Raw genomic sequence first — 72,089 nt, forward strand, 5'->3', positions numbered from 1 at the left:
TTGGGAGCTGGCCTGGTGATGCTGGCAAAGCACCTGCGAGCTTGTTTTGGGATAACTGACAAAACAGCAGAGAATTAAGCCCAGAAATCGAACACGGAATGCTTCCATTGAGCTGATTATGACTGAGATACAGCAGGCCTAATTGCGAAACTGCAACAATGGACTGAGGTAGTCTTCCACTTATCCGATTTCCGGATAGATCAAGATATATCAAGCTCTTAAGCTAGCCAATGGAGACGGGAATACTTCCGGAGATATTGTTTCCATGTAGATCAAACTTTGTTAGCAAAACCAACTTCCCAATTGAAGTTGGAATTGGCCCCGATAACCTATTTTCGATAGGCCTAATTCCAAAAGGGAGCTCAAAGATCCAAAAACAGATGAAGGGACAATACCAGATATGTAATTGTTACCAATATAGAGCTTCTCCAATTTAAAAAGGTAGCGAAATGTCGTTGGTATCGAGCCAAAGAGATTGTTTGAATCAAGGAAGAGATAAGTGAGGTGAGATAGCTCCCAAATTCTGGTGGTATTGGACCCTTCAAGTCCTTGAGATTACTGAGGTCAAGAAGTTGAAGAAACGGTAAGTTGCCAAGATAAGGTCCCGGACATATACGTGTCAAACAGGAAGTCACTGCCCGAAACAAGCCCCGGGCGTGAGAGGTTGACAACTCTGCCAGAAGGGTCACACGCGACGCCTTCCCAAGCGGAGCAGCAGTCGGAGGAGAGTGACCATGAATGGAGCAGTTTAGAAGGGTCCGAAATGATGTTGTGCTTGAAATGGAGAAGTGCTTGTTTGTCTACTGAATGGCATGCTTTGGAGACAAGGAGTGAGAGGAGTTGTGAGAGAAAGAGGACTAGGGTTTTGTTGTGAACTGAGATTTTCATTTCTGATGGAAATATGGAAATGTTAAAGCTCAAAAATCTTCACGCCTCATGACTCAAGTGTTTGAGTTTATTGAACAATGTATTCTTCAAGCGGCTGCAGCACAAGAATTGTATAATTATTTAAATCCTCACAGTTTTAGCTCTATGCTTATTTGTCTCCTTCAATAAGCAATGTTCTTCATAATTAGTGGGAAGTGACTAGGATTGGATTGGTATTGATCATAAGTGGTAAAGTTTATACATTGAAGATGAAATTTAAGTACAGTTTGTTTGATGAACTATTTGTACTACGCCTCACATAAAAGAACGAAAATTATCTCTATTCTGATTTTACCCTATATAAAAGTTAATGTAATTAGGCACCTATGCCAAAATTTATCTCTACATCGAAGGGATAAGTTTCATGTGACGATTGACTAACATTTATTGATCGAATAATATTATAAAAACTATGAATGAATTGTAAGAGAGAATTTATTTTGACCTAAATGTTCAAAACTCGGCCTCGTAAACCTGTATAAACAAACACAAGATCGAATAATGTTGTGCTTGATCTGTTAAGCTTACTTATTAAGCTATGATAGTCTGGCTCATGATAAGTATTGTGGCTTGGACCGTGTTGTATGGATGATCATGATGCTTGTGGAGGCTTTGATAAAAGGAAAAGTGAAAAATGAAGAGTTAATGGTGCATAATTGATAGGATTTTTACAACTCATGTGAATGAGATAAAAACCTCCTATTTTACTTGCAAGAATTACAAGGATATTGTAGTATAAACGGATCTCGCAAGGTCATTCTCCACAGGGATTATTAAATAAACCGAAACAAATCAGATTTCAATTAATTATTGTAAAGTAGAAATTTAAGTGAGTGATTTTATAACCTAATTAAAATAAAAACGAATTTAATGTATTAAAATAAACGAACTGCAATATTAGGATTAGAGAGACGAAAACAGTTTTGAGAAAATCAAATTAAGAAAGCACTAGGGTTCCACCATCATCTAGCAATCCTATGAATTTTTACCAATTACTTATGATCTACACATGCTACTTTGAAGGTTAGATTTTCCTAATTCATATTCTACTTGGAACCTCCAACATAGAACGTATATCTAACATGCAACCCGTCCGGACGTTCGGATCAAATCTAAACATGAAAGACTCATTATGCTTTATGAAAATCCTTTGAAAAACCATGCAATCCTTAAGACGTGATATTCATCTTAAGAGAAATTACAATTATTAATCACAAGAAGCCAGCGTCAATTTCAGGAAACCTTCCGACCAAAATTGCATCAAATTACTTTTCTAAAGATCCAAATGGTGATCAGGCATTAAGACAATTAGATAGTTTTTATCCCGGTAATTAACAATTCAAAATATGCATGCAATCACTCATAAGCAATTAAATAAAAATCACATATTCATGCTAAGGCTCAAGGCTTCGCCCTAGCAAAAGAAATTAGTTCCGCATATTCATAATTGAAATCATAGAAAATATATCCAAGAAAAGGATTGAAAGCACCTTCAAGTAGAAAATCTTCAAAATCCTAACCCTTCTCTCTGTCTCCAATCTTGCATAAAATAAAGCGTACTCTAAAATTGTAGACGGCTAAACAATATATTTTCCAAGCCACCACCCAAAACCCTAGAAAACATAACCCTAAATTAAATGATAAAAATTCGTCTAAAATCTGAACAGCCACGTTTTGGCCCAAAAGCTGCTCCAAAACTGGCCCAATATAGCTGGATTTGATGTTTGGAATATTCTGAACACTTTTCCAGAAGGCCACGAACCCATCCGAGGTCATCTTGGGCTCCAAAAACGTCATTTAAGCCCAAAAACGTCACTTTCCAGCACTGCGCACTGCTTCTTTATTTCATCGTCAGAAAATCACCGCTTGGTGGAAAAATCCCAAATTTTGATACGATCAAGCTAAGTGACTCACGAACGTCCTCCAACTGGAATTACTCCAAAATTCGTCCATTTGGTCCTGTTTTGCTCCAGAGGAAGTCGAAAGTCCTATATTGAAAATACAATTCAAAGTATCAAAATTCTTCCAAAATATTAACCAAAATATACTAAGATTAGGGTAAAATATATAATATAAAATCTACTCATCAAATACCCCCAAACTTAGCTTTTTCCTTGTCCTCAAGCAAAACAAAACTCAAACAAAAATAAAAACTTAACAAACTAGACAACTAGCTAAATTTAAGTGACAAAAAATTTTCACCTTCAAAGTTGCAATCCATAGCAAATTTTAAAAACTAGAACATCTTTTCAGAAGTTCCAACCAATCCCACCACAAAGTCTAAGCCATTTAGAATCAATTAGAAAAGAATTCACAAACTTCCTTTGGTGTAAAGTGAACCAACATAGTTAAGGAGACTCGACTAAAACCCTTACCTCTCGTCTTTATTTATTTCACCCATACTAACTTTAAATATAACTTTTTTTTTCTTTTTCAATTTTTTTTTTCTTCTCTTTTTTTTTTCTCATGTATATAACATTTTTTTTTTTTTTTTTTTTTTTCAGTAACAGTAGTGGTCGTGCAATGTCGGTTCACTTAAGCTTTCAATCCAACCCATGTAGCGAGCTTTAGGTCAATGACTCCCAAACCACTAGGGCTTTAGGGCACTAGGTGTAGAACACCCCTAAGGACTTATTAACCCGAGCTGAAAAGGCTACGAAACCAACTAACCACCCTGCCTCATGCCAAAACTCTACCGTTTGACGCGAGAATCACTGCTGATTAGGCAGGACTGGCCCGGTTACTAGGCAAAACCTCGGGTGAGACAATTATTACTTTTTTCACAATAATAACTAACTTTACTTAAAACAAAAATTAAAAATAAACTTAGACTAAAAGCAAGTGTTTCAATCTCACTCCCCACAAACCATGTTGGTGTGATGTGCAAAGTTCAAAGTATAATTCATGAATTAGTGTCTAAGCAACGATAAATAGAAAAGACTCTAATGTGGGATTAATCTTTACCATGTCCAATTGTTCTAACGTTTAAAATAATCTATGGATATTAACTTAGCAAGAATGAAAATTTTTAAACTGACACAATAAAAAAAAACAAAACAAAAACAACAAATTACTTTCCCACCCCCAAACTTATGTCACACTTTGTCCTCAAGGTGTGGAAACTAAAATAAAAAAAATGACAAAAATAAAATAAACTTAAACGAACAAAAATAATTATAACAAGGAAAAGTGGTAACAAGAACCAAAGAAAAAGAAAAAGACTACCTGGCTTTGGAAGTGACGTTGTGGTTGATATAAGTGTGGCCAAATAAACGCCACGCAAAACCCATGCAATGAAAACCTGCCAACACGCCAAAATGGGGCGTGCAGCATCAGGCTGCCTTGAATTTGAAACCAGCAGGGTATCACATGGTCCATCATGGCCTGACAAGGCCTCGAACACCATACTCAAACATTGGATTCCTGGGAAATGAAAGGGTTCCGCGTGCAATTTGAAAATTTTTTTTTTTTTTTTTTTTTGGCAGACCTTGAGCACCGCGCCCTCCTACTCTCTGCGTTTGATTAAACCAAGAGCCAAACGGCTCTTTATTTTCCCATTGCACAACAGCTGTCTCGGACAAACAATAAAAATGCCAGATTTGTACACGTGTCGCGCACCCGTGTCACCACACCTTAGGATTCCAAATAAACGGTTAAGATCAATCCCATGTGCCCATCTTTCTCTCCATACAAACCTTCCATTTTCCTCAAACCCCATTTTTCTTCCGTCCCATTTTTTCACATCGCTTTCGGACCCCATTCCTCTGCTCTCTCTACTTCATGGCGTCTCAGACCCCATTTCTCTGCTCTCTCTTTGCAGCCCCCATCCGTAACCATCCATAATCCAACAACAACACACCTCCGTGAGTACCCATCCGTGGTGGAAAATCAGAACAACTGAAACCCAAAGGTAAAATCATCCTCCAATCTTTTGTTTTCATGTCTCAGATTTATTTGTTTTAGAGAAATAGAACTAAATCTAACACATGCATGTCGTTTTAGCTGTGGGAGGACCCCCCACATTTCGAATCCGAGACAAAAACACCCTGAATCGCCGTCTCAACTCCACAAAATCATGTCTCCCAAGCCTCAAGACATCAGAAATTTGAGTACCATTTTGCACATGCCACGGTAATCACTCTTACCTAGTTCAAGATCCATGTCTCTTAGCTGGCGAAAAAAAAAACTTGGCAAGTTATATTTGTGTGATGAGTCTCTGAAGAAGCTTACACAAATTTTTTTCTGTAGTAGGTGTCCGAGATGCACAAAGAGACAGAAGAGACAAAGTCGAAAAGCTTCCAAACTCACGGATCTGCAAATGTTGAGGTAAAACCCGTAACCCTTTTTATTGATGGACTATGATCTGATACTTGAAAAATAACCACCACTGTGACTGAAAAATTTTCCCTCAACTCCAGCGCACAACTGAAAGACAACAACCTTGAGCTTCCGGTCCAGTGGTTCCTGAAGGCAGCATAAATGACAAATGTCTTGGCCTCTGCAAATAAGTAAGGTAACGATCTTGTACTCCGTTCATGATGGATTCCATTCCGTGAGACCGTTGAGTCATTATACCTTCCTGTAATTAAACTGGTGTGGTATGTTTGTAAAACAAGCGGATCCATGACAGATCCGAAAGAAAGAATGCTCAACTGGATATCCATCAGACAAAAGACAGGACACATCGCAACAGCCATGACTTAGCAACCTTGAAGGTAGAAACACTCATCCCAGCAGAAACTATGACTTTCACAATATTGTGTGGTTTTCAAAAAAAATGTTTTTTTTTTTCTGTGTCTCAACATAGTCTCATATTGGTGTGCTCTGTGCGATATAGGCGGATCACTGATAGATCCGAGGGAAAGAAAAGGGTGGACAAAGATCATCTTCAATAGACAAACGGTACAAGCTGCCAAGAGCCCAGATCGGTGAATCTGGGAGGTAACATTTCGTATCCTTGCAAGTGGAATTGTTGTAGATCTGGTAATAATAGCTGTACTCAGTTCTGTGGTGTATGGATCTGTGATTTAATTGCGCTTCCTCCATGCATCGCAAAACTGAGCTGCAGAAATTAACTGCTCTAAATTCTGTTTATGTGCTGGATCTGCAACAATCACCCCCAAACTTGCATCTGTGAATGACTTTTTATGTTGACTGCTTTCAATTTCCAGCATAGTGTAGATGTGGTTGATGTGAACGATAGACTTGCTGCTGGGTGCAGGATTCCAGCATAGGACGCGTTTTATTTTCCACGTTCGCAACCTGCAATTAACCAATATGCGTTAAAAATTGAAAATAAAAATAAAAATAAAATGGGTAAATAAAATCAACACGCAATCTTCAATTTTTTTTTTTTTTTGAATTTTTTTTTTTTCGTTTTTTATATTTTTATTGATTTATGTATGCTTTTTTTTTTTTTTTTTTTTTTTTTTTAAAATATATATATATATATATTAATGAGAAAATCAAACAAAAATTAAAATTAGGAAAGAGTTAGAAAAATTGGGTTGCCTCCCAAATAAGCGCTTTATTTTAAGTCTGTAGCTAGACGTTGCGGAAGTCTGGTGGTTAGATCACTGGTGCCTTCAGAGTCAAAGACTCGTATCCCGTATCAAATGGCGACTCCACGTATGGTTTCAGCCTGTGACCATTCACCTTGAATGTGTTGCCTTGAGCCCCATTAGATATTTCAACTGCCCCATGAGGAAAGATTTTAGTAACCAAATACGGCCCAGTCCAGCGAGATTTCAATTTCCCTGGAAACAACTTAAGCCTTGAACTGAATAGCAACACCTTTTGCCCTGGCTGGAATTCTTTGCGTAAAATTTGACTATCATGAAACGCCTTAGTTCTTTCCTTGTAGATGTGAGAACTTTCATAAGCACCCCGACGAATTTCCTGCAGCTCATTGAGCTGCAGTTTACGTTGCTCTCCGGCTGAGTCATATGAAAAATTTAACTCTTTAATTGCCCAGTACGCCTTATGCTCAAGCTCCATAGGTAGATGACATGCTTTTCCATAAACGAGTCGAAATGGGGACATCCCAATAGGAGTTTTATAAGCTGTTCTGTAGGCCCACAACGCATCATTTAATTTTAAACTCCAATCTTTTCGTGTAGAACCAACTGTTTTTTCCAAAATGCGTTTTAATTCTCTGTTTGAAACTTCCACTTGACCAGATGTCTGTGGATGATAAGGTGTAGCCACACGATGATTAATCCCATATTTTGCCAACAAATTAGCAAATGACTTATTAATAAAGTGCTTCCCCCCATCACTAAGAATAACGCGTGGAATTCCAAAACGCGGAAATATAACCCCTTGGAGGAACCTCAGGACTACTGATCCCTGATTAGTTGGTGCTGCAATGGCCTCGACCCACTTTGAAACATACTCCACAGCAACTAAAATATATTGGTTTCCATGGGACGATGGAAATGGTCCCATGAAATCAATACCCCAAACATCAAATAATTCAACAATCAAAATACTTTGCTGGGGCATCTCATTCCTTTTGGACTGGTTGCCGACTCTTTGACATCTATCACAAGCCTTGCACCAATTGTATGCATCTTTAAAAAGTGTAGGCCAAAATAACCCGCTCTGCAAAATTTTCTCTGCTGTCCTTTTCTGCCCAAAATGTCCTCCACAAGCAAAATGATGAGCAAACCTTAAAACACTTTCCTGTTCAGCTTCTGGAATACACCTGCGAATAATCTAGTCTGGGCAATACTTAAATAGGTATGGCTCATCCCAGAAATAATGCTTCACATCAGATAAAAACTTCTTTTTCTGCTGAAATGTTAAATCTGGATGCACTACACCTTTAACCAAGTAATTAACAATATCAGCAAACCATGGTGTACGGAATTGGACTGCAAATAGCTGTTCATCTGGAAAACTCTCCCTCAGTGGAAGGGAATCCTCTTCTGACGATGTGGGAATAGTTAATCTAGACAAATGGTCAGCCACCACATTTTCCCGACCCTTTTTATCTCTGATTTCCACGTCAAACTCTTGCAATAAAAGAATCCAACGTATCAATCGAGGCTTAGCATCTTTCTTAGACAACAAATATTTCAAAGCTGCATGATCTGTATAAATAATCACTTTAGCCCCAACTAAATACGAACGAAATTTTTCCAATGCAAAAACAATAGCCAACAATTCTTTCTCTGTGGTAGCATAGTTTAGTTGTGCATCATTGAGGGTTCGACTAGCATAATAAATAACTTGGGGAAGGTTATCTGCGCGCTGTCCAAGAACTGCCCCCACTGCATAATCTGATGCGTCACACATCAGTTCAAAAGGTAAGCTCCAATTAGGAGCTGCAACAATGGGTGCTGTAGTGAGGAGTGTCTTTAACTTCTTGAAGGCCTCCACACAAGCCTCATCAAAAACGAAAGGAGCGTCTTTAGCCAATAAATTACACAATGGGCGGCTAATCTTGGAGAAATCCTTGATGAACCGTCTATAAAACCCGGCATGGCCAAGAAAAGATCGAACACTCTTAACAGTTGTCGGGGGTGGCAACTTTTCAATTGCATCAATTTTAGCCTTATCAACTTCAATACCCCTGTTAGAAATCAAGTGGCCCAAGACAATTCCCTGCCTAACCATGAAATGACACTTTTCCCAGTTTAAAACCAGGTTGGTCTTAATGCATCTGTCCAGAACTAAAGATAAATTCTGCAAACACTGGTCAAAAGAATCCCCAAAAACAGAAAAATCATCCATAAATACCTCAACTACATGTTCAACTAACCCGGTAAATATGCTCATCATGCAACGCTGAAACGTGGCAGGCGCATTGCACAACCCAAAAGGCATTCTTCTGTATGCGAAGGTCCCAAAAGGACAAGTAAAGGTTGTCTTTTCTTGATCCTCAGGGGCAACTGGAATCTGGTTATACCCTGAATAGCCATCCAAGAAACAGTAGAAAGCACGACCAGCCAACCTTTCCAACATTTGATCAATAAATGGCAATGGAAAATGATCTTTTCTAGTACCAGCATTGATCTTTCTATAATCAACACACATACGCCAGCCTGTGGTCAACCGAGTAGGCACAAGTTCATTATTATCATTTTTCACAACTGTAATACCAGAGCGCTTTGGCACCACTTGTGTTGGACTAATCCACTTACTATCTGAGATAGGATAGATCATCCCAGCATCCAAAAGCTTCATAACTTCATTACGAACCACTTCTTTCATAATCGGATTCAATCGACGTTGAGCGTCAATGACAGGTTTTACTCCATCCTCCAACAAAATTTTGTGCATACAAATTGTAGGGCTGATCCCTTTAATGTCAGCTATAGTCCAGCCAATTGCATCTTGATGACTCCTTAAAATGCGCAACAATTTATCTTCCTCTGTTGATGATAAATCAGCAGCTATAATAACTGGCAGCGAAGAATGTGCACCCAAGTAAGCATATTTCAAGTGTTCTGGAAGCACCTTTAACTCCAGTTTAGGTGGCTGTACCTTAGAAGGCTGCAAGAGCTTTTTGGGTTCCCCCAAACTCTCAAAAACGTGCCTCCAACGTGGAGGTTGAAAAGGAACGCTTTCCAAAGCTAAAACATACTCAAAAACCTCTTCATCTTCTGTATTTTTATTCTCAAACCCATGCAACACATTTAACAATGGATCCGATGTCAAACGTGGCATAATTTCAGCATGTAATAAGCTGTCAAGCACATTAACACGCATACAGTCATGCACATCACCTGGCCTTTTGGTAGCTTCAAATAAACTGAACACAACAGATTGATCTTGCACTCTAAGTGTAAGTGTCCCAGCCTCTACATCAATTAACGTTCTAGCTGTAGCCATGAAGGGACGTCCCAATATAATCGGTGTTTGCATATCTTCATCCATATCCAAAATCACAAAATCTGCAGGAAGATAGAGATTATCCACTTTAATAATTAGGTCTTCAATAATACCCCTTGGATAAGCAACTGAACGGTCCGCTAGTTGTAGAATAACTGATGTAGGCTTGATTTCTCCTTGTCCTAGTCTCTGAAAAATAGAAAAAGGCATTAAATTAATACTAGCACCTAAATCAATTAAAGCACGTTTAAAATGAGAATTTCCAATTGTGCATGAAATTGTAAAACTCCCTGGATCTTGTTTCTTTGGGGGCAATTTGTGAAGCAGAACAGCGCTGCACTGTTCTGTAAGAATCACTTTCTCAAAATCCACAAGCTTCTTTTTCTTTGTGCAAACATCCTTCAAAAACTTGGCATAAGACGGAATGTTTTTTATGGCATCAATTAACGGCAGATTTATCTGAACCTTAGACAAAGTCTTCATAAAATCTGTCAATTGTTGATCTTTAACTTTAGGCTTCAACCGTTCGGGATAAGGCATAGGTGGCTCATAAACACGATCCTCAACAATAACTGCACTATTTTCGGAACTGTTCACTGTCTGTTCAGAATCTTTTGAATTGGCAGATTTTTCAACAATCCCCGAATCTGTTTTAGGCTGGGAAATCACCCGCGAATTTTGAATGCAATTTTCATCCCTGTTATCAAAACTTTTTCCGGAACGTAGAATTCTAACTGCCTTGCAATCTGCACCTCCCCTAGGATTTGGTTCGGTTTGACTGGGAAATGTACCTGGAGCCCTTCCAGAAACCTGCAGAGCAATCTGCCCCATTTGTTTTTCCATGTTTTTCACTGATGCCTGCAGATTTTGAATTTCTTGAGTGGTAGTATTTGCCAATTTTTCAATCGCAACCTCCCAGGCAGCCTTAGGTGCAGCAGGTTGCTGTACCTGCTGTTGAAATTGAGGTCTAGTGTGCTGTTCCTTATCCCACCTTAGATTAGGATGATCTCTCCAACCTGGGTTGTAGAAATTAGAATATGGGTCGTATCGGGGACGCTGGAAATTGTTAAATGCATTAACCTGTTCTGCTGTAAAATCTGGTGAAACCTCTTTATGTGGGCAGCTCATAAAATCGTGAGTTATCATGTTGCAAATGCTGCAGGCAGCTTGTAAAGGCTGCTGTACAGCACCTTGAGAACCTGGCATTCTCTGTAATAACATGTCAAATTTCGCGTCAAGCCTTTTCTCCATTTTTTCAATTTGTGCTGTAACATAGGGAGAACCAGTAGACATCTCGAAAGCTGACCTAGATTGTGGCTGCTCCACTGCCCACTGCTGAGTATCTTCTGCCATTTTTTCAAATAACAAACAAGCCTCTTGTGCATTTTTGTCTTTGTACGTACCTCCGCATGAAGCGTTGACAAGAGTTTTTGTAGTCATATTCAACCCTCTGAAAAATATGTGCATTTGATCAGTAGTGTTAATACCCGAATGCGGACATTTTCTAATCAACTCTTTAAACCGCTCCCACGCCTCATGAAACTCTTCGTTTGGTTTTTGGGCAAAAGATAAAATCTGAGTTCTCATGTCAAGCGTCTTAGAAGCTGGATAATACTTGTTTAGAAATTTTTCACTGAGTTGGGCCCAAGTTGTAATGCTTCCAGATGGGAGTGTGAGGAGCCATCTCCTTGCCTGATCTTTTAGAGTGTATGGAAATAACCGCAACTTAATAGATTCGGCTGAAAATCCCCTCACCAAAATGTTTTTGCACCCCATTAAAAATTCTGCAATGTGCATGTTAGGATCATCAGATGACAACCCATGAAACGTAGGTAGAATATTCAACATGTGCTGTTTTATTTCAAATGCAGTCCCTTCCTCCACTGCCGGATATGTGATGCAACTGGGTATATTTGTGGTATGGGCAGTCAGTGAATCACCCAGGGGCAGACCTGCCTCTGGAATTACAAACGCCATTTTGTCTTTGTTGTGCAGGTCCCCAGTAGATACGGTTTCCAGAAATGTCTCCTGTGGACGAACCCGCTGCAAATTTTTCTCTCTGCGCCTCCTTAAATTCTGCTCAAGCTCTGGATCAATTGGAATCAATTTCTGCACTGTTGAACGGGTGCTGACCATACACAGATTTCCGCAATCTGCACTACTGTTGTAATCTTGTAATCTGTAAAAATTAAATGAATGCGAAAATTAAATATTTTTTTGTTTTTATTATATGTATAAACAGCAATAACTAATTGAAAATCTGATTCGTAGGGATTATTTTAAATAATCCCCGGCAACGGCGCCATTTTCTTGATAGGATTTTTACAACTCATGTGAATGAGATAAAAACCTCCTATTTTACTTGCAAGAATTACAAGGATATTGTAGTATAAACGGATCTCGCAAGGTCATTCTCCACAAGGATTATTAAATAAACCGAAACAAATCAGATTTCAATTAATTATTGTAAAGTAGAAATTTAAGTGAGTGATTTTATAACCTAATTAAAATAAAAACGAATTTAATGTATTAAAATAAACGAACTGCAATATTAGGATTAGAGAGACGAAAACAGTTTTGAGAAAATCAAATTAAGAAAGCACTAGGGTTCCACCATCACCTAGCAATCCTATGAATTTTTACCAATTACTTATGATCTACACATGCTACTTTGAAGGTTAGATTTTCCTAATTCATATTCTACTTGGAACCTCCAACATAGAACGTATATCTAACATGCAACCCGTCCGGACGTTCGGATCAAATCTAAACATGAAAGACTCATTATGCTTTATGAAAATCCTTTGAAAAACCATGCAATCCTTAAGACGTGATATTCATCTTAAGAGAAATTACAATTATTAATCACAAGAAGCCAGCGTCAATTTCAGGGAACCTTCCGACCAAAATTGCATCAAATTACTTTTCTAAAGATCCAAATGGTGATCAGGCATTAAGACAATTAGATAGTTTTTATCCCGGTAATTAACAATTCAAAATATGCATGCAATCACTCATAAGCAATTAAATAAAAATCACATATTCATGCTAAGGCTCAAGGCTTCGCCCTAGCAAAAGAAATTAGTTCCGCATATTCATAATTGAAATCATAGAAAATATATCCAAGAAAAGGATTGAAAGCACCTTCAAGTAGAAAATCTTCAAAATCCTAACCCTTCTCTCTGTCTCCAATCTTGCATAAAATAAAGCGTACTCTAAAATTGTAGACGGCTAAACAATATATTTTCCAAGCCACCACCCAAAACCCTAGAAAACATAACCCTAAATTAAATGATAAAAATTCGTCTAAAATCTGAACAGCCACGTTTTGGCCCAAAAGCTGCTCCAAAACTGGCCCAATATAGCTGGATTTGATGTTTGGAATATTCTGAACACTTTTCCAGAAGGCCACGAACCCATCCGAGGTCATCTTGGGCTCCAAAAACGTCATTTAAGCCCAAAAACGTCACTTTCCAGCACTGCGCACTGCTTCTTTATTTCATCGTCAGAAAATCACCGCTTGGTGGAAAAATCCCAAATTTTGATACGATCAAGCTAAGTGACTCACGAACGTCCTCCAACTGGAATTACTCCAAAATTCGTCCATTTGGTCCTGTTTTGCTCCAGAGGAAGTCGAAAGTCCTATATTGAAAATACAATTCAAAGTATCAAAATTCTTCCAAAATATTAACCAAAATATACTAAGATTAGGGTAAAATATATAATATAAAATCTACTCATCAATAATTTCATTGTATTGCGCCCTTGAAAGGAAAATATATATGTGTGTGTGGGGTGGGGTGGAAAGGGATATAATGAAAGGAAAATTAATGAAAAGGGCTTGAAAATTTTGAGTTTTAATAAAAAAGACAAAAATTTGTTGTAAATGAATAGTATCAGAAGTAACTTTTTAAAGTAAAAATGTCATTTTCATTAAAAAATATACAGTAACGGAAGTGTTTCGTTAAAATTTGTTATAGTGAATGGTACGTAGGAACAGTAGTATAGAGAAGTGATATAATTGATTGAGAGTGGGCCTCTCCAAAGTGGATAATAAACAAAGAGTAAATTATAGCTATGGTCCCTGAACTTTACTCAAATTGGAGCAATGGTCATTCAACTAAAAATCCATTACCATTGGTCCTTCAACTCATTAAAACGTGCAGCTATGGTCCCTCAACTAAAAATTCATTACCTTTGGTCCCTCAATTTTAATTCAACTGGAGAAATGTTCCTTTAACTTTATTTCAATTGTAGCTATGGTCCTTCAAACATAACTCGTTTTGACAAATTTTTTTACGTAGTTGATGAAAATGACCATAATTACACACTTTGATGAGTTGAGGGACCCTAATTAAATAAATGGTTATTCCAACATAACATATTTTGACAAAATTTTGAAGAAATTAATGAAAAGGACTATAGCTACACATTTTGATAAGTTGAGGGATCAATGGTAATGAATTTTTAGTTGAGGGACCATTGCTTCAATTTAAGTAAAGTTCAGGGACCATTGCTACAATTTACTCGTAAACAAATGAAATCACGTGAGTGTTAACGTCCCTTTGTCAGAGAGGCAACTGATTAGATTACCAACGTCATCTACCACCAGACAAGGACTTCCCATCTCATTATTATTACCATTATATAACCAAATATTTCCTCAATTTCCCCACTTTCCGAAACTAAAAATAGAAATAAAACTATGAAAGAAGAACTACACTAAAAAAAAAAATGATTGGCTACTTAAAAGATGAGTAAGAACTTATACTCAAAAGTATTCGTTATCAATCTATATAATTTTTTGTTTATAATTAGAACCATTCATATTATAAATCACTCTGCAAAAACCGTCTCTTTAAAAAATCAATTAAAATTAAAGTCATTTAGTCATCGAACTATATAAAAACAAATGAACACAATTAGTAAAAGCATTACAAACCATCCATGTATGCTATAATATATTGACTAAATGACCTTAGTATTAATTCATATATTGCAGAGATGATCTTTACAGTTTTTACAGTGTGATTTGTAGTATGAACGATTTTGATTATAAACACAAAAATCTATGATTCAAACACTAAAAGTTTTGAGTAAGAGTTTATACTTAGAGTAACCAATTATTGTTAAAAAAATAAAGGAAATAGTAATAATTTATCATATTTGCACTCTTTATAGTTTAGGTCTTGTTTTTCTGAAAAATTAAACTTTATTAATTTGAAGTTACAAATTATTACACTATCCGCCTTTCTATTACTCGAACAATCAATTTACCGGCTACTCATTTTACATAACATGCAATAAGTAAGAATAATTCTTTAACTTTAATCTTCAACTCTCTATCTATGTTAAGAAGATTGAATTTTTTTCATTAAAAAAAAAGAAGAGAGATGCTACAATGGACCCTTTCAAAAATAAGACTATCCATGAATTATCTGCCTTTCATGTTTTTTGAATAAAATTTTATAATATGAACACAAAAATTAACGTTAAACTGTGAGATAATATAGAATCCATAAAGAATCTCACTTTATCAATGTGACTCCAAGTAAACAAACCAATGAGCCAAGGAAGTGTTGCGTCAAAGTTAACCCGACTAATAGACCAAGGATTCGTAATCTTAGGTAGTAAGACTATCTCCAATCGAAGGGTTCAGAGGGCTAGAGGCCCGAAAATAGCTTGAAAACAACCCGAAAATCGTTTCCAACAAAGGGCTAAGTCAGAGGGCTTGTGGGCCTCGCGGAATCTGAAAGGGCCAAAGGGCCAACCGGCTGGCCTAATCCAGCCAGCCAGCCAGCCCCGGGCTGGGCCAGAAATTCTAGCATTCTTGTCGGATATAACCGACAAGAATATATTTAATATAAATATATTCCTGTTGGTTATATCCGACATGAATTCTAGGCCAAATTTCAAATGCAACGGCTAGCTGAATTTTCTAATATTTTTTTTTGTTTTTTTTACAGTTTTAAGTTTTTTTACACAATTTTTTTCCTATAACTTCTATTTTTTTCTATAACTTCGTAAAACTTCTATTTTACAAAATTTGTTTTATATTTTTTCTAAATTATATTTTTTTTCCTATAACTTCTATTTTACAAAATTTGTTTCATATTTTTTTTTAAATTCTATTTTTTTCCTATAACTTCTATTTTACAAAATTTGTTTCATATATTTTTAAAATTCTATTTTTTTTCCTATAACTTCCTAAGCCATTATACAACATTAAATTAAATTAAGTAACATGAAACAACATTAAATAACATTAACCAACATAAAAATTATACAGCATAAAACTTAAACGCTGGACCACTTAAGAAATAAACCAACCGTGAATTATCTCTTCTATCTCTCTCTCTCTCGTGAGAGATTTCCTCTCTTTCTGAGAGTTCTTTCTCATCGGTTGTATGATTGTCTCTAATTTTGTCAAAATCCCGAGTCGCCATCCCTAGCTATGGCTGAGGGCAGTGGTAGTCTTCTCATACTGTCATTTGTCTCATCTTTTCCTCCCTGATTTTGCTTTCTCCCTCTGCTTTTCACCCCTCTTTGGATTGTCCCTTACACTCCCAAGGTATTCGTCTTTTTTGATCCTCTCAATTTTGATTTGCAATCAAGGTTTACCGCGCTGTGTTGCAGCTTCTCGGAAGAGTGTGTAGAGTTCCAGTTTTCACACTGGCTCAGGTGTTCACCACACACCATTGTCCCACTGTCTGCTGCCCTTGTTGGCAGCGTTGCTCGGGTTTTGCCACGGGCTTCTTCCCCTTTGGGGTTTGTTTCTTCCTTTGTAGTTGCGATTAAATAGTTGCTTGCTGCAGATTGTTGTGATTTGAGAGGAGTTTGTCGGTCAAAGGCGTGCGGGTTGGCTTCTCGTGTTGGTGTACTGTAGCAGAGGCGGTGGACGCAGAGGTGGTGGAAGCAGAAGACTAGGGTTTCTTTTGCTCTTTTGGGCTATTTTCTGTTTTACTCTGTTGGCCCATTTGTGCTTATACTTGGTTCTCTTTGGGCTTTGGTTAGGGTCCACTTTTGCTTTGTATTAATCTTGTAATTGGACCCTCTTGTGTGTACTTTGTTGGCTTTTGCCCTGGAATACTAGTTCCAGTTTTCAAAAAAAAAAAAAAAAAAAAAAAAAACTTAAACGCGTACTCCATGCTATTTTTGGCCTAAAGATGTGCAACAAGATTCTGTTGTAGGTACTTGTTTGTGGCACGAGAACGTATCATTCTATAGCGCCTTATGTACTTATTTATAGAGATACTACCAGTTCTTGGATTGAAAGGCAAATTAGGCCCATCATATATTTTTATATGAGCCATTCTTGACCTATTTGGATCTTTTTGGTCATCATCGGACTCTCCATCAATATACCCATCTCGCTTATCCTCCACTATCATATTGTGTAATATGATGCAAGACATCATGATGGAGTCCAAATTTTCTTGACTCCACCCTTTTGCTGGTTCGCTGATGATCTTCCACTATGCTTGTAGAATACCGAAAGCTCTCTCAATATCTTTCCAGTATGCCTCTTGGTGTAAGGTAAACAACTTTTCCGCGTCATTCCTAGGGTTTGGAATTGCTTGGACAAGTGTCGCCTACTTTGGGTAGATGTCATCTGCCAAGTAATACCCCATATTGTATTAACGGCCGTTGATGTAGTATTCAAGTTGAGGTGCTTTACCTTCCGTCAGGCGATTGAAGAGGGGTGAACGCCCAAGAACTGTAATGCCATTTTGGAATCCAGGGACTCCAAAGAAAGCATGTCATATCTATATGTCATAAGAGGCAATCACCTCTAACACAACAGTTGGCTTTCTCGACCTTCTGCAGAAGCCTCCTTGCCATCTGGTGGGACAGTTATTCCAATCCCAATGCATGCAGTTTAATGACCCTATCATGTCCAAAACCCACAGTCTTTAGCTTTGTGAATGAGCCGATTCAGATTTTCTTGTTTGGCTCGTGGAGGTACTCGTCTTTGTAAACCTGAACAATTGTGTCACATAATTATTCAAGAGTATCAAGGCATGTAAACTAAGACATACCATGGGTTTCATTCATCGAATCAGTTGGGGAGCCATAGGCCATCATTCAGAGTGCAACGGTAACCTTCTGATGAGGTGAGAAACCAGGGCGGCCTGCTCTCTCCCGCTTTTGTCGAAAGTATGGATTGACCTGCTAGACATCACGAAGCAAACGCTTGAAGATATGACGCCTCATCCGGAAACGACGTTTGAAATCCTCTTACGTATACACCGAGTTGGGGTTTAAGTAGTTGTTCATCAGATTGGCATGCGTTATCACTCTGTTTTGTGGTTTGTAAGAGCGACCAGCAACATAGCCACCCCATTGAGGTTGTTCCTCAGTTGGCTGACATGCTGCTGCTCTGTTTTGTTTGTTGCGCCTTACATGAACTTCTTTATCAGACTCTTCATATTCTTGTCTCATTTGCGCTCATTTTTTGGAATTGGATGAGAACCCCCAGTTGGAATCCGAAGAGGATCCAAAGTTGGAATTCATTGCAAACTTGAATTAAAAGAGAATGAATTCAAAGTTGAGTGAATTATAGCCCAATATCCACCCTATTTATAGCAAAAAAAAAATTCATATCCAACGGCTAGCTGACGTCACTTAGATTTTGGATTTGAATTTAAGTTGTAGTTTTTAAATAATAAATTATATTTGATCTTATAACCTTTTGGCCCTTAGTTGAAGATGGAAGCAAATATGACCATGTACTGTTCATTAAGGTACCGTTTGGTACGCAGACGGGACGGGACGGACGAAACGGAACGAAATGAAGGTTCGTGTTATGTTTGGTATGCATAGGACGGAACGGTTCGGATTTTGTGTTAAATGACTAACTTATCCTTGTTTGTACACCTTCTTCCCTCCAACCCACCAAATTGTTTCACTCTCTCTCTCCCCAACCTCCCTTTCCAAATCGGGCGACTCCGTCCTAATCCAATGGTCCGGCATCGACTCGCCCTCCCTACTCGACTGGCTCGGCATCTACTCGCAGTTTTTCTCCTCCGCCCCCACATGGAAATCTGGGTCGGGCTCCATTTCCCTCCCTCTGGTCAATCTTCGATTCAACTACTCCTTCTGGATTTTTCGCTGGAACGAGTCCAAGGTCGACTCCAACCACCTAGACCAGGACCACAACCCCCTCCCCGGCACCGCCCACCTGCTCGCCACCTCAGATGACGAGCTTAGTTCGAATCGAGTCGTGTTCCGGATCAGATCCACCTCGCTTACACGGAGGGAGATGACGAGATGTGGGTCATGTTCATGACGCCAGACGACGCCGGAGAAGAAGAGGGTTTGCTATGGTGACGTCGTCGTCGTCGGATGGGTTTGCTGAGATTGGGTTAGCAGTTGGGTTACTGGGTTTGTGGTGGAGGAAGAGGAAGGCTACGGGAGAGATAAGGGTAGAAGAGAGGGAGGTTACGAGAGAGAAAGGGAGGTAGACAATGTAATTATTGAAAAATAAGAGGGGTATTGTTGTCCAAAAAAATATAATTTTGTGTCCCACGGGATGGAAAAACCCGTTCCCGGGGGGGGGGAACCAAAATCTAACCCATTTTCGTTCCGTGGGACACGCGTTTCACATAGTTTTAGCGCACCAAACGTGGGACGGAACGCGTCCGTCCCACCTTGTTCCATCCCATCCCACGTACCAAACGCACCCTAAAATATTAATTTCTTGAAGGGTTATAGGGCTAAAGGGTGCGTTTGGTATGTAGACGGGACGGAACGGGAAGGGACGGGACGGAACGAAGGTGTAATTTTTGAAAAAGACATGGGGTATATTTGTCTTAAAATGGTAAAACATTGTGTTCCACAGACGTGGAACAAACCCGTTCTAGGGGGAGGTGGGACGCAAAAACACCCAAAATCTGTCCCGTGGAACAGCCTGTTCCACCCATTTTTGGCGCACCAAACGCGGGACGGAACTCCTCGTCCCGTTCCGTCCCGTCCCGTCCCACGTACCAAACGCACCCAAAGCGAACCCTCTGACCAACTTTCGGTTGGAGATGGCTTAAAGTGTCAACTTTCTAAAATAATAGAGACTAAACTATTACTGAGACTAAATTAGAAGAGTGGAAAATGAAATTAATCCAATATTATGTCATAATCTTACAATAATAATAACGTTAATTTAAGTTCTTATTCATGGGATCATCGGGCCAAAGCTTCTACACTCATGAAACGATTTCTGATCGCCACCTTGACAAAAGAAAAAAACTCTCGGACACCTGTACAGGCAGTTATCCCCCAAACCCACATTCGCCGAACCGGGTTTTAACCGCAGCAGCGGACCCGGTATGGGTCCGAACAAGTAGTTCCCACTCAGCAGGAGCCTCTCGAACGCCGAGACTCCGGACCCGGGCACCGCCACTTTGAATGCGTACTGGGTCGGAATCATACCCGTAAACTTATTGTTCTCCAGCGTCAAAGCCGAGAGCTTCGGCATCGCCGCCATAAACGGCGGCAGCATCCCCCTGAGGTCGTTGTTGCTTAGGTCTAGGGCAATGAGCTCGCTATGGGTGCTCGGAGAAAGAGAAACTGGGGATTGTACGGACGTGAATTGGTTGAAGGAAAGAGTGAGCTGCTGTAGCGACAGGTGGTTGAAGAGGTGGGCAGGGACGGCGCCGCCGAGTTGGTTGTGACTCAGGTCGAGCACTTGCAAAAAGCCCAACTGTTTGATGTTTTCCGGGATGCTTCCTTCTAAGCTGTTGTTTCGCATGGAGATTTGGAGCAGAGATGGCGGAAAATTTATTGGGACGCCACCGGATATGGCGTTGTTGCTGACGTCCAAGTAGTAGAGGTTCTGGAGAGAACCCAATTCGGGAAACTCGCCGCCGAGCAGGTTCCCCTGAAGCTCAAGCCGCTTCAACTGCGCCAGGCCGTGCAAGCTCTGTGGGATTGCGCCGTCGAGGCGGTTGTTGTCGAGGAAAAGCTCCTCGAGGTTCGAAAGCAATCCAATTGAGTCGGGAATAGAGCCGGAGAACGAATTGCCGGAGAGACCGAGTCGACTTAGCCGTGTTAAGTTGGAGAGCGAGTCTGGGATCGATCCGGAGAAAAAGTTATCGGAGAGGTCGAGCGTTTGTAAATACGGGAAGTTCCAGGATAGGGAGGAGAGCGAGCCGGAGTAACCGGCCTGGTCAAGGGTGAGCTCGGTGAGCCGGCTGGCGGACGAGGAGTTGTCGAGCAGGTCGCAGCGGAAGCCACAGGTGAACCGGTCGCTGAAGAGGTTGTCGCAGGGGTCGAGGGTGAAGTCCCAGGAGTTGACGCACGAGCCGGGAGTCACTGAGTCGGGGTTGAGTGAGTTCTTGAACTCCTTGAGAGCTTCAATGTCGGCCCAGAAAGTCTTGGATTCTGCTAAAAGTTGCAGACTTGCAGCTGAAATTATCAAAATAATCAGGGAGGACAGAGACAAATTGTGTATTTGAACACCCATTTGGTGGTTTTTGTTGAAATTTGATCAGTGGGAGTGGGGGAGTGTGAGTAAAAGTATAGGGGTGGAGTTGCAGAAACAGGGGGAGGAAGAGAGGTTGATCTGGACCGTTGGTTTGGAAGCAGAAGTGGGAATTTTGATGTGGGGAAGGGAGAAAAGTACTAATGGTGAGGAAAGCGGCTGGCTTTTCGTATTGGGAATCATACAGAGTTCAGAGATGTTTATATGGGAGTGGCCTCACGGGTCAGTTGTCAGAGAGAGAGAGAGAGAGAGAGAGAGAGAGAGAGAGAGTTGAGAGTAGAGAGAACGAGAGAGATTGGTGCTTGGATTAGAGTGTTGACTGTCGAAGTATATTGTGACATGTGTTGGTAGGGCTGAAGCAGCTACTGCTACTTGCTAGTGTTGACTGTTGAGCTGTCTTTGGTATTTATGCATGAGAATGACGATCATGGAATGAGTTTAACGTTATCCAATTCAATAATACAATATTATATATAATTTTTTTTTCACGTAGCATTATATGTTTAGATCAAAACGATGTGCAACGGTAAACCCTTTCTATATAAGTTGCTTTCTTGAGAAGCCATGGATTCATAAAGTTGAAGTAAAAGATAAAGCAAGGGTTCTTGAGTTTTTTAGCACCAACTTATACATCAACAGCCCATACTCATGACAGATTTTTGTTAGATATTCAAGCGCTACTCTACAATTCATATGTCATAGTACAAATACAGAAGATGATTTATTTTTTCACGTCCCTCTACTTATATTATGATATGCGAAATACTCGTTTAGATACCGGGCAGTTTGAAAAATTTCTCCATAGTCATCCACCATGTCTACAATTGATACTATTACTATAATGTTTTATTTACAGAAAAATACTTAGCTTCTTCTGTGCAATGAATCGTTCCTCCATGTAATACTTTATATATTAAAGATAGTCTCATGTGGTTGTAAAGAGACATTATTGTGTACATGTCAAATTGTAATTTACAGTTAACAAGGAGGCGAAATTGTGTATTTGAGATAATAAGCAGCTGTGTTGAGATAAATTATAGTATGAGACAATACCCTCTATATGCCAATATGCTTTGGTTGATGCCCTCCTAGCTCTCAATCGAATAGGATCCTTTTCCTTTATTTCTGTATAAGCCACTACAAAATGGCTTCTTTACAAAAGCAAAAGCCAGTTCTTGATTGCAATCACAAAAAAAGACAAAGATAAAAACAAAGGAGGGCGGGTGGCCATTTGGTTCAGTTGTTACAGAGAGCCTCTGACGTGGTGGGCGATTACTGATTAGAGTAACCCATCACTAACGTCAAATCGAGTCGTTGTTTAAGCACTTTTATCATAAGTGCTTATTAGATGAGCTAACAAACTTGAAAACACAGCAAACTTTTCCCAAAGGCCAACCCATTTCCGTTATGCAGATTCGCGTTTGGTATCTTCCAACTTCCAACCACCACTCAGGAACATTGTTTAGAAATCATACCATGAATTGAGATATACATCAACTAACTGGGTTCATGTCGAAGCAGTCGTATATCGGTGTGGTTCGTATAATCACACACAGTAAATGTCGACTGTTAGACTAAAAACAAATAACTATAACCCGATCTCCTTTTCGTTGGGAGAGATCACTAGTTCAAATATGATGGACGACAATTGTCGAAAAAAAGAGAAATAATAACATGGCCAAAATGGGAAAGATAAAAAGTTAAGATAATTAAAGGAGCAGGTTAGTTACTGTTAGCAATGGTTAGACTATAAACTGATATTTATTTTTATTTTGTACTACAATTTTTCGTCGTTCGGGCTGAAGAACTAACTACTTTAAAAAAATTTAACTATGTAAAATAAAAAATGCCTATACATTCTATAATCAGGCAGGGTGAGGATGCTCCTATTTAATAATAATCAAGTATAACTGACCAAGGACAGTCCATTCGAAAAGAATTGGAACAGGAAGGGCACCTTTCATATCATTTTCCACCTATGGACCTCCCTCGGGCGACCGTTCCAACTTGGTGCACTTATCCTCGCTTTTTTGGCCGATTCTTCCCAGATACTGACTCACAGATTTGTGATTCGTCTCAAAAATAAAATACATTTCCCTAATCTGCAGATTGTCATTAACAATGAATTAGTTGGGGTGAATAGTAAATTAGGAGGAGCAAGCACGACTGAGGGAAAAGCCGAAACAAGAATGGTAGAGCAGAAATAGAAACCTATTTACCTCAATCAAATTACTTGAACTAAGACTAACAAGTTGCCCGGTAGCAACTTCTTCTCCATTCAAATAAATTGAACTCTTGCCGAGATTCTTCAAATAGAAAGAACCGTCTCCTTCCATCTTTATAAGAGCCTAGAGATAATTAACAATAGACATTAAAAATCATAGCCAAAATTTCTTGAAATTAATTTAATAACAGAAAAACAAGCGATTAACAATTCCTCCTTCTACCCTGCTGCAAAGTCAAATTTATACAGACAATGACCAAAGTCATGTTTCCGGGTTGGACGTTAAAAGCTAACATCGATAAGATAAAGAAGGTTTATCTCATCCCTTTGTAATCCATAAACAGTTTTTCACACTCCCTTTGCACTCCTTATTTCTTATGCGCTCTGGTTCTCCTTTTGTTTATTCAATTACCCAAAGAACAAAAATTAGGAGGAGCATGAACGAATAAAGTGGGTGTTTGGAAATCGCCACCCTTATTTATCATCCCCCGCACAATTTAATGTATCAGTTGTTGAAAAACTCAAGAACTAATTAATATGACACCTCAATCCCATCCTACAAGTTGAGCCAAATATTATATCAAAGAGCAAGTAAGGGACAAAAAATTCCTGGAAACAATCATTTAGGAGGGAAAAATAAGTCCCACCTGCCGCCGAGATATTTTGTTATGTAGCCCTTCCTTTCCCAAGTCAATATCAACTTCGTTATCTTCTGTTGATCTGCCAATTATTACCTACATAGTAGGAAGAAGTTGCAACAGGTCTGCATAGGAGTTGCATGAATCTGAATCGAAACTTTAAAATCCAAAAAACATACCTCAGTTTTCTTAATGTACTTCTTTATATGGTTACCATACAATACAGCGAGTGCACCTTTAGATGCAAGGGTTCTTTGCATAGAGGATTGTGCGCATTGTTCAAACCTTATGATGTTCCTTTTAGAATCCTCATTTTGATACTCTAAGACTGCAAATACCACAGAACAAATTGAAAAAAAAAGACACACAAAAACTGTATCGACCATAATGCCAGACATTCTTCGATTGTCACATATAAGGCTGAACTCTTTTCTCACATTTGGCAGATGGTTTATAATGGAAGGCAGCTATTGTAAACTTTTTAACACTTATTACACATCTAATCTTTTAAATGTACACATTTAAATAATTTCTGAAAAAAAAAAAAAAAAAGAGCTCAGAGGAGTTACCTTCACTGCTGATGTATGAATCCTGATCCAGTGGACATAAATCCATATCAAGTATCTGAAAATAGCATAAGTTAGAGAGGTAGATCCTAGAAATGAACTAAGTAGAAGATTACAGAAAAACTTGCAAATCAACAAAACTATTAATGCTTGCCATCGCTTCGAGATCAGAAAAACAAGGAATGTCAGCATCGTCATCATCAACATCATCATCAGATTCTTCCTCAGATTCTTCACGATCTAGTGCTGATGGGTTGGCTTCTGGTTCTGGGAGAGTCGTAGAACCTGGCTCTGCGAATAAGGGTGCAAGTTCTGCAATTGTAAATGGAGCTTCTAATCCCTGTTCACAACAATCATCTTTAGTAATAGATATTTACAAGGGCAACCAAGAAATTTATGAAGGGACTGCAGTAAAATATAATAACCTCTTCTTTGAACACTCGATTGGTGATAGACTTAGCTGGTGCATGTGCTGATCTGCTTTGGCTTTGGTCGGCAATGACAGTTTTATCATGTTTGGAGATTGAAGCTACACAGTTACTATCACCAAATGGAGCTTTAACTCCAAAAGAACCAAGTGCATGATTGGGGCTGTTTTCTGTACTTGTGTCGTATACTACCATCCGGGGAACCTTAAAAGGTCGTGCGGGATCTTCTTCTTTCCTTTGTTGATCGTAATTCCTTTTTCCAGTAGAGGAAGCCAACTCATGAGCTCCTTTTAAGGCTGGTTGCACCACAGCATGAACAGTTGCAGCAGATGGGAATATATCATCATTGCATGGGATTTCAGGGTCCTCAGTATTCAATGTGCAAATCATCTCTTCATGATTATGTTCAGGAGTAAGAGGATGTGGCACTGACGTAGATGCTGTCATATTGGCTTCAGAACAAGAGATAACATGCTGATCATCTTGGTCAGAGTGAGACGGTTCAGCAGCAACATCCATCTTGGCAGCCTGCACATTGTCTGTAACAGCCTGGAATGGATCTGAAACCAACTTTGGGGCCTGACAAAAGTTGGGTACATCATTTTCATGAACATCTTTGGTCTCGCTCAACAGAATCGGATTCAGGTTTTCAGAAGAGGACTTATCTATTGACTCCTTGCCATTTACATACATGAAGGCAAGCTCATTTTCATTCGCAAGGTACATATCTGCATCATCACCTCCGGAAATCATGATAGACCTAGTCAGTTCATCATTTATCATTTCCTCTGAATGGACAACTTCATATTGAGATGAACCAATGTTATCCACATCCATATCATCAGTACCTGCCAATGTCTTTTGGGCACCCTCACCATTAACCCCCATGCTGACATCCATTGGCATTTCAGGTGCCGGTACATCCTCAATCGTTTTCCAAAGAGGCTCATCTATCGATGCATGAGATGGCCCTATATCTTCCGCATCTAAGGCATTCCCAAAATCAATTCCATCATCTCGGTGAGTAGGCAGATCATGACAAGCATTATCGTGGCAAAAAGCATTCTCTCCTAACCCGTTACTTGGCAATAATGAAACCTGTTCAACAAATCCATTCGAGCACCCTTCCCCCACAGCTCCCTCTACCCCATGATTTCCAATTGAAACACACTCTCCACCTCCCTCCACCCCATGATTTCCAATAGAAACACACTCTCCACCACGAAATGCATTAGTGGCATTGCCGTTATCCACATCACAGTCCAAAAACACGGGCTGATTATGATCTCCAACCCCAAAATTTTCCTCTAAAGCCTTGCCATTATCAACATCCGGCCCGAAAAGAAAATTACGATCGAAAAACTCCTTCTGATAAGAATCGGGATCAACGGAATTAACAGCGCACTGTTTCCTATTTATCTTCCTCATAGCATAGTAATGCTTTCGTATGCTATTGGATTTTCGATTCAAACCCCTAGAACGAGTGAATCTACTAGCCTTGGACGCTGAGTTGGAATTGCAACCTTCCAATTCCACCAACCGAGCCGACGCCTCCGCCGAGACATCGGCGTCATAGAGGAGCGAGTACCACCGATCCCGCAACTCTCCGATCGTGAATTTGCGCGAAAATCGCACCGCGCCTCTGGCAAGTGCTTCCAGAGAAGCACCTCTCTGTAATCGTTAAAAGCACCCAACAGATTTTCAACTATCAATTCTAACCATCACTCCATAAAAATAAGTAAATTATAAAAATTATAAAACCAGACGCAATGCACAGGAGGATGATAGCTTTAAATGGCAGTAACGGCAATAACTGAAAAGTTCAAGGGCTGAAAAGGAAATTGAGTAAATTTGGAGAAAATTGCAGAGGATTACCTCCATGGCGTCCTTCAAGCGGAGGTCGTCTTCCGGGATCCACGGAAGAGCCGAAGCAACTGCTTCCATGTGAATTCGTTCCGAAATTCAAATTCAAATTTAAGTTCCAAAATTTTCAAAATTTGTGGGAGATCTCTGCTAATTCGAAGCTCTGAGAGTTGTCAAGTTTCTGACAGTGGTGGTGGAGTTGCAGAGAGTGGCGAGTTACTGGGTTCGACCGAGTCGGGCGAGTGGGAAGGGCGCCAGCAGTGAAAAGGTACCGACTGAGTTGTCTGACTTTGCAAACACGCGCGTAACTGTTTATGTACTCGCTGGTTCGCTCGCTCGCTCGCTGGTTCGCTGAGTTAATCTGCGCGATTCGCGTTTTGAGATTTGATTTGGCTTGCGTTTTGGGCAGTCTGGTATTGCCCCTTTTTTTTTCAAACATTGCTATTGTTGTTTTGTGAGCATAATCAGTTCTGGAATAAATTTGTTAAATATTTAGTAAAATATATTTGTTTTATATAACTGCTATAATTATAGACCAAAAAAGACATTGATTTTAATTTTATTTTTTTCTCTGTGCTATAATTATAGACCAAAAAAGACATTGATTTTAATTTTATTTTTTTCTCTACCTCTATATATAAAGTGAGAACAAGTCTAAAAAAATGGATCAATCGTTGAATTCGTTTCAATTGAAATATTTAATCCTTTATAAATATTAGAAAGGGCAGAAACCCCATCTCCTCAAACATGAATAGATATATCTTTATTTTACAATTATTCACAATTTTTTTTATCTTCGTCACCAGCCACTACGAAGGATTTTTCTTTAATGAAAGTATTCTATTTTTAGAGTTAGTTTTTTTTTTTTATAATTTAAATTGAATGTAAAACTACGATATTTGGCTTTGGAACTGAACTATTTTCTTATAACTGAGAAGACCTTTCACTTTAATAGGAAGGAAGCTTAATCGAAATGAAATGAATCAATTTTTTTATTTTTTTATTTTTTATGATTGGTATAAACATCAACAATTTTGAATTGGATTAGTTTCTCCTCAACAAATAAGTGCTTAGGCCAAAAAAATCCTACCTAGCGGAAAATCATTAGGTACATGTTAAACACCTGTAACTCGATTTTTTACTACCACACAAAGAAAATACTTTATTAGATCCAAAATAGATCGCTCAAAATTGACGCATTCATCATATAACTACCTAAAAATATGTTGAATCATTTGAAACACCAAGAGATAAAATAGTAATTAACAACATTTTGAATTCAAAACTTAATTTAAATTAGAAACATAAAATTAGTTACAAAAGTTGATTATTTTTATTTGAAAAAAATATCTTTCAATTAAAGAATACAAATTTAATTTCTTTACTGAAAAATAAAAAATAAGTATCATATGAAAGGTCAATTGCAGACTCGTACACGTGTCTAACAAGCAAATTAAATACTATAAAATCTGGAAATTTATTAAAAAAACATAAAATTATTAAAAAAAATTAAACATAAAACTAAAATTAAAATTAATTCCAAGCAGACCCACCCCACTTATTCAATGGGCAATGGTTATGACGGGCGGGTAACCGCGATTATTTATCCATAACCGTTTATTTTCATACCTGCATAATCGTTTACCCGTTGGGTAATTGCCTAAACTATTATACCCATACCCATAACCGCTTATAAATGGTTAACCATACCTATAACCGTGTACCCATTTAACCGTAACCGTTTAGTATCCGTTTACCTATTTATCATTTTTAACCCGTTTATCCTTTCTTTTTTACCATTTACTCATTTTTCACCCGTCTACGTATTTTTTTTAACAACTTAAAAATTAAAAAAGAAAAATTTGTCATAATTTTTTTTTAACAATTAAACACCGTTATAGATACATTAATCATACATTTCCACATTTTAATTTTTTAAGTCCTTATACTATTCCAATAATTGAGATAATAGTTTATTGATGATATTTTTAACTGTTAACAATGAAGGTAATATAAAATTTGCTAAGTATTTTTGGGTTACGAAAAAAACAGTATTCTTGGGTTATTTAACTTGGAATGTAAGGTATTAAAATAAAATATATATAATGGACCATGAAGGTATGATATTATAAGATAAAATATCATATATATAAGATATGATAAGATTTACACGATGACATTCTTAAATAAATATGACTGCACCATTAACCAATATTAAATAGCAATTTTTCTTTCTTTTGAGTTTCGTTATTCTATCATTTATTTTAGTATTAATCTATAATAAAAAATGTATCAATCTAATTCGCAACAACGATGTCGTTATGAGACGTTGTCATGCACCGAGTAAAGCCCCCAAGACACTCCCTTTGTAATGTTAGACTCACTAGACATTTGTCATGCCCCAGACTTGGCATTGGTAATAAAAACTTGAACCCGAATCTAAAACGTAAGTTAAAAACAAAAAAAATAAAAGGAAATTGAAATGGTTTGGAAAATAAATTTCCTCCTATAAAATAACTCATGATTCTTAAACAAATCAAGAACTCTTTACAATTCTACAATAAATAAATAAATAAACATTCTATTCTTACATCTAATCCCATCTCATCATGCCTACCCTCTTGAATGTCTAGTTTGTAAACTTGCATAACAATAAAATGGTGAGCTTCAATAACTCAGTAGGGACATAACCTTACCATAGTAAATTGACGATATTAAATTAAGTTTCATGACATCATCTATAATCAAATATCAAATCATTATTGATAACAATGCATGAATGCAATGCAACCTCTTCAACTATTCCTGTTAATTTATATAACAAAACACGCAGACCTGCACATTCCATACCGTACATTTTACCACTACAGTGGTGGTTCGAATATTCTATTATACAAACTAACCCCCATAAGATATCCAAGTTCATAAACCCTTTTGTTAGTCATCTTATCTAATTCATTGATCTCTAGCCCAAATCACCTACATCGACAATTTATTCCGCCGATATCCTATCCTAATGTGCACATCGGGCTCGCATGGGACCTGGTTCACAATGAATAGATTCAACTACACAAAAGATCATTTCCAATTACCCTCATTCCCAAACCAATCTAAACACTAAAGTTCCAACAACATCAACATGAATGATGCACAAATTATATCATTTCATATTTCACATGTATCACGGTATATTCTCAATGAATAACATTTCAGCAATAATTCCATAACCAATAACAAGTAAACACTCAACTGAAGAAATTAGCCAATTAATATACAACCACATTAATCAATCAAAAAAATAAAAAATATTATAACACCTCACAAAATTTAATAAAATCAATTTCCATAAAGATCTGTCATATTTCGCCTACCTGGATTCCGAGCTTAGCTTTTACTTTCTCACCATTGTCCAAACGTTGTTCACCAAACTCTTGAGCACCATTACCACCTCACGTGATTCACTAGTTAATCCAAACCAATATATCCAACTGATCCTCAAATAAAATATCACATCAACCAAGTTACTAATCAATTAAACTTATCAAACCCTGTATGTAGTTTAACACTTAAATATTAATTCAAACCTCTGCAAGTCCTTAATAATCTTCACAAGTAGCACACTAACCTTGAAATCCCATGTAATTGGCACGGTCTGATCTCAGTTATAAATCCCTTGTCCAAATGAAAGACCATCGGTCATTCCCACATGCCAATTGGCTAAATTCTCCAACTTTATCTACGTGAGAATATTATGTTCCAATCTTAGGGCTTTGAAGAAAAAAGAAAGCATTTTCTGCCATAGAACTTCGGACCTACGAAGAAGAGAAAACCAATTTATAGGTTAGCACCAAGGAAGAAAATATCGGTAATATCGGAAATATCGGTAGTCCGAAAACACGGAAATATTGATGGAAATATCGATATCGATAAAAATTACATGGAAACCACGGAAATTGTAAGAAAAACTTGGAAATTTTTATTGAAACTTTGCAGGATGTTTATTTAGTCAATTATCTATTAGTTTATCACAAAAAATTGGAAGGAAATGCATTGCATGATGAATTTAACATTATCAAGTTGATTATATAGCGAGCTGACAAACATTGTGAGTGTAGAAAATATGTAGTAATTAATGAAAGAAGTCTAAACACACCATAATCATTTATATATAATGAATTAGTACAATATTTTACACTTTATACATTGCATGGTAAGATACATGAGTAACTTATTACCCTTTATTTTTTTTATTTAAGAATTATATGTTTGTGGGGGTTTTATTTAAAATTTATATTGAAGATGCTCTTAAATTATGTAAAATTGTGATTGAAAACAATATTTTATTTTATTTTATTTTCAAAATGCAAAATGAGCATTAAGAAAATTGCAAAGAAAGAGTCCCACTTAATTCCCAAAAATGCAAAAAATCCCAACCCATCATCTTTCTTCATAACCTATCAAAATCCCTATTGCCGTCACTTTTTCCCTTTTATTCCCACTTTACCTTTTAGTCGCCTCTCTCTCTCTCTCCATCCATATTCTCTCAAATTCCTCACTCTCCGCATGTCCGACCCCCTCCGCCCTCCTCCGTTATCCCTCCCTTCCGCTAGATCTCGGCACCCCCACCTGAGAAACCACCCCCACCCACCCACCTAACTGATCATCATCTATGATGTTGGGCTCAGGAGGATCGAGTGCTCACTATCCGCATGTCCGACCCCCTCCGCCCTCCTCCGTTATCTCTCCCTTCCCCTATATCTCGATACCCCCACCTGAGAAACCACCCCCACCCACCCACCCAATCGATCATCATCTATGACGCTGGGCTCAGGAGGATCAAGTGTAGTGGGTAAGTCTATTAAAACCCATGTCGTCGTTCCTCTGTCTTTTCTTCTTTCTCTTCTTCTTCTGTTTTTCTTTTTGCTTTCTCCTGTGTTTTTTCTTTTCCCCTGCGTCCTTTCCCGATCTGGCCATGTCCTCCTACCCACCCCCAGCGGCGATCATCCTCCTTCATCTTTCAGATCCGACATGCAGCTGCTTTCAAACCGCGTTTTGCTGCGGTATTTCGAGAGGGTGCATTGAGATCCGGTGTTCTAACCGGCTCGGGTGCTCCGCACCACCACCCTTTCAATGTCTCTCGTCGTCGTCGGTTTCGGGATTCGGAGTTCTGGGTATGTTTCTTAATGGGTGGAGATCCCGAGTCGCCGCCGATCCGCAGTTCCCCTTCAAGGTTCTGATGGAGGAGGTCTTTTACAGTCGGCCGGAGCTGTAGAAGCTCCGGCGTTTGTCTCCGACATGCACAGTTCCGAAATTTCACGATAATATCTATAATATCGCGATATTATCGCGAAATTTTGACGAAAACCCCTTGGATACCACTTAAAATATCGGTTTGGGGAAAAACCGATAATATCGGCGATATATCGCCGATATTATCGATATTTTCTTCCATGGTTAGCACCTTATGTGCTCTAATTCCCCACTTTATTTTTTTCTTTGTGGAGAGTCCAACAAGTGGCACTTAAAACGTGTGGCAAGGCAAGTGCATCACAAGTGTTCTCAAGGTGGCTGTCAAATTGATCTCCACGTGGCTAATTCCATCACTTGTGGCTACCATGTGTCATCGACACATTGGTTCAACATGAAATTATCTTAAAAATTCATTCAAGTTCCGAAAGGTAATCCGAAAGATGTTACAAACTCGTAATGATGTCGACAATCTTTTCATAAATACCTTCTCAATAAATAATCTAAACATTTTTTTTTTCCAAATATTTCTCTTCTTAGATAATAAATTCTTAGGATCTCACAACATTCTTCGTTGAAGCAATGCTTTTTTGATAAGACAATAATATATTTTAAACTATTATAATCTACAAGAAAATGAATTCTCACCTAGATACTAGAAAAGAAAGCATAGTACTTTGGTCAACTAATCTAACTCATATATGTTATTAAAGGATATTCGAAAGACAAACAAAGAAAAAAAGGGTAGGAATTCATTAAAATCTACTTCTTGTTGCAGTCCTATTGAATTAGGAATGTGATTGTGTAAATCCTAGTGTTTCTAGGAGTATCTTGTATATTCCATTTAGTAGTTTAATTCCTATTAGAGATGTAATACTATTAGGGTAAGGATTCTACCTATCCTACTACTATAAATAAAGGCATAAGGAGGTGATACAACACACACCTCAGAATTACATATCTCTTTTTTCTCTTTGTTGCCGCCGACCCCCTCTCCCTCTCTGTCCTCTATACAGTTTAGTCAAATAGGCCTACAACACTTCTTTCTTTTTAAATAAAGCATTTGAAGTCACGTGAGTTTCTGATCTAGCAACACATTAATCCTTAGTTTGTTGAAGGATATGCTGAAGTTAAATGTCATGCATGACAATTACTGATTAACCAAAAAAGAAAGAAAGAAAATCATATGAGGATTGCTCTTACTGAAACATGTTTTGGGGTGTCAACTATATTTTTACAATAACTTTGTTTGTACCATACTTGACCAATCCCGAAACTACCAAGCACCGGTCAACGTTATACCGTCAAGGACCCAGAAGAGTTTCCTTCCAACCAGAAGGCCAATCACAGCACAACACGTGTCAACACCAAGAGGCCAATCACATGATGACATGTGTCAACATCAAAGGCCAATCACATGATGACACGTGTCAATGCCAGAACAAAGTTAGAAACTCTCTTCTATAAAAGGAGATCATTCTCCCACAATAATCCCTAATATCATTTGTACTAAATCATTCACTAGTACTCACTAAAGGAGAGCTTGAACCTATGTACTTGTGTAAACCCTTCACAATTAATGAGAACTCCTATACTTCGTGGACATAGCCAATCTGGGTGAACCACGTACATCTTGTGTTTGCTTCCCTGTCTCTATCCATTTACATACTTATCCACACTAGTGACCGGAGCAATCTAGCGAAGGTCACAAACTTGACACTTTTTGTTGTACCAAAGTCTTCACTGATTTTGCGCATCAACATTTGGCGCCGTTTGTGGGAATCGCACTTATTCCTACTCTCTTCATCTTTGTCAAGCTGGTTTCCACCATTCGTACACTCTTTTTTGACCAAGCATCCCTCTCTAACATGGGAAGCAAAGGAAGCCACTAGGGGTGGCACAGTTTGGTTCGGTGCGGTTTTGAGTGAAATCGAGACTGAAACTAAAATTTTTTACGGTTCGGTTCGGTGCGGTTTTGAAGTCAAAACCGAAATGAAACCAAACCGTTTGGTTCTGTTTGGTATGGTTTCAAACGGTTTCGGTTTGGTTTTTAAGAAAAAATGTAAAATTTGCAATTTAACATATTAATAAGCATTTCCCAATAGCAATAGGAAAAAGACATTTGTTATGTAAACAATTAGCATGTTGTAGTAGTTGTGATGTTAAAACATATTTTTGTAACAAAAGGGTGTCCCTTACAATGTTTATCATAAAACAAGTTGAATAAATTTGAATTCATTAAACATGAGCGAAACTTTGATACTAGAATATGTGATATCATGCTTCAAATGAATGGACTTTATTAGATCATTGTTCAACTCTTGGTAACAAGATTAGTCCACCCTTGTACATATATGTGTGTGTAGTGGTATAAAATAACAAAGGTCATTCAAGTTAATGAACGAAAGAAAGTGATGAATGATGATATTCTAGTGTGGTTGAGTCCTATACTAAGTGTATGGATTCTAACAAACAACCAATTAAAACATGAAATATAATATGGACATTTAATTAAATGTTTATTAATATTTGCAGTGCGGTTTGGTTTAGGTGCGGTTTTCAAAAGCCAAAACCGAAACCAAACCGTTTTCTATGTTGCGGTTTGGTTTCAAAATTGCAAAACCAAACTGTTCGATGCGGTTTGATTTGGTTCGTGTTTTGGTTTTGGTTTTCGGTTCTAAGTGCCCACCCCTAGAAGCCACAGCACGCAGAATGACACCCCTTCGCACCTAGTGCGAAGCAATGAAAGAAGGAATGAAAGAAGCTCATTCTTCAAGCTAAAGTCGAGGAGCTTGAGGCTCAGAACAACAAGATAGCAATAAAGAATGAGATCCTTCAAGAACAATATGAGAAGCTCTTCGAGACGCTCCACGAAACTAGGCGTACTTAAACACGCGAACTTGTTGCCCATATGGACATCAACCATTATCTGAGTGCCCCCCAACACGAAAGGTCACCTTCATTCGACATGGGTATCCCTAAAGAGGAGTTATCTAATCATCAAAACATTGATCAACATGAGACTTCTCTCAACCCAACTGCTTCGACCCGAAACAGGAGAAGTGGAGGAAGACACTTCATTGCAGAAGGGTTAGAAGAATTGAAAGCCGTTTATCGTGACTGCCGAGACTTCTTAAAACAAAGTCGAGAGAATCCCCTCCACATAAGATCGAAGATCAATGACCCAAGGGTTTCTGAAAGACTCGGTCATTTCTCACGACCCAGGCCAGCTGCCAATTTAGGGAAGGAACGACATGTCACAGAGGAACGTGAAGGTACAAGGGACTCGGAGGTATTCCGACAGACTCGCCCTAGAAGTCAGTACGGCAAGTCGTAGAAGTCAGTACAGTTCATTGAGGAAGTAAACAAGTTGAAGGCCGAACATCAGGCCGAGATACTTGACTGGAACCAACCCAGGCCTGGCCCTCTCACAAAGAGGATCCTTGACACCCCCTTCAAGCGAAGACAAAACAAAAGCTTGGTTTACAACTCCATACTGGAAGGGAGGACTCGATTGAACACCTTAACCTCTTTGAGTCCACCATGACATATCAGATGCACACCGATGAAGAGCGATGTCTTCTCTTCCCTTCCACCCTCTGTAGCGGAACTCTAAACTGGTATTTTCGTCTTCCACCCGAGATAGAAGACTTATTTAAGGAACTAAGGAAATTGTTTGTCTCTCAACATATCTTCCAGAACGATCGCTTACATTCTGCAGATGACTTGTGCATTATTCGCCAGAAGCCGAACGAGTCATTACAAGAGTATGCTGGTCGCTTCAGCTATGAGTATTGTCGCTGTGCTGAGGCAGATGACAAGACCGCCCTCAAAGTCTTCACGACAGGCTTACGTGATTGTTTCTTCAAGTACATGATCAATGCCAACACTTGAAAAATTTACTCTGAGGTGATGGCACATGCTTACAACCACACCTCCGTCGAAGCAATGACATACCAAAGGAACCCCCATATGGTTAACCCCTATCAACAGGTAGGAAGTGGAAGTCAAGTTCTACCAAGTGAGGAGATCTTAGCCATTCAGACACCCATTGCATCATCTTCTGCCTCATTTAGCTACTTGCTAAGTCACCAAACGTATTTGTCTCTTGGTAAAATGAATGATTTTTACTCTCAGCAAGCTCATTACAATAAGAGGGATAAAAGTTCGTATCAAGACAACTAGGGGTGAACGTACTGTCGACTATTATGACTAAGGGGCCAAGACTCACTCTTTCAAAGTTGAGGACTAAGTACTGAAGGAAATGCTATTATAAGAAGGCATACACATTGCAAATGTTTTGACTCTCAACCGCTTGAGATCTTTTGTCACACAAGCCATTTGGCAAATATTTAAAGAAGAGGGAATTCAGACAACTTGTTTTGAGTTTTTTGCATTCCTAGCATTGGAACACTTGGTCTACGCTAACCTAACTCTATACTCCAACTCAGAGCTTCAACATGTGTACTTTGACACAAAGTATGTGATACTAAGTGTTACAATCAACATGGTTCACATATCGAAAGCATGAATCCCTTCATGCATAGAAAAACATTCATAAGCATTACTCATGTCAATTAACATAAACATCATACATTCCAACACATTCATACATAAGCCAACTGTGTTTGGAAAGGGTTCAACATACTTTGTGTCATTTGACACTTGCTACAATGTGCCTCAGCACCTTGCCCTTATTCTTACCAACCAGGTGATGAAATGTGAAGAATGAACTCATCTTCATGCCACCAACCAAGTGATGAAATGTGAAGAAGGAACTCATCTTTATACCACCAACCAGGTGATGAAGTGTACAACCCATACTCTTCTTCATGCCACAAACCTGGTGATGAAATGTGAATAAGGAACTCATCTTCGTGCCACCAACTAGGTGATGAAATGTGATGAAAGGTGATGAAGGAACTTACCTTCGTACCACTAACCAAGTGATGAAAGCAACTCACCATTCATTCCACCAACCAGAAGACGAGTAGTACAACTTGTACATATGAACCCCTAGCATTCACAAATAATAAAAAACCCTCAAGCTTTACAACTCAACTAGGGGAGCATTTATGCCTAACAAGAGTTATAGTCACCAACAAATTCTTATTGCAAGCCAACAACGGCTTCAGTAAATGGTATATGAAGATCAAACTCTTCAACCCTCTTGCATTTGCTTCAGACATTTCTTCTCTGTAACAATGCAAACACTACAACTCGTATAAAGCTTCACACACTTTTGATCAAGACTGTTCGAAGCAAATTCAATTTATATGGTTCATCCAAACCTTCGACTACTACAAGGTGTGGCTTGCATCACAATCTCTTACTCAACAATGAGGAAACAAAATTTGTATATGTTGTCTCTCCCACATTTTCACATTTCTAGTTTTTCCAAAAAATAAAAAAGGAAATTGGGAAATTCAACAAAGCTTCATCAATGGAGGACAACTACAAATTCTCAAAAGCTTCACACACTCTTGATCAAGACAGTGTGAACAAAACCAATTTATGGTGCCAACAACAGCTTCATCAAATGAGTTCAACCACAATTCTCAAAAGCTTCACACACTTTTGATCAAGACAGTGTGAAGAAAAAACCAATTTATGGTGCCAACAAGAGTTTCATCAATGGAGGGCAACTACAATTCTCAAAAGCTTCACACATTCTTGATCAAGACAGTATGAAGCAAAACCAATTTATGGTGCCAACAGAAGCTTCAACACCAAAGCTTTACCTACAAAGTTTCAACACAAAAGCTTCACCTATAAAGCTTTACCTACAAAGCTTCAACACCAAAGCTTCACCTACAAAGCTTCAACTCCAAAGCTTCACATACAAAAGCTTCAACTCCAAAACTTCACCTACAAAACTTCAACACAAAAGCTTCATCACAAAAGCTTCAACAAATGGAGGGCAACTATAATTCTCAAAAGCTTCACACACTCTTGATCAAGATAGTGTGAAGCAAAATCAATTCATGGTACCTAACAAAGCTTCAACCTCAAAGCTTCACCTACAAAGGCTTCGACAAATGTTAGTCAACTCCCTCGATCGGAGACTTGAGGGACTCCTACCATATGCTACTACACCTCGGTACTTGGAAGTTTCACAACTACTCAGTGACTTGAATTTTTCAAGTCTCCAATCGAGAAGTTTTCCTTACTCAGGAAATTAAGGGAGCATCACCTCAACCTACATGCTTCACTCACAAAGCTTCAACAAAAGAAAAAATTCAAAGAACTTAGTGAAGGAGGCCTTGGTGTATTTAACACAATACGTTGAAATGAAGCAAAGCTTATTTATTGATATCTCCGATAAGTTACAAATATTTACATATACATGAATCAAAATAAACTAACAAGATGGAGTCTTCACAAACATTGCTCAGGAGAAGTCTCAGTAGTCGGCAAAGCCCCAAAAAAAGGAGGCACCAGAGGGTGATAGTTCGGAGCCTCAGTATTGGGCAGAACCCAGAAGGAGGAGACACCGAAGGTTGATCATTTGGAGCTTTATTACGCGGTACAGCCCCAGAAGACGAAGACAATAAATGCCTTTGGAACAAACCCACAAACCTTTGATGATCAAGTAAAATCTGACCATCAGATTCCAGCAGCTGGTCAAACTTCCTCTTCATGTTTGTAGCATAGTTATGTGTGAGTCTGTGCAACTGTTTATTCTTATGCTTGAGCCCTCTGATCTCCTGTTTGAGACTGATCACTTTAGCCGCCAATGACTCAACTTGGCGGGTTCACCTAATAGGCGTTAGACCATATTAGACACAGAACCTGCACACTGGACACTGAGAACCAGAGAATCCTTAACAACCAACTCATCAGACCGTTTGGAAAGTAGTCTGTTATCTTTAGGAGTGAGAAAGTTCCTAGCCACCACCGCAGCTGTCATATCATTCTTCATCACAGAGTCCCCAATAGTAATAGGACCAGTAGGGGATAGGAAGGATGGGCTCCATATGTTATCTTGAGGAGGCATGGCTGCCTATTCACCAAAGTTCAAGTTAAAACGACAGTCGGATGGGCCATACATTTTCAAAAATGATGAAGGAGAAATGAGGTTCAATCTCTGAAGTATAAAAATAAGGGAAAAATTCCTACAAGCAATAACTCTCTGAACGTACTTCTTGCACACAATTGGTGCCCATATAAAAGAAAGGGCAATAGGGCCGTTGGTTTAAAAATCGAAGAGGCACCACTCTTCGGACTTCAAGAAATGGATTTTCCTGAGTAAAATCTGCCGACAATCTCCACACGCAACATCAGCTCCTCAGGTACCACAAATAACTTTGCCAAAGATCTCTGAAAAGTTTGGACACATAAATTTTGAAGGTCAAGATACCCTACTATTACCCACAAGGGTAAAGGAACAACACCACTGCTTGATAACTAGAAAGTCCCTATGTGTGTCAACCTCCGTGCTTCTTGGCAAGGCAAACTGGCAAAAATGCCCAACCTTTACTCACATTCGAGAAAACACTCCCAACAAGATTGCTTGCTTAAAAATCGAAGAGGCACCGCTATCTGAATCTCGAGAGCCAGACTCCTAACATGATTACTTGCTAAAAAATCGAAGAGGCACCGCTCTCCGAATCTCGAGAGCCAGACTCCCAACATGATTGCTTTCTCAAAAATCGAGGAGGCATCGCTTTCCAAATCTTGAAAGCTAGACTCCCAGCATGATTGTTTTGTCAAAAATCGAAGAGACACTGCTCTCCAAATCTCGAAAGCCAGATTCCCAACAGGATTGTTTTCTCAAAAATCGAAGAGGCACCGCTCTCTGAATCTCGAAAGCCAGACTCCTAACATGATTGCTTTCTCAAAAATCAAAGAGGCACCGTTCTCCGAATCTCGAGAGCCAGATCCCTGACAAGATTGCTTGTTCGAAAATCGAAGAGGCACCACTCTCCGAACTTCGAGAGCTAGATTTCCTTGGATAAAGTTTGTCTGCAATCTTTACACGCAACATCAGCTTTCCAGATACCACAGACAACTTTTTCAAAGTGTTTTGACAAAGTTAAAACACGTGAATCCTACAGCTCCCACTACATTGCTATGACCAAGAAGGGTAAAGGAATAACGTTACTACTCGTTGTTGGGACAATTTCTATATATGTTGACCTTCATCTTCCATAGCCAGACAGACCTGCAAATGAAAAAAAAATGCTTAACTTTTTTTCACATCCAAGAGGGCACTCTCAGCAGAGTCTTTTGAAATACTCAGCTTCTTTTCCCCCCGATAATACCTCTGCAAACAAGCCACACCAGAGCAAGAGTATCTCATATCATCAGGGTTAAAAGTAAGAGTATCCCATATCATGCTTTTTCCCTATCTTTTCCTTTGCCCTTGTTCTTACCTGCAAGACAAGGAGAAAGAAAACAATCAGTCAGCATTTGGAATTAAGCTTCCAGTTAGGAACTGATTGCTTGGAACTCCTTGCCTGATTACTTACTTGGCATTGCTCTCGAGTACTCATATTCAACATCTTATGCTTCCAGAAAAGATACCACATCTGCCTGAGGAACATATAGGGCAAGTGAGAAGGATACAAGGAAGCATGTGGAGACAAGCGCAACAGAACACGTGCCGATTCATCTATTACTTTGTCAACATCAAAAGTATCCCATATCATCAAGGTCGAACGCACTCTTGATTTGATGGACTTGTTTTGATTTTCAAATTCTTGAGTCGGCATTATACTCTTGAGGAAACTAGAAAAACCTCCAGCCCAGTTCAGGAATAAGCCTATGGAAAGTTACTTCTTCAAAAGCAAAAGTATCTCATATCATCTTTTCTCCATGTCCTTTTCTTTGTCCTTGTTGATGTCTATAGAATAAGGAGAAGGAGAACAATCAGCCGGAACACGAGATCAAACTTTCGATCTAAGACTAATTGCTTACTTTGTCTGTCACCTCTTTCGGCATATCTCCTCGCTCAGAGACTTGGGGGACTCTTACTATAGGGTTTGTATCGCGCTTGACCAAGCCCGAAACTACAAGTAAGCTTCAAGTGAAATTGATACATTACCTTGTGCATCTCCATCAGTTAAAGATACCACCCCTGGATGGAGGAAAAGTACTTCTAGAGAAGATGCCACATCTACTTATGAGACAGATAAGGCAAGTGAAAACGATACCACACTTTAGTACTTAGAAGTTTCGTGATTACTCAATGGCTTGGATCTTGCAAGTCCTTAACCGAGTAGCTTCCCTCACTCGGAAACTTAGGGAAGCACTGTTTGTACCATACTTGACCAATCCCGAAATTACCAAGCACCGGTCAATGTTATACCATCAAGGACCCAGAAGAGTTTCCCTTCAACCAGGAGGCCAATCACAACGCAACACGTGTTAACACCAAAAGGCCAATCACAACATGACATGTGTCAAGGCCAGAACAAAGCTAGAAACTCTCTTCTATAAAAGGAGATCATTCTCCCACAATAATCCTTAATGTCATTTGTATTAAATCATTTACTAGTACTCACTACAGGAGAGCTTGAACCTATGTACTTGTGTAAACCCTTCACAATTAATGAGAACTCCTCTACTCTGTGGACGTAGCCAATTTGGGTGAACCATGTACATCTTGTGTTTGCTTCCTTAGCTCTATCCATTTACATACTTATCCACACTAGTGACCGGAGCAATCTAGTGAAGGTCACAAACTTGACACTTTCTATTGTACCAAAGTCCTCACTGATTTTGTGTATCAATAAACTTTATATGTTTACCGTGGATAAAAATCATCATCATTTAAACATTAAAAGTTCGATGATGATAAACGACCAACATAAAATATTAAATTGTATCAGTATCAACACAAAAGTGGTTTAAATGACAAAAGAAAGAAAGAATTAAAGACAAAATATCCCTCTGCGCATACATTTTCATAAAATTCCAATAGAGATGTAGAGCCAATATAAAACATCCAAGATAAACAAACCAAAATACCAAAACAGTGTCAGCCATGATATATATAGAATAGAAGTATTATACAAACAAACCAACAAGCAAGAAGGGCACGGAAGTGTTCATAATATTATTACTTTCAGGCCATAGATTCTTGTGTTAGTGTTATCATTAAATAAAACATCCCAGATATATTTATGCATATGTTTTTAGAGGTAATCCAAGTGCCTAAAGATCATCACTAAAAAAACACTTTAGAACATAAGCAGTTAAGTCTCTGAGGAATATATATAAAATTATAAGTGACCTTAATATAAAACTTAGTGGCGATTAATCATCTCTCGGATCACGATCAAGCAAGGCGGAGATCATGTAGATGAGTGATGGAGGAGCCGAGCGAACTTCCTCTGTGGTGGTGGAGGTTAGGGTGGTGGAGCTGGTCGGAGTTGCGGTGGAGCTGGAAAGTGTACAAGTTATTTGCCCCATTTGCCAACACAAGTGCAGATTCATAGTCTCCCTCATTGTCCACATAACAATATTGTGGATTCTCACTGGCAGCTTCCTGGTCAAACTCCAAATTTAACAAACATGTTATCAGATATCATTAAAAAAAGATAATAATTAAAGGAATTCATTAGAAATTGAATTGATTTTAGAATGCTTGATTATATATATATATATGCTTACATAGCCATGCAGCATGTTTCCTCTTCTTTCCTCCAAGTTCTTAACCTGCAGTGGTGGAATTAAATTAAATTTCAAGAATAGTACTAGAAGATTACAAATATTAACTTATGATCCAGTACATATTTCTAATGATATAATTACCTTCTTCTTGGTGGTCTCCGTTTGAGTTTTGATCACATGGTACTGTAAAAATGCAACAAATGTCATTGCCAAATCCATCATCAGTACCAATAACCGCAGACAAACTTCAAGAAGCTCAAATCAAGTTCTTGTGTTGCATTTCTAAAAGGATAGGGAGAAAGCCTTCGGAATGTGAGAATTGAGATGCATATGAAGGTATGATGTTTGGTTCAATTTGATTTCTTATATGCCGAGATTATAAGTCTAGGGTTTTAAACTTGGGTTTGTTTTCTAATATAAATAAGTGGCAGGAGGCCAAAGCAACTTAATTAGTTAGCAATGATCAAAAGGAATCGGGTACGGCTCATTTTATCATCATGGATAATCAGATGTAAAAATTCAAAAGGTTCCTCCAAATTTTATGAGAGATAATTTCAAGTGCCGGATGTTTAAGCAATAATCCATATGTTATAATATAAGTGGAGAAAATTATATATTTTTTTGTGTTTCTCCACTTGCATTATAATACGCAAAGTACCCATTTAATATTGGGTACTTCGAAATTTTTCTCAAATTCTACGAGTCTTTTGTCTTTCTAGACCCAATTTGACTAGATCATCGATTGTAACAGTTTTCTCACGATTATTCAGTAAGATCCCGCCACACCTAGAAATTAAAATTTTTCTCATTTTTAATCGAAATCTCAAATTTCAAGGTGTTTTCATACTGATGACAGATTATCAAGGCTTGTCTGCGAGGGATTACAAAATTCTACATGTCTAAAAAATTGTTTATTATATGAAATTCCTCGAAATAAATGTTTATCATGAAGATCAAAAGTAAAATAAATAAATGTTTGTCATGAAAAATTGTTATCCTATATTTTATGAAATTCTACAAAATTTGTTTATTATTATGAAATTCATCAAGACTTAATATGGACTAAATTTCTGAAACCCTGAGATGAGATGAATTTTACAGATCTATATCCAGGCAACACGTTTTGGAATTTATAATTATTTTTTGATACCAAAAACTAAAACTAAATAGAAACGAAAAATCCGACCTTTCTTTCACGTATGGCATCTAAGGAAGATTGCATCTTATCCTCAAGAGAACGGAGATCGTCATAGCTCAGACCATTTAGATCATGGCCCAACCTCTGCCTGTTAAGTTTACATATTAATTTATACATGTATTGCTCTAATCCTGTAATAATCATATATATAACATATATTCCTCTCAGAAACAAATTGAATTTTTTTTGGTTTTCCCAATTAATTAGCTTGAATAATAGATGTTACCTGATCTCTCTCCTCAGCTTATTGTTGATCTCTTTCAACTTCCACAAGGTGTCTTTCATAGACTGCAACCACCAAAGAACCAATTAATTAACCAGAAACAAAAACACTAAAAAACTTCCAAGAAAAAAAATAAACAAATAAAATTAGTGGAGAGTATATCCTTCATTATAATTAACCTCGTAGTGTGTCCTCCATAGATCGATCCCCATAGTTTTCTGATAGTCATCATACATACTCTTGGTCCTATTACATCAAATTTTAAGTAGACATTGCAAAAAAAAAAAAGGAGGAAATTAATTACAAAAAAATAGAGAAATTAATGAAATAATAATAGGGTTTGATGAGAGAAGGACGTACGTAGTGGTAGGGCTGATATACTCGTGCATTTTACTAGTGTTGGAGAGCATGATGAGGGAGACCTTGGCATCACAGAGAACGGTGAGCTCCTGAGCCTTCTTGAAGATCCCATTTCTTCTCTTGGAGTAGGTCACCTGCCTGTTGGTCTGGTTTTCGATCAGCTTGATCTCAATCTTTCCACGACCCATAATCTCTCTCTCAATTTTCTTACTTTTTTCTAGTAATTTTCAGATCTTGTTTTAGTTGATATATCAAAGAAATGGGAAGAGGGTTGGTTGTATATATAATGGAAGTCATGTGATGGATGAAGAAATGGAGAGGAAAGCAGAAAGGTTTCTATATCGGGAAAGTGAGATGAAAAGTTAAGTTGTAGTCTAACCAGGAATGTCTGCTTCTTAAACTGCTCACTTCTAAGCTTTATATATATATATATGATATATCTAGTTTAGTCTTGTAGGCTTGTAGGCTTGTAGCTAGCTAGCTAGGGCCTAGAGCTTGTTAGTTGCTAGGTTAAAAGTTAGTTCTGAATGACTGAATCTACTGATGATAGCGTGTGATGCAGCTATAGTGCGTAGGGTTTCGATGCTTATGACCACGACAGTACAGGAACACAAACACACGAGTTCTGTTCAGCGTGCTAGTTGAGTTAGCAGTTTCATAATATCATTTTAGAGCAACTCCAACTCTTAGAGCGATAATTGTCCAAGCTATTAGGCAATTGGCAATTATTGCTTTAGATCAGTTCCACCCTTAAAAAACATACGCTAGCATCAGTGAACAGTGATATATCACAATGAACAGTGTTAGGCCAAATGCATCTTCATTCTTAAAAAAATGCGTTGGCACAAAGTTTAAAAAATACGCTGGCACAAACGATTTCCATCCCTACAAAATGCGCTAGTACCCAACCTATTTAAAATATTTTAAATTTTTTATAAAAGAATAAATAAATAAAATAGTTTTAATTTTAGATAGGATTTTTAACCAATCTCGTCACGCTATGTGTCATTATTCGAACGTACTATTTTGTGAATAGATTTCCGCTAAGATTTTCAACCAATCCCGACGTGCCACGTGTCACTATCTTTTACAATAATTTAACCAAGATTACGATAAGATTTTCAACCAATCTTGTCACGCCACTTGTCATTATTTGAATATACTATTTTGTGGATAGATTTCCGATAAGATTTTCAACCAATCTCTATGCGCCACGTGTCACTATCTGTTTACAATAATTTAGCCAAGATTATGATAAGATTTTCAACCAATCTTGTTACGCCACGTGTCATTATCCGAACGTACTATTTTGTAGATAGATTTCCGATAAGAATTTCAACCAATCCCGACGCGCCATGTGTTACTTCATGTTTACAATAATTTAGCTAAGATTTCGATAAGATTTTCAACTAATCACGTATTGCCACATGGCATTGTCCAGAACCTCATCTTTTTTTTTTCCATATAAACCCTACATTCCCTTCATCCATCCTCACACCAAACTCAATCCTTTTTTTTAGCTCAGAATCCTTCTTCATCGTTTTCAAATCTTAAGTTCTTACAATGTCTTCAAGGAGAGTGTATAAACAGTTTGAGGAGCAACATAAAAGATTGTTGGCATAACAGGAAGAATTGGTCAATCTTGAGGAGGGTGGAGGTGGAGATGAGGCTTTCGCAATGGAGGAGGATGAGGATGATGACCATAGAACGCAGAGGGCCTCACATTTCCACCGTGTCATGGAAGCTGTGGGTCAGATTGGCAAACTCGGACATGCCGCAAACTTCGATAGAAAAAGGGAAAGACGAGGTAAAGATCTCTTGGAAGATTATTTTATTCCCAACAGCGTATTCCTGATCATGTTTTTAGACATCATTTTAGAATGCAACAAAGTTTGTTTGACAAAATCATGAGTGCTATTTGCATCCATGATCCATACTTTGTGCAAAAGGAGGATGCTTTTCATGTTCTAGGTCTTCTTCCTGAGCAAAAAATTATGGCTGCCTTGAGAATGCTTGCATATGGAGCATCTGCATATTAAGTGGATGAGATCGCGAAGATGGGAAAAACAATTGTTCTGGAGTCCCTGATGCAACTTTGCAATTGAAGCCTTCTACACTAATGAGTACTTTCGGAAGCCCTCGCCAAGGGGCATGCGAAGGCTTTTGAGGAAGGGTGAGATGCAAGACTTCCCTGGCATGATTGGAAGCATCGACTGCATGCACTAGACTTGGATAAACTATCCAAGTGCATGGCAAAGAGCTTATGGTGATATAAAAGGAGACAAAAGTATCATTTTGGAAGCGGTGGCTTCATTTGATATATGGATTTGGCATGCTTTTTTTGGTGTTCCAGGAGCTCAGAATGACCTAAATGTCCTTGCTCAATCTCCAGTGTTCGATGAAGTACTGCAAGGAAAATCACCGAGGTGCACATATTGGATTAATGGTCATTGTTTGTACCATATTTGACCAATCCTGAAACTACCGAGCACCGGTCAACGTTATACTGTCAAGGACCCAGAAGAGTTTCCTTCCAACCAGGAGGCCAATCACAGCGTGACACGTGTCGACATCAGAAACCAATCATAGCGCGACACATGTTAATATCAGAAGCCAATCACAACACGACACGTGTCAATGTCAGAACAAAGCTATAAACTCTCTTCTATAAAAGGAGATCATTCTCCCACAATATTTCCTAATGTCATTTGTACTAAATCATTCACTAGTACTCACTAAAGGAGAGCTTGAACCTATGTACTTATGTAAACCCTTCACAATTAATGAGAACTCCTCTACTCTGTAGACGTAACCAATCTGGGTGAACCACGTACATCTTGTGTTTGCTTCCCTCTCTCTATCCATTTACATGCTTATCCACACTAGTGACCGGAGCAATCTAGCGAAGGTCACAAAATTAACATTTTCTGTTGTACCAAAGTCCCCACTGATTTTGTGCATTAACATTTGGCGCCGTCTGTGGGAATCGCACTTTTTCTTACTCTCTTCAGCTTTGTCAAGCTGGTTTCCACCATTCGTACTTTTTGTTTACCAGGCATCCCTCTCCAACATAGGGAGCGAAGGAAGCCACATCATGCAGAACGACACCCCTCTCGCACCTTGAGCGAAGCAACGAAAGAAGGAACAAAAGAAGTTTGCTCTTCAGGCTAAAGTCCATGAGCTGGAGGCTCAGAATAACAAGATAACGATGAAGAATGAGATCCTCCAAGAGCAGTATAAGAAGGTCTTCGAGATGCTCCACGAGGCTAGATATACTAAAACACATGAGGTCATCACCCCTGTGGAAGTCAACCATCAACTGGGTGCCCCCCAACACGAAGGGTCATTTACCCTCGACATGGGTATTCTTGTTGAGGAGCGAGCTACTCATTTGAGGAATTGAGGAAACTGTTTGTTTCTTAACACATTTTCTAAACCGATCGCTTACACTCTGCAGATGACTTGTACACTATTCGCCAGAAACCATACGAGTCATTACATATGTATGCTGGCCGCTTCAGCCATGAGTATTCTCGTTGTGCCGAGGCAGACGACAAGACTGCCCTCAAAGCCTTCATGAAAGGCCTACGTGACTGTTTTTTTAAGTACATGATCAATGCCAACACATGGAAGACTTACTCTAAGGTGATGGCGTAAGCTTATAACCATGCCTTCGCCGAGGCAAGGACATACCAAGGGAAACCCCCAACAACCATCCCCTATCAGCAAGTGGGGAGTGGAAGCCATACCCACCCAAATGAGAAAACCTCAACCTTCCAAATGGCAGCGGTGCCTTCCCTTGCCTTACTTAATACTTCGCCAAGTCAACAAACATATCAATCTCAGGGCAAAAGGAAAGATTTCCATCCTCACCAGTCTCATTTTAGTAAAATGAGTAAGGGACACTATCACGATAACTAAGGGTATCGCCACGATAACGTCCGCCCTAGGCAGTCAACACAGTGGGCCAAGCACAGGTCAGGACATGCCCTACCCCGAGGTATGAGACATACACACATTTGAACGCCACTTGCGTGGCCATTTACCCCATCATAGCACACCTGATACCGAAGCTAATGCCGAGGCAGTCGGGTACAAGCCCATGAAGAACACGACCACGTTTTGCTGCTACTACAAGCATAATGGCCATGACAGCGAGAAGTGTATCACCCTTCGTGATCATATTGAAGCTTTAGCGCGTGAAGGAAAAATTGATCAATTCCTCATTCACCCTTTAAGGGATAACCGTAACCAATGCCAAGTGAATGTGATATATTCCATAAGCGGCGACACACCCATATCTGAATCTTCCAATAAGGCCATGAAAAATAGTGAACGAGTTTTAAGGCTTGGCCACCAAGTGTTTCACGTGGAAGACATCATGAGAGGCAAGTATCAAAAGCCTAACTAGGATCCAATATGTTTCTACCCTGAGGAAGAAAGAGGTATCATCTACCCTCACAACGACCTACTGATCGTGGAAGCTCACATAGCCAACTTTAAAGTATGATGAATCCTGTTAGACATAGGGGGTTCGGTCAATATCATGTTTGCTAAAGCTTTCAGGGCACTTAATGTAGCTGAACAACTTCAATGCATGGTATACGAATATCAAGCTACTCAGCCCTCTTGTATCTATTTCAGACATTTCTCCTCTGCAACAATGCAAACACTACAACTCGTAGAAAGCTTCACACACTCTTCAACAAGACTGTTCGAAGCAAATTCAATTTATATGGTTCAACCAAACCTTCGACTACTTCAAGGTGTGGCTTGTATATGTTGTCTCTATTACATTTTCAAATTTCCAGTTTTCCTAAAAAAAAAAAAAACAATAAAAAAAAGGAAATTGGGAAATTCAACAAAGCTTCATCAATGGAGGACAACTACAAACTCTCAAAAGCTTCACACACTCTTAATCAAGATAGTGTGAAGCAAAACCAATTTATGGTGGAAATCAAAAGTTTCCTCAATGAAGGACAACCACAAATCTCAAAAGCTTCACACACTCTTGATCAAGACAGTGTGAAGCAAAACCAATTTATGGTGTCAACAAGAGCTTCATCAATGGAGGGCAACCACAATTCTCAAAAGCTTCACACACTCTTGATCAAGACAGTGTGAAACAAAATCAATTTATGATGCCAACAAAAGCTTCATGAAAGGAGTTCAACCACAATTCTCAAAAGCTTCACACACTCTTGATCAAGACAGTGTGAAGCAAAACCAATTTATGGTGCTAACAAAAGCTTCATCAATGGAGGGCAACTACAATTCTCAAAAGCTTTACACACTCTTGATCAAGACAGTGTGAAGCAAAACCAATTTATGGTGCCAACAAAAGCTTCATCAAAGGAGTTCAACTGCAATTCTCAAAAGCTTCACACACTCTTGATTAAGACAGTGTAAAGCAAAACCAATTTATGGTGCCAACAAAAGCTTCAACACCAAAGCTTCACCTACAAAGCTTCAACACAAAAGTTTCACCTACAAAGCTTCAACACAAAAGCTTTACCTACAAAGTTTCAACACAAAAGCTTCACCTACAAAGCTTCACCTACAAAGCTTCAACACAAAAGCTTTACCTATAAAGTTTCAACACAAAAGCTTCACCTATAAAGCTTCACCTACAAAGCTTCACCACAAAAGCTTCAACACCAAAGCTTCAACTACAAAGCTTCAACTCCAAAGCTTCACCTACAAAAGCTTCAACTCCAAAGCTTTACCTACAAAAGCTTCACCTACAAAGCTTCACCTACAAAGCTTCACCTACAAAGCTTCAACACAAAAACTTCACCTACATAGCTTCAACTTCAAACTTTCACCTACAAAGCTTCAACACAAAAGCTTCACATACAAAGCTTCAACACAAAAGCTTCACCTACAAAGCTTCACCTACAAAAGCTTCAACTCCAAAGCTTCACCTACAAAGCTTCAACAAAAAAGCTTCACCTACAAAGCTTCAACACAAAAGCTTCACTTACAAAGCTTCAACTCCAAAGCTTCACCTACAAAAGCTTCAACTCCAAAGCTTCAACTCCAAAGCTTCACCTACAAAAGCTTCAACTCCAAAGCTTCACCTACAAAGCTTCAACACAAAAGCTTCACTTACAAAACTTCAACTACAAATGCCAAAAGCTTCACAAACTCTTGATCAAGATAGTGTGAAGCAAAATCAATTCATGGTACCCAACAAAGCTTCAACCTCAAAGCTTAACCTACAAAGCTTCAACACCAAAGCTTCACCTACAAAGCTTCAACACCAAAGGTTCACCTACAAAGCTTCAACACCAAAGGTTCACCTACAAAGCTTAATATATATATATATATATATATATATATATATATATATATATATATATTTATTTATTTATTTTTTCACAAATTAAAAAAAAAAATTGAAAATTAAAACAAAAAACAAAAGAAAAAAAAGGCCTAGGCCTCATTTTCTTTGGATCTAACAACTTTCATAACAAATATATATGAATGAGGAGTTTTGGGTTACCACTTAGAAAGGAAAATGGTGAAGTTTTGTTATTTTGGAAACTTGGCTACTAGCAAGACACCTCATTCGTCAACTCCCTCGACCGGAGACTTGGGGGACTCTTACCATATGCTACTGCACCTTGATACTCGAAAGTCTCACGACCATTCAATGACTTGGATTTTTCAAGTCTCCAACCGAGAAGTTTTCCTCACTCGGGAAATTAAGGGAGCACTACCTCAACCTACATGTTTCACTCACAAAGCTTCAACATACAAGCTTCAACAAAAGAAAAAATTCAAAGAACTTAGTGAATAAGGCTTTGGTGTATTTAACACAATACGTTGAAATGAAGTAAAGCTTATTTATTGATATCTCCGATAAGTTACAAATATGTACATATACATGAATCAAAATAAACAAACAAGAGGGAGCCTTCATAAAGGTTGCTCAGGAGAAGTTTAGTAGTCGACAGAGCCCAGAAAGAGAAGGCATCAGAGGGTGATCATTCGGAGCCTCAGTACTAGCCAGAACCCCAGAAGGAGGAGGCACCAGAGGTTGATCATTTGGAGCTTCATTACGCGGTACAGCCCTAGAAAATGAAGGCAATAAATTCCTTTGGAACAAACCCACAAACCTCTGATGATCAAGTAAAATCTGACCATCAGATTCCTGCAGCTGGTCAAGCTTCCTCTTCATGTTTGTAGCATAGTCATGTGCGAGCCTGTGCAACTGTTTATTCTCATGCTTGAGCCCTCTAATCTCCTGTTTGAGACTTATCACTTCAGCCGCCAATGATTCAACTTGGCAGGTTCGAGCAAATAGACGTTGGGCCATATTAGACACAGAACCTGCCCACTGAACACCGAGAGCCAGAGAATCCTTAACAACCAATTCATCAAACCGTTTGGAAAGTCTGTTATCTTTGGGGGTGAGAAGGTTCCTGACTATCACTGCAGCGGTCATATCATTCTTCATCACAGAGTCCCTAACGGTAAGAGGACCAGTAGGTGATAAGAATGATAGGCGCCATATGTTGTCTTGAGGAGGCATGGCTGCCACCAAAGTTCAAGTTAAAACGACGGTCGGATGGGCCAGACATTTTTAGAAATGATGAAGGAGAAATAAGGTCTAATAAATCTCTGAAGTACGAAAATAAGGGGAAAATTCCTACAAGCAATAACTCTTTAAACGTACTTCTTGCACACAATTGGTGCCCCTATAAAAGAAAGGGTAGCAGTGCCGTTTGTTCAAAAATTGAAGAGGCACCACTCTACAGATTTCGAAAAGTAGATTTTCCTGAGTAAAATATGTCGACAATCCCCACACGCAACATCAGCTCCTCGGGTACCACATATAACTTTGTCAAAGATCTCTGACAAAGTTTAGACACATAAATTTTGAAGGTCCAGCTACTCTACCATTACCCACAAGGGTAAAGGAACAGCACCACTGCTTGATAACTGGAAAGTCCCAATGTGTGTCAACCTCCGTGCTCTGTGGCAAGGCAGACCGGCAAAAATGCCCAACCTTTATTCACATTCGAGAAAACATTCACAACAGGATTGCTTGCTAAAAAATCGAAGAGGCATCGCTCTCTGAATTTCTAAAGCCAAACTCCCAACAAGATTGCTTTCTAAAAAATCGAAGAGGCACCGCTCTCCAAATCTCGAAAGCCATACTCCCAACAGGATTGCTTTCTAAAAAATCGAAGAGGCATCGCTCTCCGAATCTCGAAAGCCAGACTTCCAACATGATTGCTTTCTCAAAAATCGAAGAGGGACCGTTCTTCGAATCTTGAAAGCCAGATCCCCGACAGGATTGCTTGTTCGAAAACTGAAAAGGCACCATGCTCCGAACTTCGAGGGCCAGATTTCCTTGGATAAAGCTTGTCTGCAATCTTCACACGCAACATCAGCTTTCCAGATACCAGAGACCACTTTTTCAAAGTGCTCTAACAAAGTTAAAACACATGAATCTTACAACTCACACTACATTGCTATGACCGAGAAGGGTAAAGGAACAACATTACTAATCGTTGTTGGGACAATTCCTATATATGTCGACCTTCATCCTCCACAGCTAGGCAGACCTGCAAATAAAAAAAAATGCTCAACTTTTCTTCATATCCAAGAGGGCTCTCTCAATAGAGTCTCTCGAAATACTCAACTTCCTTTCCCCCTGATAATACCTCTGCAAACACGGCACACCAGAGCAAGAGTATCCCATATCATGCTTTTTTCATGTCATTTCCTTTGCCCTTGTTCTTACCTGCAAGACAAGGAGAAAGAGAGCAATTAGTCATCACTTGGAATCAAGCTTCTAGTTAGGAACTGATTGCCTGGTACTCATTGCATGATTACTTACGTGACATTACTCTCGAGTACTCATCTTCAACATCTTATGCTTCAAGAAAAGATACCACATCTGCTTGAGGAACAGATAGGGCAAGTGAGAAGGATACAAGGAAGTATGTGGAGACAAGTGCAACAGAACACATGCCGATTCATCTATTACTTTGTCAACAGCAAAGGTATCTCATATCATTAAGGTCAAATGCACTCTTGATTTGATGGACTTGTTTTGAACATCAAATTCTTGAGTCGGCTTTATACTCTGGAGAAAACCAGAAAACCCTCCAGCCCAGTTCAAGAATAAGCCTGTGGAAAGTTACTTCTTCAAAAAGCAAAAGTATCTCATATCATCTATTATCCTTTTTCTTCTCTTTATCCTTTTTTCTGTCTGCAAGATAGGGAGAATGAGAATAATCAGCCGGAACTCGAAATCAAACTTCTGATCTGGGACTGATTTCTTGGAACACTGATTGCTTACTTTGTATGTCATCTCTTTCAGCAAATTGCCTAGCTCGGCGACTTGGGGGACTCCTACTACATGGTTTGTATCACGCTTGACCAAGCATGAAACTACAAGTAAGCTTCAAGTGAAATTGATACATTACCTTGTGCATTTCCACCGATTAAAGATACCACCCATGGATGAAGGAAAAGTACTTCTAGAGAAGATGCCACATCTACTTATGAGACAGAAAAGGCAAGTAAAAATGATACCACACTTCGGTACTTAGAAGTTTCATGATTACTCAGCGGCTTTGATCTTACAAGTCCCCAATTGAGGAGCTTCCCTCACTCGGGAACTTAGGGGAGCACTGTTTGTACCATACTTAACCAATCCTGAAACTACCGAGCACCGATCAACGTTATACTGTCAAGGACCTAGAAGAGTTTCTTTCAAACCAGGAGACCAATCACAGCGCGACACGTGTCGACATCAGAAGCCAATCATAGCGCGACACGTGTCAACATCAGAAGCCAAGCACAACACGACACGTGTCCATGTTAGAACAAAGCTAGAAACTCTCTTCTATAAAAGGAGATCATTCTCGCACAATATTTCCTAATATCATTTGTACTAAATCCTTCACTAGTACTCACTAAAGGAGAGCTTAAACCTATGTACTTGTATAAACCCTTCACAATTAATGAGAACTCATCTACTCCGTGGACGTAACCAATCTGGGTGAACCATGTACATCTTGTGTTTGCTTCCCTGTCTCTATCCATTTACATACTTATCCACACTAGTGACTGGAGCAATCTAACGAATGTCATAAACTTAACACTTTCTGTTGTACCAAAGTCTCCACTGATTTTGTGCATGAACAACCATAAATACGACGGACCATACTACCTTGCAGACAACATTTACCAAAAGTGGTCAACGTTTGTCAAAACAGTGCCATATCCACAGAGTGAAAAAGATAAGCACTTCACAAAATGTCAAGAGGGATGTAGGAATGATGTGGAGTGTTATTTGGGTATCCTGCAAGCTCGTTGGGCAATTGTCAGGGCTGTTGCTAGATGTCAAGGCTCTTCGATCCATCATGATGACGTGTATTATTCTCCACAACATGATTGTGGAAGATGAGTATGATTATGATGTCGTCGATGAATACGAGTCGGATCTGATGAATAGCTTAATAACACGTATCTAGTATGCTTATGACTGGACCGAAGATCCCGTGCAACGCGAGCCGTTTGAACGAGATATACATTATAATGAATTGATCGTTGAGCAGTACACTTCAGTGTAAGAGCCATACTGGCACATAACCAGTAGGGATTGCAAGAAGGTGAAGATAATTAAAATGAGCTTGTGGTTGAAGAATAAAGTGTATTTTTTTAAGTTTATGTAATTTTATTTAGTGTGTGTGTGTTTTTTTTAAAAGTTTATTTGGTGAGGTTATGTAAATTTAATTGGTGTTTTTTTTTATTTTTAAGTTTATTTGGTGAGTTTATGTAATCTTATTTGATGTGTTTAAATAAGGTACAAAAAATAAATTTGAAATTGCATAAAGTTCCAAAAATAAATAAGAAATTACATAAAGTACTGATAATAAATAAGAAATTACACAAAGTACTAATAATAAATAAGAAATTACATCTATTAATAAAAATAAATAAGAAATTACATAAAGTACTAAAAATAAAGACGAAATTACATAAAAATTACATAAGAAATTAAATAAAGTACTACAAATAAATACGAAATTGTACAAAGTCTCTAGATCTAGGATATGTGGTGCTAGGATCTTCGTTGCTAGAACCCCGTCAACTTATTTCCGCATCTCTTGCACGCCTCATTCGCACCACGTCTCTTTTTTCCGATGTCCAAAAACATTTTGAATTCGGAGACAGTCCTACTAGAGGCTTGTTCATAGTGTCACGATCTGCTTGAGCCATCCTTTCTTCTCTAAGCATCTCATTTTCTCGATTAAGTGCTTCTATAATCATCTTGTTCTTTCGATTAACTATTTCTCTTTGTCTCTTAGCTGCCGCATCACGTCTCTTAGTAGCTACTAATATTGATGCCATAGCAGCAGCTTTTTCCTTTTTTCTAGCCACTTCCCACACCATGTTCAGTTCACTTTGGTGAGCAAGTTCGTCCATATATTTAGTGTAGTCATTTTTGGAAGAACTACCTTTTTTCTTTGATGCCTTGAAGCCTAAGGGATTGGCGAGTCGGTTGGATCTCCAACACTTCTTCAGGCGTCCCTTCAGTCTCTTCAAATGTGTTGCCTTCTTGTTCGGCCGTGTCTGCTTCTGGCGAACTGTGTAGACCCATGCCGTGCATGACAATTTCTGGACCGATTGCCACAATTTTGTATCTGGGGCAATCTTTGACAATTTGGCAACATTCCCATTTGCTGAATGATTTGTTGTGGTTCTTCGCATTGTAGAATGCTTGTGCTTGTAGTGTCTATAAATGTGGGATAGGGCAGTACTATAAAATGCGGGTGTAACACAAATAAATTAATTAAAATATTGATGCAGGTGGAATACATATAAATAAATAAAAATATTGTCACCTGATCTGCTAAACTTGTCCCACTACGCAGATTACCTGAAACATGAGAGATGGCGTTTTTCCAAGAAGTAAAGGATGCGTTGAGTTTTTTCCAAACCTTGATGACCTTGACTACTTCTGGCGAAGCATGAGAGATGGCATTTTTCCAACAAGTAAAGGATGTGTTGAGTTTTTTCCAAACCTTGAAGACCTTGACTACTTCTGGTGTCTTTTCCATGTACATCGCAAAACGCTTTTGTAATTTTACTCCACATTTCTCGCTTATCCATCTCATTACCCGTAATCGGGTCATGAGTAGTGTGAACCCAACATTCACACAATGTAACATCTTTAATGAGCTTCCACGACGTCATTTTTTTCTCTCAAAGTGTAGAAAAATGTGGTGTAAGGTGGAAGATAAGGGTTAGGTATTTATAGAAAAACAAAATTAAAATTTTTAATTTTGTTTGTATTTTTTAATGATTTTTCATAATTTTTAATTATTTTTTTTATAAATTTTAATTTAGTTAATTAATCTGGACCATTGGATTTGAAAAATATTCAAATCCAACAGCCTATAAGTTGACACGTGGCTAACAATCATAATTCTGACTGTTGTGCATTTTTTTTTGGGGAATAATGTGGACTGTTGATCTGTGATCGGACGGTCCAGATCAAAATTCAAATTCAAATTTTTTTACCGTTGGAAATCCAACGGTCCAGAAAACTAGCCATTGGAAATCTAACGACCTAGGACGGGCCATGTGGCCTCCTCATCTGTTCGCTGAGTGCGCCTGCACATGCAGGCCCCATATTTGAATTCTTGTCGGCAACGCGCCCCAGTCACTCGTGCTTGCCACGCGTGGTACAAAAAAGTTTTTAGATTGCCTTCGATGCCACGCTGGCGTTAGATGGGCCGGTCCATGCCTCTGTCGATTCTTGGCTGACCTGGAGACCAGCTTAGGCTGGGTGCCAGCCTATCTGCTAGGCTGGAGTGGATTGATTAGGTGTCGAGCCAATAATTTAGCTAGGTGCCGACCTAAAGGTTCCGTGGTGGAATTGCTCTTAGTAAACTATAATTGTCTGAGAGTATCTCCACTTCGTAAATGAATTGCCCAACAACTGACTTTAAGACAATTATTTTTTAAATAACCATAATAAGAAGAAAAAAAAAATTTATGTTTAATTTCAAAATTCTATTTTTTTTCTTTTATTTTTCTGTGTTCTTTTTTAACTATTTTACTTTTTACAAAATGAATAATACAGACCATTGGTTTGTAATTTTTTACAATCCAACAACCCAAGTTGTTCCACGTGGGGCTCAATTCTTTTTCAAATTTTTATTTTTATTTTTATTTTTTCTGAATTAAAAGAGCAGATTAATGTGGACCGTCAGATCTAATATATCCAACGGCCCACGTGAATTGAAACTTAGTGCGCCTGCGGCGCAGTTCCTACCACCAATACTTTTTTGTCTGCTCATTCTCCCAAACTCACGCGTAAAGGTCACACGCCTAATGGAAAAAAAAAAAATTAAAACTTGGTTGACGTCAAATCTACTTATGCGAATAGACGGGCAAGAATTGCCGGATTGGTTGTGCGGGGGGGGGGGGTCGAGCCCACTGAATAGCCCCATTGATTTGGGTGGGTTGGAGCAGTTTTTGTTAGGGTAAGGTGATTGAACCACCTAATTGCAAGGGGATCGGGTGTGGTGGAATTGCTCTTAGGGTTTAGAGAACCTCGGCATAGTACAAGGATTTTTTATTGATGTGAAAAAAAAAAGTTACACCTAGTCATGATGGACATAAACCTTACCCCTCATAAAGCAAGAAAAACAAAATACAAGAAAAGAAGGAGAACATAAACCTTACCCTTCTTGAAAACGAAAGAAGGGGGACATAGGATCAAACTCCTCTAAAATAAAACCTAAAAGATAAAAACCCTGCAAGATAAGCTGCAAAACAAAAAGTAATTTACAAAAAGATTAGGTAAAAAAGAAAATCACACATTAAGAAGGAAAGATAAACCTGTAGACCGACATGCCCTAGAAATCTGAATTCAAAAAAGGAAGAATCCCAATAGCAGGAGCGGCATGCCAAATAAGAGAAGATGAGAGAAACCCTAAATTTACTAATTTGTCAACAATTGCATTCCCTTCTCGAAATGTATGAGAGCAATAGAAAACCATATGCTGCAACCAAGCAATACAGTTTTTCCAACGAGTCCGGAGGAAGAAAAAAAAAGAAGCAAAACAAGTTTTCACACTAGAAGAATCACTTTCAAACCATAAATTTTGCCAACTCTGCTCATGAGCTAACTCCATAACAAGAATGACAACATGAAGTTCTATATAGAAAGAAGTATGATGCCTCAAGCTTAGAGAGAAACCACCAAGAAAATAACTCGCACAATCTCGGAAAACTCCACCATAAGCTGCAGGACCCGGATTACCTTTAGCAAGGCCATCCATATTCGCTTTGACCCAAGGGAATGAAGGGGTATGCCAAAGAACAAGAACTATACAAGGAGCTTTACAGGACTTAGTAGAGATTCCAAGAGAGACTCAAAGTTGCTTATCTAAGAGCTTGTTTGAATGTGCTTTTAAAATGACTAAAAACGCTTTTAGAGAAAATATTTTTAGGCTTCAAAAGCACTTTAAGTGCCTTCAGTAAGAAGCACCAGTTATGTGCTTATTCCAGGAAGCACTTTAAGTGTTTTTCTAGGATTTACTTGCATCTTTACTAATGATTGGTTCTAAAAACATTTTCATCAAAAGCGCTTTCAGTCATTTCAAAAGCACATACAAACGAGCTCTAAAATACTACGTACATGACCTAGAGTGAAAACTTCAACTTGCCTAATTCAGGCAAAAGTAGAACGATAGAGGCATGAAAAGGAAGGAGGCTTACTTTCAAATTTCATTTCATTACGCATCTTCCAAATAGCCATTAGTAAGAAAAACCCTGACGTTAGTCAGAAACTGCGTATTTATGGAGAAAACTGCTTTGACACAAAAGCAAGTTATAAATCTGAGAAAAAACCAGTAAGCAAAAGAATAGTGCCAAATTGAGTAGCAAGCCAAAACCAAGTATGTTGTGCAAATTCACAACTGAAAAATAAAGTGCTTAATAGATTTAGAATTATTGTAATACAGTTAGCATATTGAATCCATAGAATGCCCCGTCATTGAAGTTGATCATTCGTTGGGATCTTATTGAAAAAAATCTCCAAACTAAAATAGAGTAGCAAGGTGGAATGAAAGGACCCCAAATAATAGAAGCCAACTTTTAATAGGAAACCGACGACGAACAATTTCATAGCAATCCGACAATGAACAAACTCTAGATATAAGAGCTTTCTAAATTAACATGTCATTTTCCTCATCAATTGGAAGAGGCATCTCTAAAATCTTTGTAGCCAACTCTAAAAAAGTAGAAGAAAAATTAGAAGGAATAACCCATTTTCCCATACGAATAATGTCTGAGACCATAGTGTGAAATAGAGAAGGAGCAAGCTCAGTAGCACCAACGACCTCCAAAATAGGCGTAATCACAAACCACCCTCATTTTTCTGTGCACAAATTTGAGACCAATAAATTGTGACAATCTTCTTTGAGATCATGTCAATAGATCATATAAAATTGCGAGCACATTGCGGAAGAGACCTCAACAAGGAAGAAGGCCATGGATAAACAGAAACACCATGCAAAAGCATACTCTGAAAATTTGATTGAATGAGTTGACCTCTTCCTGGCATAGTTAAAAGTTTCCCCTTCCAACTTGTTAACTTAGCTTTAGCTTTATCTGTCAAAGCCTGAGGATGACTGTAAACACGGAAATTCCTACGATGAACGAGACAAGTAAACACATGTACAAAATAATATTTGTATTGATGATTTAGGGGTTACAATCTCTTCTACAAATTTAGCCTCTGATTCTATCTTTGTAATGGGTGGATTTGATGTTGTTGATCCAAATGGTCGTCGGGGCTTGATCTTAGGATAAACAGTTGTGCGGATTTGTTGACTTCGTTGATCCAAAGGGCCGTCGGGGCTTGATCTAGGGATGAACGAATGCTGAATGATGAACACTTTCTTCAAGGGCCGTGGGGGAGGGCTTGATCTTGAATTAGTGGAAGTTCTTCAAGGACCGTTGGGGCTTGCTTTTGAATGAGAATTTGACGAAGAACGAAGAGAGCTTTCTTGATCCTTCGGGATTTGCTTGGGAGCTTTGGAGTTTCAAAGCTTCAAGGTTGTGGTGTAAGGTGAATTGGTTATGAATTGGTGTCTAAAAATGAATGCCTTGGCCTTCTATTTATGGAATTCCAAAACTTGATTTTTTTGGATTTAAATAATCAGATGAAATAAATCATTTATGCCAGGTGTTGACATGTGTCTCGTTTGATGACTTTTTCGATTTATTTTGATATTTCGTTTAGTCAAATGCTATGTGTAAAATTTATGTGACATATAAACGTTGAAATTTTAATTATTGATCAACATTTATTTTACCAAAATTTCGATGTCTACAAATGCTCCCACTTCAAGGCGCGTCGTATACATGTGCTTGTCACGTGTAGAAGATGCGTTTTGAAGTCCCTTACTGCAGATGTTGATCCAAGGGCCGTTGAGGCTTGATCTTGAATTGGGTTGGTAATTTCTTCAAGGGCCGTTGGGGCTTGATCTTGAACTTTGTTTGAAATTTCTTCAAAGGCCGTTGAGGCTTGATCTTGAAGGTTGAAATTAGACCACAAGGAGCTTCATTTGGTAGATGATCTTTTGCTTTGGTAGTGGGTGAATCGGCACGTATTTTGTTGCGCTTGTTGACTTTCCACAGCTTTGATCTTGAACTGGTTCGGAGGAGTTTCTGGTTCCTCCAATTGTTGACTTTCCACAGGCTTATTCTTGAATTGGGTTAGAGGATTTTCTGGTTTCCTCCAATTGTTAACTCTCCACATGCTTATTCTTGAACTAGATTTGATTCAAGGGTGGTGGACACTTGATCTTGAATCAGACTTATGATTTCTTTAAGGGCCGTCGAGGCTTGATCTTGACTTTGGCTGGAAGCTTCTTCAAGGGCCGTTGAGACTTGATTCTTGAAGGTTGACTCGAACACATGGCAAGCAGTCACAAGGTGAAGGTGATGGCCTGTTTCTTTGTTCAATCTTTCTAATTCACACCTGAGCAGTTTGGTCAACGATATGATCTTCAAGAGTGATGAGCGCTTCTTCTAGTTGGTGACTTGATCTTTAAGGATTTGATTCAAGGGTGGTAAATCGGCACGTGCAGCTCACAACGCCTAGCGAGCCGACCCAAGAATTTGAGGGTCGAAACAGGTCCACCAAACCCAGAGTGATTGCAACCCTAATGATATGAGATAATTTTGATTTTGAAGAAGTAGTAGATGAATTGGCATGTGCTTTGTTGTGCTTGTCTCTACATGCTTCAATGTATCATTTTCCCTTGCCTTATCTGTTCTTCAGGCAGATGTGGTATTTTCTCTAGAAGCATAAGATGTTGAAACAATAGGTACTTCGAGAGCAGTGCTAGGTAAGCAATCAGGGAAGGGTTCTAAGCAGTTGGTTCCAGATCGGAAGATTGATACCAAATGCTGTCTGATTGCTTTCTTTCTCCTTGTCCCGCAGGTAAGAACAAGGACAAAGAAAAGAATATGGAGAAAGCATGATATGAAATACTCTTGCTTTCGAAGAAGTGGTGGCGATTTGACAGCGTTGCACAACGAGGCTATGCTCTTCGACGATGGTGCCGTCCATATACTTGTTGAAACTTCTCGAGCTCTTGGATTCAACTCAGACTCCTTCTGCTGGGTTGGTTGATTGTGCAAGGAAGGGGAGACTTGATCTTGAATGAAATCAGCACGTTGTCTCCACATGCTTCAAGGTATCATTTTCACTTGCCTTATCTGTTCTCCGGGCAAATATGGCATCTTCTTCGGAAGTACATCAGCAACTGAAGACGAGTACTCAAGAGCAAAGCCAGGTAAGCAACCAGGAAAAGGTTCCAGGTAGTTGGTTCCTTACCCGGAGTTTGAGTGGAGGTTCCGACATATTGCTTTCTTTATCCTTGTCTTTGCAGGTAAGAACAAGGACAAAGGAAAGGACAAGGAGAAAGCATGATATGAGATACTCTTGTTTTCTACCCTGGTGATATGAGATACTTTTGCTTTGGTGTCATTTGTTTGTAGAGGTATTCCAGGAGAGGAAGAAAACTGGGTATTTCGAGCGGCTCTGCTGAGAGTGTACTCTCGGAAATGAGGAAGGGTTGGGCATTTTTACAGGTCTGCCTTGCTATGGATGGTGAAGGTGGACAATTATAGGAAGTTCTTTAATACCTGTAGATGTACTATTCTTTCACTTGTGTCAGCAACCATTGAGTGATTGATCAATATGGCTTCACGTGCTTTCTTCTTCATCAGAAATCTTCGACAAATTACCCGTAATTTCCGCAATGCCGAGTGTGCATGTGACAGGTGCTGACGAGGCTGAAAAAAACTGGCGCCTCTTCGATATCTGAGAAAAGCTGTGTGCATGTGACAGGTGATGACACGTCTGAAAAAAGCAAGTGCCTCTTTAATTTCTGAGATCGGCCCGTGGTTTCTGAGCAGCCCAGCTTTTGAGAAAGCAGACGTCTCTTCGATCTCTGAGCTTGCCTCTTCGATTTCTGAACTCGCCTCTTCGATTTCTGAAGCTTCGTCGAGTGCTGATTTTTAACGAGAGGCACGCATCACATTCCAAAGCACACTTGAATTTTCCGCATGTAGAAGCTCCCTACTTGCACTTCTAAGAACTTGATTTGTCCGACCTCTTCTTTTTCTTCACACCTTCGAAAATGTCTTGCCCTTCTAACCGTCGTCTTAACTTGAATGTCGGGGAAGATAGTGACATATCTTCTTCAAATAACATTTGGCAGCTGTCCTTTGTATCTCCCAATGGTCCTCTTACAGTTGGGGATTCTATGATGATGAACGATACAACCGCTTCGGTAGTGGCCAGAAATCTTCTCACCCCTAGAGACACTAGGATACTTTCCAGGCGGTCCAACGAGCTGGTTGTTCAGGACTCTCTGGCCTACAGCGTCCGATGTGCAGGCTCAGTTTCAAACATGGGCCAACGCCTTCTTGCTCAATCTCGTCAGGTTGAGTCGTTGATGGCTGAGGTGGCCAGTCTTCGGCAAGAGGTCAGAGTGCTTAGGCACGAGAATAAAGAGTTGCACATGCTTGCAACTAATTACTCAACAAGCATGAAGAGGAAGCTTGACCAGCTGCAGGAGTCCGAAGTTCAGATTCAGAGTGATCATCAGAGGTTTGTGGCGTTACTCCAGCGGCAACTTCTGCATTCGTCCTCTGGCACTTCACTAAGTGTTGAAGCTCCGGATAATCAATCTCTGGTGCTTCGTCTTTCTGGAGCTCCGCCGAGTGATGAGGCGCCACCTGATCATCCTTGAAGATCCCTTCCTGTAAATTTGATTTGACTTTATTTTTTATTTTTTATGTATGATGCAAATTTATGTAAATTTCCAGAAAAATAAATAAAATGGACTTTATTTCTCTTAATGCATTTTAGATATCAATGGACATGCTTTATTTTATTCAGTATGTTGTGCTAAATACAAATAAAACGTATATCTGACTAAAATGCGTTACTTCCTTTTTTTTTTTTAGATGGTGCCTGACACACCCATTTCCTTTTAGATGGTGACTAATGCACTATTCTTTCACCCTTTTTTTTTTAACTTAATAGTAGCTGGCACCTTTCTTTTTTAGTTGGCACTTTCTTTTTGTACATAATCATATTTTCCCAGTGCACCATTTAGGGTAGCTAGCACTTTCTTTTAGTTGGCACTTTCTTTTTGTACACAATCATATTTTCCCAATGCACCATCCCATCACCTCTCATTTTGGTTTTTCTTTTCCAGGCACGGGTGGTCGTTTGCACAGTTTGCACAGTCACGGACCTGTATTTTGAATAGCCACCGCATTTCATTTGCTTCTCCGGGGACCTTTATATATATATATATGGGATTGCTCCTTTGCTTGTACACTCATTACACAGCTTCAGCCACTGCGTTGCTTGTTGCCTTGCATCGCCACTGCACCATCGTCCAGCAATCCTGCGCTGCTGCTTTTACTTGGTGAGTCACTTGAGTATATATATGTGTGTGTATATATATATATATATGTCTTTTGAGCCGTGCATACCATTTCCATCTTTTGAGCCATGCATATATGTATGTATATATATATTTGTCCCATAACCATCACCATTTGCGTCCTTATATATATATGTGGAGGTTGATCGTCTTGTCACCATTTCCATTTTGTGCACTTGTCCCATTACCAAACCATCCACACATATGTCTATATATAACGTAATATAATGCTTTTTTTTTTTTTTTACGCACAATGTGTGTGTCCCCACTGATGGATTTCTTTGTTTGTAATGTCAGGAATTTTTTTTTCTTTAATCTTGAGAAGGCAGAGCTTGACGCCAAGATTTTCGCAAAGCTTTTAGAGCCGTGGTAGCAGGCCGTGGGTGTGCTTGTGTAAGAGACTGCAACGAGGTTTCGTTGTGTAGTGCCTTTTGACCACAGTTTTCCCTCGATGGCGCGCTACCGTGTGGTGCTGTGCAAGAGCTTGCAGCGAGACTTTACTGCGTAATGCCTTTTGATCACGGTTTTCCTCGGTGGTGCGCTGCCGTGTTGTGCTGTGCAAGAGCCTGCATCGGGGCCGCGTAGCGTAATGGCTTTTGGTCACAGTTCTTTCTTGGTGGTGACGTTAATGTGTGGTGCAAGAAACTGCTTGCATAATCGCTGCGGGTTTGCGTAGTGCGATTGCATAGCATTTTGGTTTCCTTTGCCACTGTAGCGTGCTTTGAAGGACCATCCTGTAACTGCCATCTTTGTCGTGCTGCTCAAGTTTTGTGGCTGATTTGCGGTCATGGTATTTTTCAAATGTTTTAGGAACAACACCATCACCATTCTTGCGAAGGAAGGCGATTCACAAGATGAAGGAACAACATTGAAGCTTTACCCGCCACTAACTGGTCCTAAGGCGCTTGCTTTTCCCGTGAAAGACAATTCCATGCATATTAAGTCGTGGTTTTCTGAAGTATCTTTGGAGGTGGTAGACGCTGTTCAACCAAATACGAAGAAAAATGCGTGCACATTGAGGGTTCTTATTTTGAATCATTCGCACCATGCTCGTGACCATCACCCGGCCTCGTTTAAGCTTCTTGGTGATCATATTCATAGCGGAGCCATGGCTTGGAATGGTACCCTGTCGACTACTGGAGAAGCCGTCTTTGATGAGTTTTATTGGGAGTGGCTTGAAGATGTCTTAAGCCGATCTAAAGATGTGCTTACTAAAGTGGGCCTTTACCACGCTGTGTACGCATCTTTGTTTAGTTATGATTGTCATCCTTCCGTCATTCGAGCGTTCTTTGAGCATTGGTGTTCAGGGACCAACACACTTCACACGGCGCAAGGGGAGATGTCAATTTCACTGTGGGATCTTCACAGGATAGGAGGCTTGCCGATCCATGGTAAGTTTTATGACGAGGTCGTTCCCAGCGCGGAGGAACTTTCTCTTTGCAATAGCCGAGGATTACCTGCGAGTTGCCGCTATTTGTTTTGGGTGTATCACAAGCTTTTCCAGGATGCTCAAGGTAATCAGGCGTGAGGATTTCCTCATGGATTCGATTTTGGTACTGGGAGGCCATGAGGTATAAGAGGTCTTCGAAGAAAAGTTGTCGTAACAAGACTACTAGGCCAAAGGGAGACTCAGACCCGTCCGGTGTTATTGGCTCAACCAGGCACCGCTCTTCTGACAAGTTGAGAGTGTTTGAGGATCTTGGCATAGTATCAGAGCATGTGGATGAGTCTTACCTAGCTGCTTTCTTAGCTTGTTGGCTTTGTAAGTTTGTTTTCCCGACAGGCGATGTCAACTTAGTTCGTCATGAAGTTTTCAAAATTGCTAGCAAGATGGCTGCAGGTGAGTCTTTTAGCCTTGCTATTCCAGTTTTAGCCAACATTTACAATGGCTTGAGCGATGTCAAATTATGTGTATGGTTGGTTGGGTGAATATTTTGGCACTCACTTTTCTTTTACGACTCTAGACAAGTCAAGGCCTTCTTCATCGGCTGCAGCCAAGATGGGGCCTTTGATGACGAAGTATTCTGGCGTGCTCTCCGTAAAAAGCCTTGATGATTTGCAGGCACGCGCGCTATTTGAAAGTTATGAAGATTTGAGGATGGACCCCTTAGCGAGAGTTGGCTCGGTGCGGCGAGGCATCGTAGACAATTCGCATCTTCATTCGTCAGACTGGTCTTATCTTATAAGTCTTCGTTCGGGGTTTGTTTCTTTGCGGCAAGAAGACCGATGCATTGTTTAGCCATATAGTCCCCGCCGTTTCAGCAAGCAATTTGGTTTTGTCCAAAACTTGCCAGGCAAGCTGAAGGAAAAGAACCAATCAGCATCCTTGCAAGTCGTGTATATGCATTGGGAGTCTTGTACCCGTGCATGTACAAATGCTGTTATCACGCTACCAGCCAATGACGAGTTCAAGAGTAATCCAGTAACCCGTGTTTATGCTCGTTGGTGGTCAAAGGTATATTATAAGAACTTGGGGATGGCAAGTGGTACCAACTCTTCTCACTCGGGCAATGATATGTCAAGAGAGGGTTGTCATGTGGTTCCTATGCAAACGGTAGCTCTTGATTGCACCAGTGCGGCCCCCTTACAAGATAGACTTGTAGCTTTAGCTCCTCAACGCCCATGCTTGTCTCCTCAACATCCGGATGTTTCTGAAAAGGCGGAAGATGAAGTTGACTCGCACGAAGATGGATTTATTTTGCAACAGTGTCAACAAGTTTCAAACAAGCGACCACTTGAGGATGCTCAGGTTGACAGCGATGTCAATTTTCGTCATAAGAAGAAAGAAGTGTTTAGACCTACTCTACTTGATGACTGTGTGCCGCTTGAGAGAGATGTATGTATTTCATTCTCTCTCGTGATTTCTTATGCTTTCGTTTCTAACATCTTTCTTTGTCTTCTTTAGGTTGGGCCTTCTCGTTCTTTTGATTTGGCAACTGTAGATGTTTATTCCTATACGGAGATGCTATTTGCGGGCAAACTACCTACAGACAGGGAGATCGGGGATCCGCCTGGTGCAGAGCTTGTTCCAAATCCGCCGAACTTCCCAAGTTTGCCATGTGTAGGTGAAGGTATGCAAGAACCCGTCATGCGTCCAACACCTTTGCCAGCTAGCTCTGAGATCTCTTTGAGAGGGCCGAACTTTAGCGGTACTGAGCAAGTCATCCATCGCATCAGTCTTAGTGCGGCAATGGATATCAAGAGCCATATAAAGGAGAGTATTTCTAAGTGCCCGTTGGAAGACCTTATGTTGCTCAATGAGGATTTGTTGAAGCTTGTTTCTGTTATTGACAACCTTAACATTGACTCTTTATCCTTGAAGATCAAGATTGCCGAACTTATGGCCGCCTCGACTGAGTATTCTTCCTTGCGTGCCATTTTCTTGGAGAAGTTGAGTCCAGATGTTAGAGCTCATCAGCTAGCAACAATAAACTCGTCACTTGCTCAAGTCCAATCTTCTCAGCAAGCTGCTTCGGGAGATTATCAAGTTACAGAGACTTCTTTATCTTATGTCCAGGTGCGTCTAGATACGTTGGCGAGAGAGAGAGAGCAGTTGGTAATCAAAGCATCGCAACTTGAAAGTGTTCTCGCGGAGCAAGGAACTACACTTTCTCAGTACCAGGAGGAGATTTCACGCCTAGAACAAGAGAAATGCATGACTATGGAGTTGCCCATCTTGTCTCCCACCGAGGCAGAGACTTTAAAGACTTTGGAAAGCTTGCTTGAAGATCGTCTTTGTAGTTTTGGGGACATAGTTTTCAAGTAGTATCTTCTGTTTTTTTTTTAATATGGCTTTTGGAGCCGACTCCTTCTTTCAAAGAAATAAAGTATTTACATTCTTGAATTTGCTCTTCATTCTTTAAAGTGTTTTTTTTTTATTTTTTTATTTTTTAGATGGTGTGACTATACTTGAAGTTTTGACGTTTCAAGTTGCCTACGTACCCTCTGTTGAGGAGAGATCAAGTCATAACGTAGTTTAAATGCATTTTTTTTTATGATGATTTTGCCGTACACAGTTTATGCTCTTGCGGGCCAGGAGCTTTGGTTGTCGCCTTTTAGGGGTAGTAGTGCTTCAAGAATCTTCCATTGATAGGGCCAATCTTCAAGCCGTCTTCTGCCATGATTAAGTAGGCTCCGTTGGTGTAGACCTCTTGTATTACGTATGGTCCATCCCACTTTGAAGTGAACTTGCTTTTCATCTTGTGAGTTGTGATGATAGGCCTACGCAATGCGAGGATGAGATCTCCAGTTTGGAAAGACCTTGGGCGGACCTTCTTGTTGAATGCCTTGGATAGCCGTGCTTGATAGCATTCCAAGTGTTGTTGAGCTTCGAGCCTTCTTTCGTCGAGTGCTTCCAACTCTTGAAGGCGCAACCTTGCATTCTCCTCATCAGTCAAGCCTTCTTGTATAGCCATTCTCAGTGAGGGGATTTGACTTTCGAGCGGTAAAACAGCTTACACGCCATATACAAGAGAATAAGGCGTAGGTTGGGTAGGAGTCCTATGTGTCATCCGATATGCCTAAAGTGCTTCGCTTATTCTTTCATGCCAGTCTCTCTTTGTTCGGCCGATCACCTTCTTTAAGAGATTGCACAATGTTTTGTTGAATGCTTGTGCAAGACCGTTGGCCGGGGCATGATACATGGAAGACTTGTGCTGCTTGAACTTGTATTTCTCACATAGCTCATCCACGAGTCGGTTGGAGAATTGCTTTCCATTGTTAGTGATGATGTAGCGAGGCACCCCATATCGGTGGATGATGTGCTCCTTGATGAAATGGACGACAGTTTTCTTCTTTACTTCCCTTAGGGGTATGGCTTCAGCCCACTTAGAGAAGTAATCTGTTGCAGCTAGGATGTAAGCTTCTCCTGCAGATGATTTCGGAGTAATTAGTCCTACGACGTCCAATCCCCATGCATCGAATGACCATGAAGCAGCTGTAGGGTGTAATGGCTCAGGTGGTTGGTGTATGAAGTTGGCGTGGAATTGGCAGGCTTGGCACCTTTTGGCATGTTCCATGCAATTCTTCACCATGCTTGGCCAGTACTAACCCATTCTTTTGAGCTGGAAATGTAGCTTTGGTCCAGATTGATGTGTCCTGTATACGCTTGAGTGTGCTTCTTCCATGGCTTGATTAACTTTTTCCTTACCTAGGCATCTCAGAAGTACTCATTCGAAAGAGCGTCGGTAGAGTGTTTCTTTGTAATAGAGGAAGCAAGGTGCTCGTCGACGTATTTCGGAGCGATGTCTAGGATCATCTGGAAGTTTTCCATGCTCTAAGTAATCGATCAGCGGTTGCCTCCACTCTTCAACATCGACTGGAAGTACTGAGATGACATTTGTATCTTCCAGTAGCATTTCAGTGACAAGAGGGATCACCCATCTTTGGCAGACTGGCACGTCTGCAGCTTCGTCTTCTCCTAATGTCATGCTTGAGGCTAGGTTGGCAATAGCGTCTGCCATTTGATTTTCTTTTCTTGGCACATGCTCTAGTGTCACAGTCTCAAACTTTTGTAGCAGTTGAGTTGCCAGCCGGAAGTATGGGATGAGATCATCTTTCCTCACCTCATATTCAGTTAAGAGTTGATTGATTATGAGCTTGGAGTCGCCAAATACCTCAAGGGCTGTGATTCCCATGTTGATTGCCATTTGGAGTCCGATGATCAGTGCATTGTACTCAGCGACGTTGTTGGAGCATAATTCGCTTAGTTGAAAGGAATAAGGTAATATCTGCCTTTGCGGCGACATGAATACTACTCCTGCCCCGGCTCCGTCTGCTCGTGCAGATTCGTCGAAGAACATCGTCTATGTCGGGAAGATGTCGATGTAGAACATTTCCTCGTCAGGCAAGTCGTCTGAGATTTTCCAATCAGCTGGGATTGGGTGATCGGCAAGAAAGTCTGCTAGGGCTTGTCCCTTTACGGCTTTAGCTGGGACGTAGATGATCTCATATTGGTTAAGAAGCAGCGTCCATTTAGCGAGTCACCCTGTCAAGACTGGTTTGGACATGCCGTATTTGACCGGGTCAGCTTTTGCAACCAAGTGGATGGCGAACACCAAGGCAAAGCACATCTTTTCTATTGGGGAGTAGTTCAACTCGGCGCCGGTGAGGGTTCGGCTGAGGTAGTAGAGCGCTCATTCTTTCTGGGATTCATTCTCTTGCGCCAAGAGTGCTCTAACTGAACTTTCCTGAGCGGCGATGTACAATATGAGTGGTTTCCCGGGCATAGGCGCCCCCAAGACAGATGGACTTGACAAATACTTTTTTATGCTTTCAAAAGCATTGTGGCATGCTTCGTCCCATACAAACAGAACATCCTTCTTCATGAGTCGGTTGAACGGTTGACAACGCCTTGCAAGGTTAGAGATGAAGCGTCTGATGAAGGCTAGCCGTCCTTGTAGACTTTTCAGCTCGTGCAGGTTTCTTGGCTCAGGCATGCTTTGAATGGCCTTGATTTTTTATTGGTCCACATCAATACCACGGTGCTTGACAATGAAGCAGAGGAACTTTCCGGAGGTGACGCCAAACGTACATTTTAACAGGTTCATCTTGAGGTTGTATTTTCGCAGCCTTTCGAACACTACTCGCAAATCCTTCAAGTGATTTGATCTTTTCTTTGTTTTGACCACCACATCATCCACATAACATTCTACGTTCTTATGTAGCATGTCATTGAAGATTTTCTGCATTGTTCGTTGATATGTAGCTCCAGCGTTCTTTAGACCGAAGGGCATCACCTTGTAACAGTAGATACCTTTTGGAGTGCGGAATGCTGTTAGTTCCTCGTCTTCGAGAGCCATACGAATTTGATTGTATCCAGAAGAGCCGTCCATGAATGACAGTGCCTCGTGGCCAGTGGTTGCGTCCACCATGATTTCGATGATTGGTAAGGGGAAGTCGTCCTTCGGGCAAGTGTCGTTGAGGTCCCGGAAGTCTACGCAAACACGTATTTGTCCAAATTTCTTAAGGATGATGACGATGTTGGAGATCCACTTGGGGTATTGCACCTCTCGAATGAATCCTGCTTCGATTAGCTTGTCAATCTCTGCCTCGATTTGTGGAATGAGCTCGGATCGATAGCGTCTTTGAGTTTGCTTTATCGATCGCGTTCCAGGCTTGACTACAAGATGATGCACAACGATGACAGGGTCAAGGCCGGGTATTTCTTTGTAAGTCCAAGCAAAGACGTTTTTGTACTCTGATAGCAGTTGGTAGTACTCCTCTATCTCGTCTGCTCTTAGCAGTGCACTTACAAAGATAGGTTTTTACTCCTCTTTTGTGCCCAAGTTGAGCTCCTTGAGATCGTCAACCGTGGCTTGCCCCCCATCCTCGAGTTGTGGTGGTGCAGCAGTGACACCTTCTTCAGGGGTCTCGTCTTCTTTGCCTTCTTGGATCGTGATGTGGAAGACATCTTGGACTTCCTCTTTAGTGTCGTCCTCTTGGGTTTGTTGGTATGAAGATTGTCCAGT

The 72,089-nt window shown here is 39.5% G+C and overlaps 3 protein-coding genes, 2 long non-coding RNA genes, 1 other non-coding gene and 1 pseudogene across 8 annotated transcripts; 2 read left to right on the forward strand and 5 right to left on the reverse strand.

Annotated features, from left to right (window-relative positions):
• Window positions 1-4,604: 4,604 nt before the first annotated feature.
• On the forward strand, window positions 4,605-6,097 carry LOC139192204 (uncharacterized). Of its 2 annotated transcripts, none has more exons than XR_011576154.1 (6): window positions 4,605-4,837; window positions 4,930-5,058; window positions 5,179-5,253; window positions 5,346-5,440; window positions 5,544-5,642; window positions 5,765-6,097. It is a non-coding gene; the product is annotated as an uncharacterized lncRNA (long non-coding RNA). The 2 variants fall into 2 exon arrangements; XR_011576153.1 differs by having other exon boundaries at window positions 4,608-4,837; window positions 5,176-5,253.
• A 398-nt stretch (window positions 6,098-6,495) lies between these two features.
• Window positions 6,496-12,153, reverse strand: LOC139191759 (uncharacterized; annotated as a pseudogene).
• LOC114822369 (small nucleolar RNA R71) lies at window positions 11,251-11,355 on the forward strand. Its single transcript, XR_003770445.2, has one exon. It is a non-coding gene; the product is annotated as a small nucleolar RNA R71 (small nucleolar RNA).
• Window positions 12,154-19,854: 7,701 nt separating the features above from the next.
• LOC103409268 (receptor-like protein 34) lies at window positions 19,855-21,533 on the reverse strand. Its single transcript, XM_070813797.1, has one exon. It carries the CDS (start codon window positions 21,221-21,223, stop codon window positions 19,934-19,936), a length of 1,290 nt encoding a protein of 429 aa, XP_070669898.1. The 5' UTR covers window positions 21,224-21,533; the 3' UTR covers window positions 19,855-19,933.
• A 1,450-nt stretch (window positions 21,534-22,983) lies between these two features.
• Window positions 22,984-27,446, reverse strand: LOC103409266 (uncharacterized). Its single transcript, XM_008348080.4, has 8 exons — window positions 26,973-27,446; window positions 25,095-26,768; window positions 24,824-25,009; window positions 24,673-24,727; window positions 24,283-24,431; window positions 24,113-24,199; window positions 23,461-23,589; window positions 22,984-23,343 (listed from the first exon to the last, which is right to left on the reverse strand). Exons 1-8 carry the CDS (start codon window positions 27,039-27,041, stop codon window positions 23,218-23,220), a joined length of 2,475 nt encoding a protein of 824 aa, XP_008346302.3. The 5' UTR covers window positions 27,042-27,446; the 3' UTR covers window positions 22,984-23,217.
• Window positions 27,447-30,083: 2,637 nt separating this feature from the next.
• LOC139192046 (uncharacterized) lies at window positions 30,084-30,745 on the reverse strand. The gene is made up of 2 exons (XR_011575826.1): window positions 30,586-30,745; window positions 30,084-30,448 (listed from the first exon to the last, which is right to left on the reverse strand). It is a non-coding gene; the product is annotated as an uncharacterized lncRNA (long non-coding RNA).
• Window positions 30,746-42,176: 11,431 nt separating this feature from the next.
• LOC103428066 (agamous-like MADS-box protein TM6) lies at window positions 42,177-44,974 on the reverse strand. 2 transcript variants are annotated; one of them, XM_008366159.4, is made up of 7 exons: window positions 44,606-44,974; window positions 44,425-44,491; window positions 44,249-44,310; window positions 44,011-44,110; window positions 42,966-43,007; window positions 42,825-42,869; window positions 42,177-42,699 (listed from the first exon to the last, which is right to left on the reverse strand). In XM_008366159.4, the coding sequence occupies exons 1-7, from the start codon at window positions 44,791-44,793 to the stop codon at window positions 42,490-42,492; spliced, it is 714 nt and encodes a 237-aa protein (XP_008364381.2). In that variant the 5' UTR covers window positions 44,794-44,974; the 3' UTR covers window positions 42,177-42,489. The 2 variants fall into 2 exon arrangements, with proteins under 2 accessions (XP_008364381.2, XP_008364380.2); XM_008366158.4 differs by having other exon boundaries at window positions 42,177-42,708.
• Window positions 44,975-72,089: the final 27,115 nt, after the last annotated feature.

Source organism: Malus domestica, chromosome 15 (assembly GCF_042453785.1).
Source record: "Malus domestica chromosome 15, GDT2T_hap1".
NCBI lineage: Eukaryota > Viridiplantae > Streptophyta > Magnoliopsida > Rosales > Rosaceae > Malus > Malus domestica.

Excerpts from the sequence above, each read along its gene's own strand:
- LOC103428066 (XM_008366158.4), bottom strand. The coding sequence starts at position 44,793 with ATGGGTCGTGGAAAGATTGAGATCAAGCTGATCGAAAACCAGACCAAC. Across the intron at positions 44,492-44,605 it reads TATATCAGCCCTACCACTAC|GACCAAGAGTATGTATGATG; the intron begins GTACGTCCTTCT and ends TTGATGTAATAG. Across the intron at positions 44,311-44,424 it reads TATGGAGGACACACTACGAG|TCTATGAAAGACACCTTGTG; the intron begins GTTAATTATAAT and ends TGGTGGTTGCAG.
- LOC103409266 (XM_008348080.4), bottom strand. The coding sequence starts at position 27,041 with ATGGAAGCAGTTGCTTCGGCTCTTCCGTGGATCCCGGAAGACGACCTC. Across the intron at positions 23,590-24,112 it reads ACAAAATATCTCGGCGGCAG|GCTCTTATAAAGATGGAAGG; the intron begins GTGGGACTTATT and ends AATTATCTCTAG. Across the intron at positions 23,344-23,460 it reads GTTCAAGTAATTTGATTGAG|ATTAGGGAAATGTATTTTAT; the intron begins GTAAATAGGTTT and ends GACAATCTGCAG.
- LOC103409268 (XM_070813797.1), bottom strand. The coding sequence starts at position 21,223 with ATGGGTGTTCAAATACACAATTTGTCTCTGTCCTCCCTGATTATTTTG.